This window comes from Lolium perenne, chromosome 5 (genome assembly GCF_019359855.2).
Source record: "Lolium perenne isolate Kyuss_39 chromosome 5, Kyuss_2.0, whole genome shotgun sequence".
Lineage (NCBI taxonomy): Eukaryota > Viridiplantae > Streptophyta > Magnoliopsida > Poales > Poaceae > Lolium > Lolium perenne.
The window spans coordinates 114,873,338-114,944,575 of record NC_067248.2 but is presented as its reverse complement, the minus strand read 5'-3'; the positions used below and the strand labels follow the sequence as shown (position 1 = coordinate 114,944,575).

General features: G+C 43.8%; 5 protein-coding genes across 5 annotated transcripts; all 5 read left to right on the top strand.

The window, feature by feature from the left end:
* The first annotated feature begins 29,076 nt into the window (after window positions 1-29,076).
* On the top strand, window positions 29,077-32,715 carry LOC127299687 (2-alkenal reductase (NADP(+)-dependent)). The gene is made up of 5 exons (XM_051329700.2): window positions 29,077-29,363; window positions 30,055-30,232; window positions 31,434-31,600; window positions 32,141-32,223; window positions 32,317-32,715. The coding sequence occupies exons 1-5, from the start codon at window positions 29,133-29,135 to the stop codon at window positions 32,693-32,695; spliced, it is 1,038 nt and encodes a 345-aa protein (XP_051185660.1). The 5' UTR covers window positions 29,077-29,132; the 3' UTR covers window positions 32,696-32,715.
* A 1,870-nt stretch (window positions 32,716-34,585) lies between these two features.
* LOC127299686 (alpha-(1,4)-fucosyltransferase) lies at window positions 34,586-38,924 on the top strand. Its single transcript, XM_051329699.2, has 4 exons — window positions 34,586-35,253; window positions 37,153-37,326; window positions 37,889-38,465; window positions 38,552-38,924. Exons 1-3 carry the CDS (start codon window positions 34,693-34,695, stop codon window positions 38,456-38,458), a joined length of 1,305 nt encoding a protein of 434 aa, XP_051185659.1. The 5' UTR covers window positions 34,586-34,692; the 3' UTR covers window positions 38,459-38,465; window positions 38,552-38,924.
* Window positions 38,925-40,484: 1,560 nt separating this feature from the next.
* Window positions 40,485-41,405, top strand: LOC127303507 (citrate-binding protein-like). Its single transcript, XM_051334233.2, has 2 exons — window positions 40,485-40,754; window positions 40,856-41,405. The coding sequence occupies exons 1-2, from the start codon at window positions 40,485-40,487 to the stop codon at window positions 41,237-41,239; spliced, it is 654 nt and encodes a 217-aa protein (XP_051190193.1). The 3' UTR covers window positions 41,240-41,405.
* Window positions 41,406-48,385: 6,980 nt separating this feature from the next.
* LOC127299685 (citrate-binding protein) lies at window positions 48,386-49,436 on the top strand. Its single transcript, XM_051329698.2, has 2 exons — window positions 48,386-48,701; window positions 48,838-49,436. The coding sequence occupies exons 1-2, from the start codon at window positions 48,432-48,434 to the stop codon at window positions 49,219-49,221; spliced, it is 654 nt and encodes a 217-aa protein (XP_051185658.1). The 5' UTR covers window positions 48,386-48,431; the 3' UTR covers window positions 49,222-49,436.
* A 3,438-nt stretch (window positions 49,437-52,874) lies between these two features.
* On the top strand, window positions 52,875-59,324 carry LOC127299684 (tRNA nucleotidyltransferase cca2). Its single transcript, XM_051329697.2, has 15 exons — window positions 52,875-53,235; window positions 54,092-54,222; window positions 54,701-54,818; window positions 55,145-55,197; window positions 55,319-55,368; window positions 55,466-55,564; window positions 55,927-56,036; window positions 56,169-56,296; window positions 56,488-56,578; window positions 57,083-57,166; window positions 57,961-58,023; window positions 58,134-58,275; window positions 58,512-58,676; window positions 58,793-58,890; window positions 58,972-59,324. The coding sequence occupies exons 1-15, from the start codon at window positions 52,909-52,911 to the stop codon at window positions 59,089-59,091; spliced, it is 1,779 nt and encodes a 592-aa protein (XP_051185657.1). The 5' UTR covers window positions 52,875-52,908; the 3' UTR covers window positions 59,092-59,324.
* Window positions 59,325-71,238: the final 11,914 nt, after the last annotated feature.

The window sequence follows — 71,238 nt, the reverse complement described above, 5'->3', positions numbered from 1 at the left end:
GCGCTCGGCCCGACCACCATTGTGTCCTGTGTGTGCATCAGGTCGGCCGCGTGCTTGTTTCCGATGTACAAGGCGCAGCTGTTGGTGATTGGTCCGCCGGCGCCGGCGACGGCTGGGACCAGTGACCTCTCGACGGACACCTTGATGGCGGTAATCGAGCCGACGAGCTCCCCGACGCCTAGCTCGATCATGTTGCAGCAGCTCATCGCTTTCTGGCGGTGCCGCCCGTTACGCGGCGTAATGGAGGGCAGCGTGTGTTGCCTATCTGCGTTTGCATCAACAAGAAGGTTATACAATAATCTTCGTTTAGTCATACTGCAATGTAGTTACTCGAAGATCGGAGGGAGTAGTTTAGTTCGAAGTAGGGTTCGTTCGGATGTATTTTGGACTTGTATAGTAGTACTACTACTCCAGAACTATTAGCTAGCTAGTTGGAGTGCTAGAATGCAGCTCGGAGTATTATAGTATTTTGGCAGTACTACTAGTTATGTATGTGACTGCAAATTCAAACTAAAATGGAGTATTTCTTGCTAATGTTGTTCTTTTGGAGTCATCATTTTTTTCTGAACGTGTTAACTATGCTATTGCCTAAGGATTCGTTTAGATTTCTTTGGTTGAATTCATATTTCGTCTCTTCCTAATTTGGCAAAACTGCACTGTCATGGGCATTCTTACAAGGTCGCTGAAGTTTCAAAGTTTCTTAATGTATATTGCGTAGGGTGTACCCCCTTAACATGGATCTGTTGCATTTTTGGGTTGTATTTTTTTTTGGCAATTTTCAGGACCATAAAATAGCACGCCTTCAGTTGAAATTTGAATTAGTGGCTGATACTAGCATGGAGTAGTGAAGTTTTTTTGTACTCCCTCGGTCCCACCAAAAGTGTCTCACCTTTGTTAAAATTTAGATGGATAGATGTATTTTTTTTTACAAAGTTGAGACAACTTTGGTGGGACGGAGCCACGGAGTCGTAGTTGATGGCGAGAAGGTTGATGCCTTGCTATGTTGGTGTACGTTGCAAAAAGAACAAGGTTGGTGTGTATTTGTTTTATTTGTTCACCATAATACTGACATGGCCATCGATTTGATTAGACAACACAAGCCTGGGTGTTTCACTTATTTATTGTAGGAAGCACGATTAATGTTCTGTAATGATGGGGCTACTCCTATAGTCCGTCTGCTCGGCTCCTACTCGGGTGTCGGGTCACAGTCACACTCTCCTCTTTTTTTGAACACATTCACACTCTCCTCTTTTTTTGAACACATTCACACTCTCCTCTTTTTTTGAACACATTCACACTCTCCTCGAAACTGCAGGAGGCAGTATATGAGCGTCTCGGTTCACCTCCGTCGTCTATCCCCACTCCGCCCATCTTCCATAGCACGCGCCTGCGTCTCCGCCATGGCGCTTTCGCATCCTATCCAGCAGTGCCCAGTTTGAGAGCCTCTGTTCTCCAACTCAAACCCCCACCTGCCGCCATTGATCGCCATCTCTCTCCAAAAGTTCGAATCAGTAGATCTCCCAAGAAAATACCAACCCCATTGTACCACCTGCCTCATTGCGATGGCGAAATCGAGCAGGGTCTGTGGATCTGGGCTGTTTCACAAGGTGTTTACGAAAGGCCCCCTTGAAGTGCTCATCAGCCAGTGCGACGCCATCACCGCCGCGTCCCTAGTCGGTTCCTCCAAAAGTATTCTTGATCAGCCAAATACGGTGCCACTCTGCTGCTTCTCAGCCGTTTGGCCTTCCGTGTGTTCTCTGTTGTGACCCGGCGGATAAACCATGGGCGGTGTTCAAGGAGGATTTGCCGGTGCAGCAAGTGCAAACTCGCCGCTGGACAGGTTCTCCTATGATGGCCTAATGCCACACGGTAAGGATGAGGAGCGGGCAGGCGCCAATGGAGATTGGATCGCCATGGTTGGCCCCGAAGGCAAGTGGAACCTCCTCAATGTCTACACTCATCGCAAGATTAAGCTTCCATCTTTGAGGAACAAGTTGGAAACCACACACAATCCACTTATATTCGAGTATCAGCGTTCTGCTATTCAACTGCAGAAGATAGCTATTTGCCAAGTTCCTACAGCTGCTAGGGGGTATCAAGATTTCTCCCTTGCCGCAATCTCCGACTTGGCAATGGCCAACCACCCTGGCGAATATCCTCGGGAAGGGATATGTCCTGAAAACCAGTTTGATGCGGCGCCATATCTTTGCGATGCAATTATACATAACGGACTTGTGTTCGCCGTTACTGAGCTTGGAAATGTTTATGCATGGGATCCTAATCAATTTGGTAACATTTCCTCCCTATCTTTTTTATATACGTAACTTATATAGTATTTCACCTCTTATTTGTTGAACTGTCTTGGCATCTTTTGGCTTAAAGGAATTCCATAGGCGCACACCATAACCCTCTTGTGGTATGGACATATATAGAATTTAACATCTATAGGAATTTTAGTATGGTCTAATGTGCATGTTGTTCCTTAGGAAAAAGGCCCCCTAGTAATTAAGTTTCTTTATTATTACTCCCTAGAAAATTTAAGGTAGAGTAGAAATAGAATCAATAAAGGTGCCATGCAATATTGATAAAGACTTTCATTTGTTTATATTCCCCCGGTTCTAGAGAATAAGGAGTACTATATTCAAACCATCTAAAATTTGGACCAATATTTTCGGGAACATGTTTTAAATCCATATGAAGTTTTACCAAGATGTTCGAAATATATTTCAAACCATCTTATGTTCGACCATGATTTTATAAAGTACTAGTATTGGCATCCCAATATCAAATCAATATCACTAGTAGATAAATCATGAAATATATTTTCATGTGACGTGTTCTTTCCTTTTTCAAGGTCCTATAGTGCTCCCTGCTCCATTCATTCCGTGGACGGCTGGATTTGATGACGATGATGATTTTGACTCTAATAGTCGTACGTGGTGGCTGGCAAGATCTCAAGATCGTTCTAGACTTCTCCTGGTCTATGCACGTGGCGTAATGGATTTTAACGCTGACGGTGCTCCAACTCATTATGATAGTACCCCTTCTGTCCATTGCGGTCGCGCTGTTCACAGCTATTCGGGGTATACCTGCATTGTATTCTCGAATGACACTAGTCGGTTACTTCCAGCCAACCCGTGGGAAAGGGTTACTAATCTTGGAGACTATTCTATGTTCCTTGGGTTGAACTATCTGATTTTCATGCCATGGGTGGTGCAACATTTCCCCAGGATATTTGACAAGAAGAAACCGCATCTACACCACGCCTCGTGCCATTGGCTCTCGGTTTGACACATCACATCAAGAAATTTTCCGCTTCGGTCTAAATGGCGAAGACCACCAAAGCATATCTTTCTCAAGCAGCGGTCCGGGGGCCAAGCGGCATACGGGGTTTTGGTTCATCCCAAGCTACACCAACGCTACTGGACTGGAACAAAGACAATCGTAGTTAGGGATATTTATGTAATAGTAGGATCATACTACTAGCTAGCTCAGTTGGTCTTGACTCCTATTTAACTATTTATAGCTAATGTACTTAGGTGATAACTTTATGCTAGTTGCATGAACCTGTGCGCTTCTTTTAATTTGATCAAATACGGTCTATACACATGCATGGTTGTTTGGCTGTTTCGGTGTCCCTAGAGGCATACATATATCTTGTTATTTAGCAATCTTTATTACAAGACAAAGGTCTTAACCTCATGGTTCACGAAAGTATAAACGTAGATCAACCATCTAAACATAGAAGACATTCTAGTGTATGATTCTTACATATACACATCAACATCCTATCGTAAAATCTTAATGTGAATTGTACCGTCGTACAAACCCGTGCATCATTCTCTAGCCGGTTGCACCCAAAAACCAAATCGTGGTACTTCATAGTTGACTTGTATGTAGGACAACATACAGATCCAATGCGAAGCCATGGGTATCACTGCATGACAGAACCATATTTCACATGGTTGGAGGTACTCCATATGGCATTTAAAATCATTCCTTGTCCTTCATATGGCCCTAAAAATAGTACAGTTGGATTTGTGGGTTTTAATTTTTTATTAACACACTCAATTGATTGCCCAAACATTGATTAATAATATTATTAAGGGGTGTGATGTTGAAAGCCATAAGAACAATGTGCCAAACAATCTTTGCTAGCGGACGGTAAAAGTATACCCATCAGAAATAATCAGCAGACGTGCATGTTTCTTTGGTCGAATAAGCTGCTGCACCATCTTAAAAGTAAATGGCATGACCATTTATTTGATTTGATAGCGTGCAGCTAGATGGCGTACATTACTATCTCTACTTCCTTGGGTCACCCAAATCTGGAGTACTAAAAGCAAATCCTGGTGATTCATTTGACAAGACAACACAGATGCGTCCAAATTTCTCCGTCCATATTATTATAATCTGGAGTGCGTTGCCTCGTTGCCTTCCAAGAGAAGCTGCATTCCTTGCCAAAAAAGAGAGAGAGGCTGTATTTATAACTATCTCACCGGCCGCCACTAGTACAAACCATCACTCCCTCTCCACCTCCACCTCCATCTCTTCCCTAGTAGCTCCACCTCCATATCGGCGACGGACCACAATCGCGCGGCTTCGACTTCCTCTTCGACGGCGGCGGCGACAGAGGCGTGAGGCACCTTCTCCGCGGCGCATCACTCATCCTCGTCCCGCGGCAACAATGGCTGTATGTGAAATCACCATACCCTTTTGTATGGTAGAGATGATGATGTGCGGATAAAATTTTATTGGCGGTTGCTCATCCTTGTTTGAATATTTGGTGTAGATTCACATCTAGGGCAGGGTGTCAAGCGGGGTGGGTAGCGGGCTAGCTAGTTTCGGTGCGAGTGCTTTAAATCTGCTCTAATCTCAACCACTATTTGCTCTAATTTTCTGCTTTGCGGGACGATTCGCGGACGCCGCTTGCAACCCTAATCTAGGGTATTGATCCTAGTTTAGTAGACTACTAGGATTTACATGCCAATTTGTTTTTAGACTAGATCCGGATATTTGTCAATACTACTACGTACTTCTTCCGTTTGTATTTAATTGACTCTAGTTGAAAGCATCGACAGTTCATTTTCTTCTCTCCCTCGCGTCGACTAATTAAAACCGAACAGAGGGAGTATTAGGAATTGATGTCTACGGGTGCTTCTATTCTGGTAGACAGTGTTGGGCCTCCAAGAGCAGAGGTTTGTAGAACAGTAGCAAGTTTCCCTTAAGTGGATTACCCAAGGTTTATCGAACTCAGGGAGGAAGAGGTCAAAGATATCCCTCTCAAGCAACCCTGCAATAACAAAGCAAGAAGTCTCTTGTGTCCCCAACTCACCAAATACACTTGTCAGGTGTATAGGTGTACTAGTTCGGCAAAGAGATAATGAAATATAAGTAATATGGATGTATATAAGTGGCAATAGCAATCTGAGTAAAATATGGCAACGAGTAAACATGCAACAAAACAGTAAACAAACGGAGATTCGATGCTTGGAAGCAAGGCCTAGGGATCCTGCTTTCACTAGTGGACACTCTCAACAATGATCACATAATAGGACTACTCTACACTCTTTTGTTGGATGATGAACGCATTGCGTAGGATTACACGAACCCTCAATGCCGGAGTTAACAAGCTCCACAATGCAATGTTCATATTTAAATAACCTTAGAGTGCAAGATAGATCAACATAATTACACCAAGAACTAACATAGCATGCACACTATCACCATCATGCATATGTAGGAGGAATAATACACATCAATACCATCATAGCAATAGTTAACTTCGCAATCTACAAGAGATCATGATCATAGCCTATGCCAAGTACTCACACGGTGCACACACTATCACCATTACACACGTGGAGGAGGAATAGAGTACTTTAATAACATCACTAGAGTAGCACATAGACGATATTCAACTAGATCACATAAAGAGAGAGATGAACCACATAGCTACAGCGGAGCCCTCAGCCCCGGGGGTGAATTACTCCCTCCTCATCATGGAGGCAGCGATGGCGGTGAAGATGGCGGTGGAGACGGCTGCGGAGACGACTCCGGGGGCAATTCCCCGTCCGGCAGGGTGCCGGAACAGAGACTTCTGTCCCCCGAATCTTGATTTCGCGATGGCAGCGGCTCTGGAAGGTTTTCTCCGTATCGTGGTTCTCTGTCGGTGTTTTTAGGTCAGAGAGGCTTAAATAGGCGAAGAGAGGGAGTCGGAGGGGCCACGGGCTGCCCACACCCTAGGGGGGCGCGCCCCCCCCCTGGCCCGCGCCGGGGTGTGGTGTGGGGCCCCCCTGGCTCCCCTCTCATCCTCCTCCGGTGCTCTGGAAGCTTCCGGAAAAAATAGGAACCTGGGCGGTGATTTCGTCCGATTCCGAGAATATTTCGTTACTAGGATTTCTGAAACCAAAAACAGCAGAAAACAGCAACTGGCCTTTCGGCATCTCGTCAATAGGTTAGTTCCGGAAAACGCACGAATATGACATATAATGTGTATAAAACATGTAGATATCATCAATAAAGTGGCATGGAACATAAGAAATTATCGATACGACGGAGACGTATCAGCATCCCCAAGCTTAGTTCTGCTCGTCCCGAGCAGGTAAAACGATAACAAAGATAATTTCTGAAGTGACATGCCTTCATAATCTTGATCATACTATTTGTAAAGCACATGAGATAAATGCAGAGATTCGAAGCAATGATGAAGATAATGAGTAAACAAATGAATCATATAACAAAGACTTTTCATGAATAATACTTTCAAGACAAGCATCAATGAGTCTTGCATAAGAGTTAACTCATAAGCAATAAATTCTTAGTAGAAAGCTTTGAAACAACACAAAGGAAGATATAAGTTTCAGCGGTTGCTTTCAACTTTAACATGTATATCTCGTGGATAATTGTCAACACAAAGTAATATAACAAGTGCAATAGGTAAACATGTAAGAATCAATGCACACAGTTCACACAAGTGTTTGCTTCTAAGATAGAAAGAATAGGTAAACTGACTCAACAATAAAGTAAAAGAATGGTCCTTCAAAGAGGAAAGCATCGATTGCTATATTTGTGCTAGAGCTTTGATTTTGAAAACATATAGAGAGCATAAAAGTAAAGTTTTGAGGAGTGTTTGTTGTTGTCAACGAATGGTAGCGGGTACTCTAACCCCCTTGCCAAACAAACCTTCAAAGAGCGGCTCCCATTTTATTTTATTTTTGGGTGGCACTCCTTCCAACCTTTCTTTCACAAACCATGGCTAACCGAATCATCGGGTGCCTGCCAACAATCTCATACCACGAAGGAGTGCCTTTTTATTTTAGTTTTATTATGATGACACTCCTCCCCACCTTTGCTTTCTCAAGCCATGGCTAACCGAATCCTTCGGGTGCCGTCCAACAATCACATACCATGGAGGAGTGTCTATTTTTGTTAATTAATTTAGGACTGGGAATCCCATTGCCAGCTCTTTTTGCAAAATTATTGGATAAGCGGATGAAGCCACTAGTCCATTGGTGAAAGTTGCCCAACAAGATTGAAAGATAAACACCACATACTTCTTCATGAGCTATAAAACATTGACACAAATAAGAGGTAATAACTTTTGAATTGTTTAAAGGTAGCACTCAAGCAATTTACTTTGGAATGGCGGAGAAATACCATGTAGTAGGTAGGTATGGTGGACACAAATGGCATGAATATTGGCTCAAGTATTTGGATGCATGAGAAGTATTCCCTCTCTATACAAGGTTTAGGCTAGCAAGGTTATTTGAAGCAAACTCAAGTATAAAATGGTGCAGCAAGACTCACATATAAACATATTGTAAGCATTATAAGACTTTACATCGTCTCCTTGTTGTTCAAACACCTCAACCAGAAAATATCTAGACTTAGAGAGACCAATCATGCAAACCAAATTTTAACAAGCTCTATGTAATTATTCATTAATGGGTACAAGGTACATGATGCAAGAGCTTAAACAAGATCTATATGAGCACAACAATTGCCAAGTATCACATTATTCAAGATATTACACCAATTACTACATGTAGCATTTCCCGTTTCCAACCATATAACAATTAACGAAGCAGTTTCAACCTTCGCCATGAAAATTAAAAGCTAAGAACACATGTGTTCATACGAACCAGCGGAGCGTGTCTCTCTCCCAAACAATCATTTATTCAAACAAAAACAAAAACAAAAACATACAGACGCTCCAAGTAAAGAACACAAGATGTGACCGAATAAAAATATAGTTTCACTAGAAGAAACCTGATAAGTTGTCGATGAAGAAGGGGATGCCTTGGGCATCCCCAAGCTTAGATGCTTGAGTCTTCTTAAAATATGCAGGGATGAACCACCGGGGCATCCCCAAGCTTAGACCTTTCACTCTTCTCGATCTCATTATATCACCCTCTTCTATTGACCCTTGAAAACTTCCTTCACACCAAACTTCAAGCAAACTCATTAGAGGGTTAGTGCACAATCAAAATTCACATGTTCAGAGGTGACACAATCATTCTCAACACTTCTGGACATTGCATAAAGCTACTGGACATTAATGGATCAAAGAAATGAATCCAACATAGCAAAAGAGGCAATGCGAAATAAAAGGCAGAATCTGTCAAAAACAGAACAGTCCGTAAAGACGAATTTAAAGCTGGCACAAGACTTGCTCAAATGAAAAAACTCAAAACTAATGAAAGTTGCGTACATATCTGAGGATCACGCTCGTAAATTGGCAGATTTTTTATAATTTTCTACAGAGGCCTGTGCCCAGATTCGTGACAGACAGCAATGCTGTTTCTGCGCAGCGGTCCCAAATATAACATCAACTTTAGCATAGAAACTTTACTTGGCACAAAAACATGATAAGGAGAGGTTGCTACAGTAGTAAACAACTTCCAAGACACAAATATAAAACAAAGTACTGTAGCAAAATAACACATGGGTTATCTCCCAAGAAGTTCTTTCTTTATAGCCATTAAGATGGGCTCAGCAATTTTGGTGATGCACCCGCAAGAAATAGTATTTGAAGCAAAAGAGAGCTTCAAGAGGCAATTCAAAACACATTTAAGCCTAACATGCTTCCTATGCAGAAAAATCTTATTCACAAATGAATTCATGAAGAGCAAAGTGACAAGCATAAGAGGATAAAACACGAGTAACTTAAAAATTCTCAACATAAAGAGGGGAAACTTAATATTATTAAGATGCATATAACCATATTTCCCTCTCTCATAATAACTTTCAGTAGCATCATTGATGAAATCCACAATATACCCGTCACTTAAAACATTCTTATCATGGTTCATATGCATAGAAGTATCATTAATTTTGGCATAAGAAGAGTTATTCTCATTAATAGTAATTGGAGCAAGATTATTATCAAGAATTTGAACATGGTAAACAAGTTGCATACTAAGGGAATGGTTTTTGGCAAGCCCATCATAATTATGACAAGTTTCATAAGGATAATTGTAACATGTGTCATATACATCTCTATAGCAATTATCTAAACCAGAATATGTAATATCATCATTTTCAGTAGAAGTCTCAAATATAGGATCTTCAAGCACAACATCCCCAAGCTTAGGGTTTTCAATATCATCGTTTAAGGGGACATGAATAATGCTATCATCATTACTTTCATAATCAGTACCAAAGAGATTTCCAATATCAAAGGTAGTGTGCTCATTCAAATCATGATCGCTAATATATGTAAAGGGCATAGGAAGATCATCGTATTCAGATTCATTATCACAATAATCATTAGGAGCAACATACTTACGGTTACCTAGCGTTATCTCGTTCACGCGGGGATACGCCGTTACCTCTTTCTTTTTATTCTCCTTCTTCTTCTTTTTCTTCTTCTTCTTCGTTCCCTTCTTCTTCTTCTTCTCTTCTTCCCTCTCCTCGCTTCCTTCTTTAGGAGGAAGAGGCTTGAAGGGTGGCTTGTCCGCATAACCTGATTTTCTTTTAGAAACAATAGAAGAAACTTGGGAGGATCCCTCCTTTTCATTAATTAGTTGAAAACACACAGCGGTCCTATCATATTTTGGCAAGGTGTCATCTTCTAAAATATTATGTATGTAAGTATTTGTATGGCAATTATTAATGCAGTAAGAAAGACAACCATGCAGGACATCATCAATATCAAGATCGTTAATATTTAACAAAGAAATTTTTCTTGATAACTCTTCACACTTCAAAAATAAGGTAAGTTCATCATGTTGATTAGGAATAATTTCATCATCACAATACAAATTTGCAGCACTCATGGGGTTTGAATTATCATTGGAGGAACATTGAAAATTAAAATGACCAACTCTATGGCAAAGTTCACAAATAAAAGGATAGAGGGCACACACTTTTTCTCCAAGATCATCTAGAGCTCTAGACCACTTTCTAGTTTTTTCATTTCTGTGATGGATACAATATTCATCTTCTATTTGATTAATTCCACACGGTCTATGTATTCCACAAAAATTAACATGCTTATAGGAAATAGCATTCTTAGGAGTTTGAGCATGCTTATTGCAATCATTAACAACAATGTCATTCTTCATGCAAGCCTCTTTAAAAGGTTCATGATACTTATCAAAATTCTTTTTAGGCAATTCTAAATGAGAAGCAAAGGCTTTATAAAGATTTGCAGCAACTTGAGAGTCAAGACCATAAGTAGCACTCATACTTCGAAATTTATCAGTATTCATAAAAGTTTCAATGCATTCATAATCATAGTTTATACCTGACTCTTTACCTTTTTCGTTCTCCCAATCTTCGGCGTTCTCCTTAATCCGATCAAGAAGGTCCCTTTTAAACTCTTCTTTATTGCTCGTGAATGATCCAGAACAAGTAGTATCCAGCAAGGTCTTATCTTGAAAAGAAAGTCTTGCATAGAAATTATCAATGATGATATTACCTGGAAGCTCATGATTGGGGCATTTGAGCATTAAAGTCTTCAATCTCTCCCATGCTTGGGCAATACTCTCTCCATCATGAGGCCAAAAATTATATATATGGTTTCGATCTTTGTGAATTTCACTTGGAGGATAGAACTTGGAATAAAATAGAGGCACAATATCCTTCCAATCAAGAGAGCGCCCGTCCTTCAATAGTTTATACCAATGCGCCGCTTCACCAGATAGCGACATTACAAATAATTTCTTTCTAACTTCATCCATTGAAATACCTGCACACTTGAATAACCCGCATAATTCATGCAAAAACAGTAAATGATTCCTAGGATTGACAGTTCCATCCCCTTCATAGCGGTTATCCATAACACGTTCAATAAGTTTCATAGGTATTTTATACGGAATACTTTCAGCAGGTGGATTTAAAATATCAGAAGCATCATTAAAGTTATCGCATATGGGGGATAAAGCATTATCAGAACAAAATATTTCTTCCAAAGCGGAGGAGCTAAAAAGATTATTTTTATGTAAACCAGCTTCCCCAAGCTTAGACTTCTTCATAGCATTAGCAGTAATTGCATTCATACTAATAACATTGCTACTATCATGTAAATAAGGTTCCATAGGTTTTTTAATTTTCGCATCAAACCATCCATGTCTTAAATCAGGAAATAGAATAAGAAGCTCTTTGTTGTCCATTATGCCTAACTAGTGTAAACAAGAAACAAAAAGATGTAGTTGCAGAGTCTAAAGGAAATAGCTTCGAGTACACACACAATGGCGCCAGAAAAGTACTGTTACCTGGAACCGGAGTGTGAGTACCTTTTACCTTTCCTCCCCGGCAACGGCGCCAGAAAAGTGCTTGATGTCTACGGGTGCTTCTATTCTGGTAGACAGTGTTGGGCCTCCAAGAGCAGAGGTTTGTAGAACAGTAGCAAGTTTCCCTTAAGTGGATTACCCAAGGTTTATCGAACTCAGGGAGAAAGAGGTCAAAGATATCCCTCTCAAGCAACCCTGCAATAACAAAGCAAGAAGTCTCTTGTGTCCCCAACTCACCAAATACACTTGTCAGGTGTATAGGTGTACTAGTTCGGCAAAGAGATAATGAAATATAAGTAATATGGATGTATATGAGTGGCAATAGCAATCTGAGTAAAATATGGCAGCGAGTAAACATGCAACAAAACAGTAAACAAACGGAGATTCGATGCTTGGAAGCAAGGCCTAGGGATCCTGCTTTCACTAGTGGACACTCTCAACAATGATCACATAATAGGACTACTCTACACTCTTTTGTTGGATGATGAACGCATTGCGTAGGATTACACGAACCCTCAATGCCGGAGTTAACAAGCTCCACAATGCAATGTTCATATTTAAATAACCTTAGAGTGCAAGATAGATCAACATAATTACACCAAGAACTAACATAGCATGCACACTATCACCATCATGCATATGTAGGAGGAATAATACACATCAATACCATCATAGCAATAGTTAACTTCGCAATCTACAAGAGATCATGATCATAGCCTATGCCAAGTACTCACACGGTGCACACACTATCACCATTACACACGTGGAGGAGGAATAGAGTACTTTAATAACATCACTAGAGTAGCACATAGACGATATTCAACTAGATCACATAAAGAGAGAGATGAACCACATAGCTACAGCGGAGCCCTCAGCCCCGGGGGTGAATTACTCCCTCCTCATCATGGAGGCAGCGATGGCGGTGAAGATGGCGGTGGAGACGGCTGCGGAGACGACTCCGGGGGCAATTCCCCGTCCGGCAGGGTGCCGGAACAGAGACTTCTGTCCCCCGAATCTTGATTTCGCGATGGCGGTGGCTCTGGAAGGTTTTCTCCGTATCGTGGTTCTCTGTCGGTGTTTTTAGGTCAGAGAGGCTTAAATAGGCGAAGAGAGGGAGTCGGAGGGGCCACGGGCTGCCCACACCCTAGGGGGGCGCGCCCCCCCCCTGGCCCGCGCCGGGGTGTGGTGTGGGGCCCCCCTGGCTCCCCTCTCATCCTCCTCCGGTGCTCTGGAAGCTTCCGGGAAAAATAGGAACCTGGGCGGTGATTTCGTCCGATTCCGAGAATATTTCGTTACTAGGATTTCTGAAACCAAAAACAGCGAGAACAAAGAATCGGCCTTTCGGCATCTCGTCAATAGGTTAGTTCCGGAAAACGCACGAATATGACATATAATGTGTATAAAACATGTAGATATCATCAATAAAGTGGCATGGAACATAAGAAATTATCGATACGACGGAGACGTATCAGGAATCCATGTGCATCCGTACTACCAGTAAGGTATTGCGTTGTTGCAGAGGCTCAGTGTAATCAATATCTTTCGATATTAATATACTCACTTTATCAGAAAATAAATTAGTAATCCATGTTCAAACTTGCTAGTTTGATCGACGTTTGATGATGATTTGTGAGGCCATGTATGGGCCTAGTTTGTTTTGCCTGGTGGTCAGTAGGCTGATGATTTTTTTTTGCTTGGTCGATCTGTGGTCGTTCCATGGCCACTGCTGATTAATCATTACTAGAATCAACAATTTTTTGCTTGTCTGGTGATTGGAATTGTATGCGCTCTTCTGAAGAGCACCATCGCACGATGATTAGTCTTAATGGAGATGCAGATGTCGATCAAGAGGGAGAAACATATCTTGATCATGCATTTCTCACGAGATTACTTGGTGATTGGAAGTAGAATCCACAATTTGTTGTGCAAACTTCTCAACATATGCATATATTCGTTGAATTGGCTTTATGTGATCAATATTACTTCTTATTGCAGATGGATGGAGGGGAAAGAGCGAAAAAACCGATACTTAGTGAAATGACTTCTCATTCTGTGACTTCTGATATCCTAGATGACAAGGTAAATATATAGAACGATGATTCGTAGGTGATGAAAGCAGAATCCACAATTTGCCGTGCAAACTTCTCAACATATGCATATATTTGATTAATTAGTTTTATGTGATCAATAGTATTACTTATTCCAGATGGACGTAGGGGAAGGAACGAAAAAGCGGATGCTATGTGAAATGACTTCTAAATCTGTGTGTTCTGATATCCCAGATGACAAGGTAAACATATGGACCGACGCTTGTTTTGCTGCCCCCGTTAGATGGCTAGATGCTCTGGTCTAATTTACGTTCATGTGCTTATTATTGCAGAAACATAGAGTTGAAGAAAACTCTATATTGTCCGATGACAAAGGTGAAATGGCATGCCGATCTTTTAAACCTCCGACGCCACCTTGTTTACCGTCTATGGAGACCGATGCAGTGGACCTCGGTGCGATGAGCCTATACGTGGCATCATCGTGCCACATGAAGAAGGTTGTGGATTGGGTTTACCCCTGCTGAAGAAACTGGTGGTGCAGCTGGAGCTGCTAGTGTAGAGCCTCTAGTGAACGGTGTCGTGCCACGGGAATTCTCTGAACTAGAGCAAGACGGTTTACCTATTGTCAAGACCGATGTAATCGGTGCCGATGCTGGAGTTGCTACCGATGCTCCCGCACCCGAAGTTGCCACGCCACCCGAAGGAGGTTTTGTATTGGTAGAACCCGTCATGACTATGCCCATGATCGACCGGTGGTGGACCCGGAGCTGGTAGGGTAGAGCCTCTAGCGAAAGGTGTCGTGCCACGAGAATCCTCGAAGTGGATATTGGTGGTTTACCCTCTGTAGATACCGGTGGTCTACCCGGAGCTGGTATTGTAGAGATTTCAGCAAACAAGGTCTGTCCCACCCAACTCCTATGAACTGGAGCATGTACCCGATGTGCCTTCGTAGAACCCGATGCACTGTAAGTAGTGGTGATGATTCCGCTGAATCTGATCAAGAAGGATCTCGCATCTCGAGGACAAGATGTCACTGTCATTCACTCGAACCCGAGCTGAAGTCAGCAACGGTAGCTTATATGGCACGGACTGTCCTTCAAGCTCTAAAGATCCAGTTGGGTGGTTCACAGGACCAGCTACTCCAAGCCATTGTCACTACAAAAGACCAGCCAGCATGCTTCGTTATCTCCTGCATACTGTTTGACAAGTCAAGCACCGCAATCGCGCATTGTTCAATCCCATCAGCATGGAGAGAGGAGCTATGTTTATGTCAAGATGATTCATGCTGATTTGGTAAGGTTCCATGATAAGATGTATGGGTGGGGTGAGGCAAGAGCCACATTTTGCAGCATTCACACAGTCTTCGCTCTTGAGCCAGACCCCATGGATGCTTACCCAGTGGTGCAGCTGTCCTAACTTGATATATGTTTTATGATCAGTATGTCATTGCCGTGGAACTGTGATGTGGAGCTACCTTTCTTATGGTTTCTAGGCTTTTGGTTTCAACATGTATTATGGAGCTTACCTTAGGACTTTCGCATGCGTTTGGCTGTTGACCTGTAATGTTTGTGGTTGGTTGTCTAATCTACTTGGCACAATCACATTGCAAAGGCAAATGTTCCTTTTCTCTTTAATTGTTATTATGACTTATGTGTTATAACCAGGCAAGAATATGCAATCTTGGTTCTCTGACCGATATATATGTACATACAACTTTTGTTCACATAATAACACTTACACGGGAAAAGAGTAGCTTTCTATGTTGGACAAACACCAAACCACAAAAGGGTAACAACACAATATCCAAACTAGGTACGGCACCTGTTGAGCAGGGGATCAAAAGAAAAAGAAAGTAGCCAGAAATTAGGGGGTAAACAAACTCCAAAAAAAGAAAGTTGATTGTACATAGAGGATGACATGCGGGTCCCATGAGTCAGCAGCTTACTCAACGTTTCCAAGGCGGCAGGGGATCAAAAGAAAAAGGAAATAGCCAAAAATCAGAGGTGAAAAAAAAACCAAGAAAAGAAATTTTATAGTACATAGAGGATGACATGCGGGTCCCATGAGCCAGCAGGTTCCTCAACGTTTTCAAAGGCCGGTGGGGATCAAAAGAAAAAGGCAAATAGCCAGAAATTAGGGGTAAACAATAAATCCAACAAAGGAAAGGTTTATTGTTCATAGATGCTGACATGTGGGACCCATGAGCCAGCAGCGTCAAGGCAAGTGACCAAAAATCAGGGGTAAAAAAAATCCAAGAACAGAAACTTTATTGTACATAGAGGATGACATGTGGGTCCCATGAGCCAGCACCTTACTCAACGTTTCAGAGGCGGCTTGAGATCGAAAGAAAAAGGAAAGTGACCGAATATCAGGAGCTAAAAATAATCCAAGAAAGGAAACGTTTATTGTACATAGAGGTTGACATATGGGTCCCACTAATACAAGCTCTTTCGCTCGAAGATCTTGCAAGTTGATTGTACATAGAGGATGACATGCGGGCCCCATGTGTCAGCAGCTTACTCAATGTTTCCAAGGCGGCAGTGGATCAAAAGAAAAAGGAAATAACCAAAATCAGAGGGTGAAGAATAAATCCAACAAAGGAGAGGTTTATTGTCCATGGAGGCTGACATCTGGGACCCACGAGCCGCCAGGCGTCCTCTACGTTTAGAAGGCGGCGGGGATCGAAAGAAAAAAGGCAAATAGCCGTAATTAGGGGTACAAAATAACTCCAAGAAAGGAAGTGTTTATTGTTCATAGAGGTCGACATGTGGGACCCATGAGCCGACAAAGTCTTCAACGTTTCAAAGGCGGCAGTGGGATCAAAAGAAAAAGGAAGTAGCCAGAAATTAGGGGTAAAAAATAACTCCAAGAAAGGAAACTTTTATTGTTCATAGAGGATGACATGCGGGACCCATGCTCCAGCAGCTTCCTCAACGTTTCAAAGGCGGCATGAGATCGAAAGAAAAAGGCAAGTGACCAAATATCAGGACCCGAAAATAATCGAAGAAAGAAATTTTATTGTACATAGAGGATGACATGCGGGACCCATTTAGCAGCAGCGGTCTCAAGTTTCCAAGGCGGCACGGGATCAAAAGAAAAAGGAAGTAGCCAGAAATTAGGGTTCAAAAATAACTCCAAGAAAGGAAACTTTTATTGTTCGTAGAGGATGACATGCGGGACCCATGAGCCAGCAGCTTACTCAACGTTTCAAAGGCGGCATGAGATCGAAAGAAAAAGGCAAGTGACAAAATATCAGGAGACAAAGATAATCCAAGAAAAGAAAACTTTATTGTACATAGAGGATGACATGCGGGTCCCAATTAGCAGCAGCGGTCTCAACGTTTCAAATGCGGCTTGAGATCAAAAGAAAAAGAAAGTAGCCAGAAATCAGGGGGTAAAAAAACTCCAATAAAGGAAAGTTTTATCGATGAGCCAGCAGAGTCCTCAACGTTTCAAAGGCGGCAGGGGATCAAAAGAAAAAGGAAATAGCCGAAAATCAGAGGGTGAAAAAAAACCAAGAAAATGAACTTTTATAGTACATAGAGGATGACATGCGGGTCCCATGAGCCAGCAGGTTTTTCAACGTTTCAAACGTGGCATGAGATCGAAAGAAAAAGGCAAGTGACCAAATATCAGGAGCCAAAAATAATTCAAGAAAAGAAACTTGATTGTACATAGAGGATGGCATGCGGGTCCCATTTAGCGGCGGTATCACCGTTTGAGAGGCTGCACGGGATCGAAAGAAAAAGGCAAGTGACCAAATATCAGAGCCAAAAATAATCTAAGAAAAGAAATTTTACCGTACATAGAGGATGACATGCGGGTCCCATTTTGCGGCAGCGGTCTCAACGTTTCCAAGGCGGCACGGGACCAAAAGAAAAATGAAGTAGCCGTAAATCGGGGGTGAAAAAAATCCCAAAAAAGAACGATTTCAATTGGGCTGCATGTGGACATCTGGGCATTCGAACTGTCCTGCTGGGCCTTTTGACTCGTACAATTTCAGCCCACTCCAAAGCAGGATAGTTCGGATTTTGCTAAAAAAAACAGGAAAGTCCTATGCTTCGCAAAAACAAAAAACAAGGAGATTCAGCATATAAATTTGTTTATGTAAAAATAAAGATTTAATTTATCCGTTGAAATAGCTCAGAGCGCAATACACTGTTTATTGTCTGCAAAATAATCAAGATATCACATGTTTCTTGTACGGGAGGCCGACATCGGGGACCCATGAGCCAGCAGCGTCGTTTTAAAGGCGGCAGGGGATGGAAAGAAAAAATAAACCAAAAATCTGTTGGTAAAAAATCCAAGAAAAGAAACATTTTCGTTCTGAGAGGATGACATGCGGGACCCATGAGGCAGCAGCGTCCTCAGCGTTTATTGTTCATAGAGGCTGACATGTGGGACCCGTGAGCCAGCAGCGTCCTCAACGTTTTAAAGGCGGCAGGATATCGAAAGAAAAAATAAGCCAAAAATCATTTGGTAAACAATATCCAAGAAAAGAAACATTTACCGTTCTGAGAGGATGACATGCGGGACCCATGAGCCAGCAGCATCCTCAACGATTCAAAGGGGGCAGGGGATCAATGTAAAAAAAAAAGGAAATATCCGTAAATTAATTAGGGGTTCAAAAAAATCCATCAAAGGAAACTTTTATTGTTCATAGAGGATGACTTGTGGGACCGACCGCCAACAGCGTCCTCATCGTTTCAAAGGGGTAGGAGATCCAAAGAAAAAGGCAAATAGCCGTAAATTAGGGGTCAAAAATAACTCCAAGAAAGGAAACTTTTATTGTTCTTAGAGGATGACATGCGGGACCCATGAGCCAGCAGCTTACTCAACGTTTCAAAGGCGGCATGAGATCGAAAGAAAAAGGCAAGTGACAAAATATCAGGAGCAAAAGATAATCCAAGAAAAGAAACTTTATTGTACATAGAGGATGACATGTGGGTCCCATTTTGCAGCAGCGGTCTCAATGTTTGTAATGCGGCTTGAGATCAAAAGAAAAAGAAAGTAGCTAGTAATTAGGGGGTGAAAAAAAATCCAAGAAAAGAAAGTTGATGGACATAGAGGATGACATGCGGGTCCCTTGAGCCAACAGCTTACTCAACGTTTCAAAGGGGGCAGGGGATCAAAAGAAAAAGGCAAGCCAAAAATCAGAGGGTGAAAAAAATCCAACAAAGGAAACTTTTATAGCACATAGAGGATGACATGCGGGTCCCATGATCCACAGAGGTTCCTCAACGTTTCAAACGTGGCACGAGATCGAAAGAAAAAGGCAAGTGCCCAAATATGAGGTGCCAAAAAAAAATCCAAGAAAAGAAAGTTGATTGCTCATAGAGGATGACATGCGGGTCCCATGAGCCAGCAGGTTCCTCAACGTTTCAAACGTGGCATGAGATCGAAAGAAAAAGGCAAGTACCCAAATATGAGGTGCCAAAAAAAACTCCAAGAAAAGAAAGTTGATTGCTCATAGAGGATGACATGCGGGTCCCATGAGCCAGCAGGTTCCTCAACGTTTCAAACGTGGCATGAGATCGAAAAAAAAGGCAAGTGACCAAATATGAGGAGCCAAAAATAATTCAAGAAAAGAAAGTTTTATAGTACATAGAGGATGACATGCGGGTCCCATTTAGCAAGAGCGGTATCACCGTTTGAGAGGCGGCAGGGATCAAAAGAAAAAAGAAATTGCCAAAAATCAGAGGGTGAAAAAAACCAAGAAAATGAACTTTTATAGTACATAGAGGATGACATGCGGGTCCCATGAGCCAACAGGTTCCTCAACGTTTCAAACGTGGCATGAGATCGAAAGAAAAAGGCAAGTGACCAAATATGAGGAGCCAAAAATAATTCAAGAAAAGAAAGTTTTATAGTACATAGAGGATGACATGCGGGTCCCATTTAGCGACAGCGGTATCACCGTTTGAGAGGCGGCGGGGATCGAAAGAAAAAGGCAAGTGAAAAAATATGAGGAGCCAAAAATAATTCAAGAAAAGAAAGTTTTATAGTACATAGAGGATGACATGCGGGTCCCATTTAGCAAAGCGGTATCAACATTTGAGAGGCAGCAGGGATCGAAAGAAAAAGTCAAGTTACCAAATATGAGGTGCCAAAAAAATGCAAGTAAAGGAAGTTTTATAGTACATTGTGGATGACATGCGGGTCCCATTTAGCGAAGCGGTATCAACATTTGAGAGGCAGCAGGTGATCGAAAGAAAAAGTCAAGTGACCAAATATGAGGTGCCAAAAAAATCCAAGAAAAGAAAGTTTTATAGTACATAGAGGATGACATGCGGGTCCCATTTAGCAAGCGGTATCACTGTTTGAGAGGCAGCAGGTGATCGAAAGAAAAAGTCAAGTGACCAAATATGAGGTGCCAAAAAAAATCCAAGAAAAGAAAGTTTTATAGTACATAGAGGATGACATGCGGGTCCCATTTAGCAGCAGCGGTATCACCGTTTGAGAGGCGGCAGGGGATCGAAAGAAAAAGGTAAGTGACCAAATATGAGGTGCCAAAAATAATTCAAGAAAAGAAAGTTTTATAGTACATAGAGGATGACATGCGGGTCCCAGTTAGCAGCAGCGGTATCACCGTTTGAGAGGCGGCAGGGGATCGAAAGAAAAAGGCAAGTGACCAAATTTGAGGTGCCAAAAAAAACTCCAAGAAAAGAAAGTTGATTGCACATAGAGGATGACATGCGGGTCCCATTTAGCAGCAGCGGTCTCAACGTTTCCAAGGCGGCAAGGGATCAAAAGAAAAAGGAAGTAGCCAGAAATCAGGGGGTCAAAAAAAATCCAAGAATAGAAAGAATTTTGGTTCATAGAGGATGACATGCGGGACCCATGATCCTGCATCGTAAACGGCTCGATCGGAGAACGTTGAACGAGATGGCGCGATCTAGAAAAAAACAATGCCAGAGAGGCTGCCATCTGGGCCCTACATCCCTCGGCGGTGCGGATTTGCGTTGACTCGGCCGGCGAACCCGAGATTTCGAGATGCACCACGTCCCGGGCCACCATACGCCACGTTTTGGCCGCTTTCGTCGGGCTAGGTGGCCTCAAAAACGAGAAAAAAAAAGTTTTGACATGCACCACGGAGGGACCAAAATCGTCGGCCATGGTACACCAGCAACCACGGCGCGACTTCAACTTCGTCGGCCATGGCAACTTTTCTTGTAGTGTTTGTTGTAATTTGAGAGAGAAGGACTTGAGCATCTTTGTGGTGTTCTTGCCATTGCATTTGGTGCATCGGTTTGAGGTCTCCACGGTGATTCGTGGAGGTGAAAGCAAGAAAGTTGTTACTCTTGGGTTCTTGGAACCCTAGACGGATTCTAGACCTTTGTGGTGATTTGTTGGGAGCCTCCAATTAAGTTGTGGATGTGTGCCCCAACCTTTGTGTAAGGCCCGGTTTCCGCCTCGAAGGAAATCCCTTAGTGGAACCGTGACCTAGGCCTTTGTGGCGAGGGTCACCGGAGATTTAGGTGAGGCGCCTTCGTGGCGCTCGGTGTGTGGTGTGAGTACCGCATCTTGGGGTGAGGCCTTTGTGGCGTTGGTGTGCATCGAGCAACCACACCTCAAGGTGAGCCTCTTGTGGCGTTCGGGAGCACTAAGCCACCGCACCTCTCCACCGGAGATTAGCACTCGCAAGAGTGTGAACTTCGGGATAAATCATCGTCTCCCGCGCGCCTCGGTTATCTCTATACCCGAGCTCTTTACTTATGCACTTTACCTTGTGATAGCCATCGTGCTTGAAGTTATATATCTTGCTATCACATAGTTGCTTGTATTGCTTAGCATAAGTTGTTGGTGCACATAGGTGAACCATAGTATATAGGCTTTGGGCTTGACAAAGTAAACGCTAGTTTTATTCCGCATTTGTTAAGCCCATCTCGTAAAAGTTTTAAACCGCCTATTCACCCCCCTCTAGGCGACATCCGTGTCCTTTCAATTGTATCGTCGGCATACTGAAGAATTGATAAGCCCCCATCAACTAAATGGGGGACCACACCTTCAATCTGGCCATCGAACTTAGCGCGTTCAATTATAATTGCAAGCATATCCGCCACAATGTTAAAGAGCATCGGGGACAAAGGATCACCTTTCCTGAGTCCTTTTTTTTGTCTGGAAGTAATTACCAATGTCATCATTGACCTTTATGGCAACACTTTCACCAAAAATGGCATTATTAATTAGAGCGCGCCACTCATCAGAAAATCCTTTCATCCGAAGTGTTTGTTGAAAAAAGGACCATTTAACTTTATCATAGGCTTTTTCAAAGTCGATTTTGAGTATGACCCCATTCAACTTTTTGCTGTGCATCTCATGAACTGTTTCATGCAAAGTGACAACTCCATCTAGGATGTATCTGCCTTGCATGAAAGTTGTCTGAGAAGGACGCACTACATGATCTGCCACGGAATTCAGTCGAATAGATTCGGATACACCACAGGATAGCCACGGTAAGACCATCTCCTTCATCTTCGGTTCATCTAGGTAATTTCTTCTACAATTAAACATGTCACTATCTTATTTCCATAAAATAATTGTACCTTTTTCTAGAATTATTATATATATCACATTATCACCACGGGGAGGGATGAAGTCATAGGTTGCCATACTGTAATATCACATAGCCTCAGACAATTTGAGAAGTATGTCACAGTCTAACTTTCAGATGCCATTTTTCCACCGGAAAGAGAATCCCATCTCAATCCCTGATTGATTTTCTTCATTTGGCACCTGTGTTGCAGCATGTTTGTTTTACCATCGCCGCTCGACAAGAGTTTATAGTCTGTCAGGGTTGCTTCACACAACGTTGTTTGCTTGCAACTTTGCCTTTCTATATTCCTTGCTCATGATGGATTAGTCATCTGCACACTTATGGGTGTTTGTTTACTTGTTTAAAATAGATTCTTTACTTATTTTGTCTGGATTAACAATTTTTTTATGTTTACTACTCCCTTTGATTCACGATAGGTGTTGGGCGTCTAGTTCAAATTTGGTAGTACTTTACTCCATTTCTGGATCAAATTGCTGGGCCGCGAGGGGAAAAACAAAATTTTAACCGTACGTGGAAATTTCCAAGATCTAGCTGAGGTAGAAGGCCGCGATGATTACCACTAGGCGCGCAGGTGAGAAAACTCGATGAAGCGCGTCGGGGCAGTGTATATGATCCGATCGTCCAACGATCCGATCCGATCCAATCCCGCGATCGTCGCGCTGAACGTACAACGCCTCTGCCGGTATCCGCAAGTACGAGGAGGAACACCGGCGGTGGACTGCTAGGTCCAGTATGGCGGCTGGACTGAATGGGGGATAGGCTTCTCCACTTATATAGAGGGTGATAGTGGGCTCTCGCTCCACAACACTTGTGGAGTGACAGTGGGCTCAACGATTTTGGCCCATCCACTAATTTTGCTCCACTTGTTCTTGGTGGATCTTGAACCGCTGCAGTGGGTCGTGGACTATTTTGCCTAGGATTTCCTTCGGGAGGCGTGGCTGCGAACGCTGTTCCCATAACTCCTACTCCAGCCATTGCCATATTGAACAATGTTTCTCTCGGGTCCCCAGGAGGTGGTCTGGACGCGAGGATGTAAGCTTGCGTTGCCATGTATCCTGCTTCTGGCGTTTTCGGGATGATATTTCCCCTTGTATCAATCGTCATGAAGGACATGTCGAGATTTTGAATTATGTTTCCTCTCTCTTCTTCAAGTATATTTTGCAGCCGAGATCTCGCTCTCCTTCGAGCGTCTCTATGGCTATCTGCCGAAGTTTCTGATTGTCGACTGAGCTCTGCTCGACGCCTGCTGGACGCGGAGGCTGCCTCTTTTCTTCTATTCAAGGATGCTGTCTGTTTTTCCAGCTCTCTACTTACCCGAGCAAGTCTATATTGATATGCTTGGAGTTCTTGTACGGTAGCAGTGGTGGTCATTGGTTCTGAACCATCCATGGCTTTTGCGGCCCTGTCCCATGCTTCCTACGGGAGTTGAACTCTCACACGAGATGAAGACCCAGCATATTTAGTGCCTAAGCCTCTTCTAAGATCAGCGGGATCGACGTATGGATTTCCCAAATCGTCGAAAGCCTCTGATGTCTCTGGTTCTGTTCGGCCTGCCTCTTCAATTGTACAGATTTGATGGTATTTTGCGTATTGATTTTTGTCAGGATTGGTGACACCATCATATAGATTGGTGAAGACCTTTCCGATGGCAGCAGATTTGTCGATGAATTGAAGCTGTCGACACTGTCGAAATCGCTGTTTATAAAGGAGTCCGCAGACGACTCGAAAGATGTGTTGCTGAAGATCTTGGCGAGCTTTCCGCTTGCCGTGGTGTCGACGAAGCGTGGCGACGAAAACTCCTCGTCACTCGACGAAAAGTTAGAATCGACTGCTGAAAATTCCGACGAGATCGGAACTTCGAGACGGTAGGATCCTTCCTTGTTGACGCCAAATCGGAATTCTCCGAACGTCACGACGATGGGCTCCTCCAGATAGGCACATGCATCCACACGGGAGGGCGGGTGAGGAATAAAATCGACTAGATCAGTTTTTTCCCGTTTACCTCGATCCATCGCATTGCTGGCTACCGACGAAGTCGACGATTCTGGACGTGCCATCGAGATCAGCTCCTTGCAACCTCTGATTCCCACAAACGGCGCCAATTGACAAAGGATTAATTTGTCAATGCCTACAGATTGTAGACTAGAGTTTTGCTAGAAGTAGAGGGCAAGTAGATCTCGAAGGTTTCAGCCGAAAAGTACTCGCCGATTATGAAAACTAAGGTTCTGTTAACAGTAGATTCGATCCTTTCTTCGTCCCTCGACTCCCCCTTATATAGAGGGTGGAGCCGAGGGTTTCGTAATACACAAGTTACAGAGTTCGGGAGGGTTTCGTACTCAACCCGTAAGATTACAAATCTCTATCTTTCCTAATACAATCTATCTTTCCTTAACACTAAATGGGCTTCCGAGTCTTCTTATTCTTCGAGTCCTGGGCCTTCAATAAACCCCGGGTACCATCTTCGGCAGGCCCATTGGGGATGCCTATGTCACTTACACCAATCACCGTGAGTCCAACTCACTGATTCAGTCCATATGTTCGATTCGGGTCCAACCCAAACCACTTGCTCCTGGTCTTAAGTGTGTGACCCCGTAGGCCCATGGCGACTTGGACACGATTGGAGTCTCACTCTCAATCGATCAGTCGGTAGCGGCTCCTAGCAGAACGTGCCGACTCCCAAGTCCCATAGTGCCATGACGATATGTCTTTCCAATGCAACTTACATCTGAGTCCCTTTGCCTCATGATATACTTTGTCGAGCTATAGGTGAATTATCGCCATCCCTTTAATATCTCAACTCTCTTCTCGATCTGTGATATGTGAATCACTCGACTCACACTTAGTCGATCGCATCGGTTAACACTTAACCGAGTCGTGCATGGACATGCTTTCCAAATCATATCACTCTAGAGGGCGCAGAGAATATCTCTCCACTTGGAGGGGCAAAATCTTATCTTAGTTATCCATGTCACGCAGCTTGCTTCTTAGTCGGCCCGAACCCTGCCTTTATAATTGTTTTGTTACAAAACAACGTTTGATAGAACCTAAGATGGCTCATCCACAACTTGGATCATGCGACAAACTCGGGTCTAAGGATTACATTGATTGAGACATATAAATGACGATTTGTTCGTCGTATCTTAATATGGGTATGTACGACTCATGCTAAACTCTTTAGCCAAATCCGTGTAAGTCGAAATAGCATCACCATGCCCATGATAAGTGGAACCGAGTCATCAGCCGACATACACATTGGTCTAAGTTGTGTGTCCAGCACAACTTCGATGACTAAGGACAATCTAGTATGAACAATATGAATACATAGTTCCACAATCGAATCACATATTTAATGATGCGTATCAGATGTTCATACAAGGACAACTTAATAACTTTATGAATACATTAGGAATTACATCATACATGATTGCCTCTAGTGCATATCTATACTCCTATATAGTGTGGCAGTTTTGAATGTTTGAATCCAGGCACAGAAATGCAATTTCTGCCGTTGATTGTACATCATCTGTCGGCTTAGCACACTTGGATTCGCAGCTACAGTAACACACACTTCCTCTACACTATTCCAGAGACATCCATGAATTTTCAAACAGAGCCACTCGCTCCAGTGACAAACTCACGGCTCCTGTGCCGCCGCTGGTTGGAGTCTGATGGAGTGGTGGCCTAAAACAGATGAGGCTGGGGACCCCAACGAGGAGTTGCCGTGCATACCAGCGTGCGGCCACAGGATCCAGCACGTGTGAGAGCGCCTATTCAACCCCCGGGAGGGGCATCAGCGAGGCATTGGGGGCTTCAGGCTGGGCGCAGGTGTCCGCGTTGAACACAGAGAAACCGAGCATGGTCGGGAAGGCAAGCCTCGACACCTGAGCCGGCCTCCTCGCAGCGCGCAGCCGCGACCCGACGCGGTGGATCAAGCAGGAGGCGTGTGGATTCTCTTCGCCTTCGCCCCAACTCTTGACGCGTGTGTGAGCAACTGCAGCCACGTGCTCCCGCGGCAACTGCCCATGCAGAGCCGTCTCGCGTGCTTCCCGATGGCCACAGATTGGGTGGGACGTAATAGAGATTGGGGAAGAAGATGAAAATGACAAGTGGGCCCATGTTGTAAGTGAGAGTACCAAGTTTTCTAGGCTCGAATCGTTTTTCCCGGTATGGTATTACAAACAGGCTTTTCTGGATTGATACGTATGGGGTGCCAAATTATCTAGCATCTACAAATTCAATGTTTGATCTGGGCATTGTCCATTAATAGAAGACGTATGGGTGGCATTGCGGCATCATTGGGCAGAGGCAAACGAGTCGTTTGTTCTATGCATGCATGCAATTTGTTAGCGTGCACTAGGGGCCGTACATACAGTGCCATGCCCATTAGTAGCATGTATGGAGGAGAAATCTAAGGAGAATCGGAGCTTTCGCAGATAGCTAGAAAGCGTAAAAAAAAAGTTATGCAAAGTTCAACATGTATATCCAAGTGCACATACATGGCATCAATTTATACTTCTGCATCCCCGCAAATTTTTTTTACACTTCTCCATTATAAAAACTAGTCAAATGTTTCATTAAGACATAATCATCTCAAATTTGATTCTCCGTAATGTTATTTTGAGTAGAAATTGATGGACTACGTGAAGTAATGACTTACTTTTAACGTGCAAAGCACGTGCAGCTAACTAGTTCTCAACAGTCTCTCACTTACACTAGAGTCAATCATCGTGACATCATATTTCTATGCGCCCATGGCTCTCGTGTGCGCCTCATGCTTAGCCTGTGGTAGCGGTTTTGTCAACGGATCCACAATGTTTGCATCTGTGTATACCTTGCATAACTTGATATCACGTGTTCGACAAACTGGCAAACTGGCGAATGAGGTGTTAATGTATGAGTATATGTTTGTTCTTCTGGTGTTGCATGAGTATATGTTTGTTCTTTTGGTGCTGTCTAGGTTCCTTGGCTTGTGCAATAGCACCATTGTTGTCACAATATACATCCAACGGATTGTACGAGCCCTGGACCACACAAATTTCAATCACGAAGTTCCTGATCCAAACAGCTTCCTTTGCTGCCTCCGAGTCGGCAATATACTCAGCCTCTATTGTAGATGCAAACACATTATCTTGCTTGGAACTCTTCCAGCTCACTGCTCCTCCGTTAATGACGAACACGTATCCAGATTGCGAACGAGAATCATCAGAGTCTCTAAGAGAACTCGCATCCGTGTAACCCTTTACACCGAGTTCATTCTCACCACCATAAACTAGGAACATATCCTTGATCCTTCTCAGGTATTTCAGGATGGTTTTCACTGCTGCCCAGTGGCTCTCGCCATGGTCGGCCTGGTATCTTCTCTCAACACTCAGAGCATAGGAAACATCTGGCCTAGTACAAATCGTGGCATACATGATGGATCCGAATGTCGAAGCATACGGGATCGCACTCATCCGACTTCGCTCATCAGTAGTCAAAGGACACCGGGTCTTGCTAAGCTTAATACCATGGGACATCGGTAAGAACCCCTTCTTAGACGATTCCTTGTTGAATTTATTCAACACTTTGTCCAAATGTGTACTCTGACTCAATCCAATGAGCCGCATTGATCTATCTCTATAGATCCTGATTCTCAGTATGTAAGTCGCCTCATCCAAGTCTTTCATTGAAAAACTCCTTTCCAATGATTTATTGGTTTCTTGCAACATCTCGACATCCTTTTCAATCAGTAATATATTATCCACATATTACATCAGAAAATTTACTTCGCTTCCACTAAACTTCTTGTATAAACAAGAATCATGAGCGCTCTTGATGAAGCCAAACGATTTGACTACCTCAACAAAGCGAATGTTCCAACTCCGAGATGCTTGCTTCAACCCATAGATGGATTTCTAAAGTTACCTTGGTTAGCGTTAGCCGGATCGACAAAACCCCCGGCCTGTATCATATACACGTTCTTGGTTAAATTTCCATTAAGAAAAGCCGTATTGACATCTATCTGCCATATCTCATAGTCGAAATAGGCTGCTAAAGCTAACATGATCCGAACCAACTTAAGCATTGCTACAGGCGAGAAAATCTCCTTGTAGTCAACTCCTTGAACTTGTCGGAACCCCTTTGCGACAAGCTGTTTTGTAGACAGAATTATTTCCATCCATGTCAATTTTTTAATCATTTAATTAAGTAGAAGTTTTACAAGCATTTAAAGAAGTTATTATGGGATCACTCTCCCAATATCATTTCGCCCAAATGCTTTGCACCCGCGAACACCCACAACCTTCGTTCTTAACTTTATCTAAAATGATTCGCAAAGGCTCGTGCTTGTTGCGAAAGATCCTCGCATTGCGCTCGTTACAAATCTCCCAAGATTAGCAAGGTTAGCTGAGAAATCCCTTTCCTATGAGATTGCAATCTCATCCCGTGAGATTGCAAGTTTTCGCTGCTGCAGTGATCCTATCATATTGAATTGTAGGATAAAGAGTCTCTGATCGGCGCCAGTCACCGTCACCAACTGTAGGCGCCTCGATCGACTTTGAGGCGTAGAATCGCGAGCATTCCCCACCTGGCCAGCCTCGCAGGACACGAGACTGCGGCCACCGTCCCATGCACAGCTCAGCTGTGAACTGGCTTCCGGATCAATCTAAACCTACCATATCTGCGAAAAAGTATTTTTTTTTAAAGTAAACGCATGTGCGCACGCGCGACGTGTACAAATGCCACAGTCACCACCCAGTTCACCACTGCCACATACGTAGGTCGCTGAAGCAAGGAGGAGCTAAGCTAGCAATGGCGGACGCAGAGGTGAGCAACAAGAGGGTGATCCTGAAGCAGTTCGTGACGGGGTTCCCCACCGAGGACGACATGGAGCTCGTCACGGCGACGGTGCGCCTGGCCGTGCCGGCCGGGTCGGCGTCCGTGATGGTCAAGAACCTCTACGTCGCCTGCGACCCCTACATGCGCAACCGGATGAGCGAGCACAACGACGCAGCATACATCGAGCAGTTCGTGCCAGGGGAGGTATTGCGATCTACTCACACCAGCCATTTAAAGCTCACACAAAAAATTATGGTGTCAAATCTCTCTCCAACCTGATTTTCATTCTTGGATCAATCATAAAAAACACGTCACTAGCTAGTACTAGATGTATTCTCTTCTTCTCAATCAATAAGCTAGCATGGTTTAAATGATATGGTTCAATCATTTGTCTACCAGTTTTGTCTACTTAGACTTGCAACTTTTTTTTTAAAAAAAAAACAGAGACTTGCGTCACAATCAAATAATTAAGAAGAAGATAGTTCCACGGTTAATTGGGGAAAAGCGGGGGTGTCCACCATCTTTCTTTCGCCAATATAGTTCACGCATTTCGACTAATAATAGCAATAAATAAAACTTAATTGTTCCTCTAAATTACATTTTACTAATAACAACATTGAAAAAAACTTAATTGTTCATCAATATATATCTTGGAAATTGTTAAAGAAAACTACCGGCAGAGATGCTCCTTGATCTTACGCATATGCCATCTGTTGTCAACAGCCTGTTGTTCAGAGTACCTGTAATTTACTCTATTGTTGTACTCCGTATCAACTATGAACTGCCTTTTCCATTTGTTGAAGGACAAAGCGGCGAAGACTAATGTATTCATTTCAGCGCTACAATTTAATTCTCTGAATTGTCACTGCCTCGCTGAGTTTAATTATATTACCAGGTTTTGGGTATTTTTGGAGTAAGCAAGGTGGTAGCCTCCGGGCACCCAGATTTCAAGGCAGGCGATCTTGTTTGGGGCATGACTGGATGTGAAGAATACAGTGTGATCACTCATCCAGAATCTCTTTTCAAGATCAACCATCCTGAACTGCCTCTGTCCTACTACACAGGTGTTCTTGGTGAGTACTTTCACAACCAAAGTGACATACTTAATGCCTTAGAAACAACAATGTGATAATCTTTCGTTCTTCTTATCCACTGTCATATTTAAGTCATTAGGTTTATTTTGTCAAAAACGATATATCGCTACGACACAACCAAGTAATAAAACACTACAGCTCTTAGATAATTATTAAACTAGCGTAGTGTCTTGTCAACGCTCGTAGGTCGTAGCAAGTGTTACATGTACAACGCGCCAAGCAGCTCGTGTCATTGCACAATCAAAAGATTATCTCATGGTCAGCACAAATGTTGCATTGGTATCCCTGCCAATTTTGTTTATTAAATTATCTGTACCAATGATAAACGCTCGACATCAAACAAGTTACTTGCAATTTTCTTTGTTCACTATATATTTATCTGGTTCAGAAACTCGAATATCAAATTTTCAATTCATTTCTCATTAGGCATGTGTATTAGGCAGTTTTTTTACCGTTTCTTTGTTCACTTTATCTTGGATGGCGATCTTAATCACTGGACTTGTTTTACATTAAAAAAAATCACCGAAAATGAAAGTATGAATCAATTTTCCTCAAGTTTTTTAACTACACAGAATGTAAATCTACTCATTTAATTAAGGCAAAAAAGGAAACGACAATGCTTACAGTAGTTAAGAAATCCAAAGTGGTGTTCCAATACTCATATATACCACTTGGAAAAGGTAATCATATTGCAGAATTTTCACAAGAAAGATTTACGCCTCGTTGTCAAAGGATTTGCATAAGAATTTTGGAGGATTTAAATTCTTAGAAATTTTTATTACGGTGATTGTTTGATTTGTAGGAGAATTTTTTCCAAGTAATCCTTTGCAGTAAATATCATCAGAAATCTAACATCCAATTAAATATATTTTTAGAATCTTTTATTTCTCCTGTGATAGAATCATATATATTTTGGTGCAGATGAAATCATGTAAAATTACATGACATCACAATTCTGCATTTTTTCTATCCATATATTTTTCTATCCTACAAATCAAAGATACCTAAAATGTATGGGCAAATCAGTGAATCACTGTAGTAAATGAACAAGATAAAGCTGATCATTATATGGTAAGGCATAAGCTTAGTGTCATCAATCGTACTCTAGCCTCTAGCCATGTTTTAACAACTGATATAGTAGTTTTTCTTACCTAACTGTGTAAGAACCATGGAAATGCAGGCATGCCTGGAGTTACTGCATATGCTGGATTTTTTGACGTCTCAAAGCCAAAGAAAGGCGACTATGTTTTCGTGTCAGCGGCGTCAGGCGCCGTTGGGCAGCTTGTTGGACAGCTTGCCAAGATTGCGGGCTGTTATGTGGTTGGCAGTGCTGGTTCGGACGAGAAGGTTTGTTCGCGTACTCATTTTTTCTCCTGTTCTCTGGTTCTAATTTGTCAGATGAATGATGAGTTGGTTGGCGATCTTCAGCATTTTTATAACATCATCTCAAAATATACTCTCGAACAGATTAAAATTAATGTAACTTCTTCTATAAGGGTTTCGGCTGTGTAGCATGAACATTTAGTGTGCCCACAAAGGTAACTATGCTCTCGAGATTTTCACTGAAAACAAAATCAACATCTGCTCCCAATTTCAATAATGGTCTCATGTTAAGGTAACCTCACGACAATTGTCTAGGTGGTAAGCGTCTCTAAAGTAGACTTCAAAAAAACAGAACATGTAACCATTAATCATACAATTACCATGTACACTCAACCTACCTCAAAAAATCAGAAATCCTGCCCTGCCAGCAACCAAGTTTTGTCTCAACTTTCTCTCACTGACACTGCTTCTAAGCTTAACATTATGCAAATGAACGCCTTAGTGTAAGGGATTAGTCTTGGTGAAAATATGAGCAAATTTCTCTTATTTTTACTGTAACCTCAGGTCAGCCTCCTGAAAACCAAGTTTGGTTTTGATGACGCTTTCAACTACAAGAAGGAACAGGACCTCAACGCCACACTAAAGAGGTTTGTGAGAGATTTTTTGCTATAAAATTCTTAAGGTCCAAATATTAAAAGACAGGTAACCTATAGTTCCCTCTTTTGTTGTTCGTAACTCAGGTGCTTTCCCTTGGGCATCGACATTTATTTCGAGAACGTGGGTGGCGCAATGCTAGACGCGGTGCTGCTTAACATGCGGATGCATGGCCGGATCGCTGTGTGTGGGATGATCTCGCAGTACAACCTAGAGAAGCCGGACGGGGCGCCCAACCTCTTCTGCCTTGTCGCCAAGCGCATCCGTATGGAGGGATTTATGGTCCTCGACTACTTCAACACCTATACCAAGTTTGAGAAGGAGATGGCGGGCTACCTCAAAGAAGGGAAGATTATCTTTGTTGAGGATGTTGTTGAGGGGATCGAGAAGGTACCGGCGGCGCTCATCGGGCTCTTCTCTGGGCGCAATGTTGGCAAGCAGCTTGTGATCATCGCACGGGAGTGACATTTTTTTCGATAAAAGGAATATATTAATATCAAAAGATACCAATTACGCATAGCCTCTGCAACAACGCCCCACCCTAGTGGCAGTACGGATGCACACAACCAAAAAAGAGTAAATAAAACTAAGAAATAAAAGTCCCGCTATAACATTTCAGACCTAGCAACAACAATACAACCATCACCGTGACAACACCTGAAATACAGACTCTCCAAAAGCGACGTCTCCAAGAAGGGAACAGTGCACGGGAGTGACATGACATGATATGAAAATGTATTGAACGACTGTGTATTATTTTAAGATGGATCTTGTCAGGCTTATAGATGCACCCGTCACGATTGGATATAGCGTTTAAGCCAAATGCGAGTAAGGAAGTTAGAGCTCTGACTTTGGCATGAATGCTGCCTTCAGAGAGCTTGACAGCGGCGACATGGTCTTAGATATTTATAGGCATCACTGGTAGGAGTCTCCATAGCTTACATTAAGTATTGGCATGCATTGCACGCTAAATCGATCTTGGAACATTCACTCAATAGTTTTCTCCTTGAAAGAATCGTGGTAGAAGTCACCATGTAGCACAACAGGTTATCTTTTTCGGGTCGAAGGGCTCAATTCCCCTTTTCGGAAAAAAAAGACAAGCAAGTCAGCGTGACAAAGACAAGAAAGCAAAGGGCAAAAAATGCTAATGACGTATAGTGATGTCACTCTGGATAATTGAAGAGACGTTGACTTCTAGACAGAACCGGAAACTTCTCCAAAGCAGTAATTCTGCACCGATAAAGCGAAACTTTCAAATGGGTAAGAGCCAACACGACGAAAGTCAAATAAGATCACGCGTGAGCTATGTTAGATCACCTGTTTGTTGATTGTTTTTAGAAGCTCGAGGGCTAATAATGACGAGGAGATACCCAACTAGGTAGTCCCATAAGGTGGAGACGAAACACAGATCTTGTGAGGTCTATGGCCGTCTAAAGATCATGCTCTTTGGATGGGCTTACACATAGGAAGGCTGGGCTGACTCGCTTATGCTTGGTCCAGTGTGAGTCTATGATCAAGAAGGGGTACGAAGACTTGATGTACAAGAAAATAAGCGTAGTCGACTCCTGGTAGGATTGTCTCCGCGAACAGACTCGGGATAGATTTGTAACCCTAAATCGGTGATGTATATAAGACCGATAGAGATAACACATCGTACGCTAACAGCCTATGAGCACCCTCGTAATGGATCCTCGCAATATCAATAACAATCTATGACAAGTTGGTCTATAGCTCCATAGCGAGGGACCGAACCTGGGAGATCGTGTTGTGTCAATCTTGTTCATGAGATTTCCTAGTCACAACCAATGGGAACTCAATGATCGACATGAAATCTTGACCCATATTGGCCAATTTGATGAAATATATCTTTCTCAAGAAAAAAAGGAACTTTTGCAATAAGAATTTTGAATTGTAAAATTGATCGAATGTGATTAATTTACGATCTTAAGAAGTACTACAGATGTACCTTGATATGTTTTAGTTATATATATCCATATTTAGATAAACTGGCTACACTTTTAGAACGGATGGAGTACTACGAAAATGGCAGCTCACACAGACATAAGAGAAATCGAGGAAGGACAAATGTGGCACACAATGTATGTGTCTCGTTTTCTTGTCTGAAAGCCAAAGTCAAAACAACCATCCATTCGAAAAAAAAAAGGATACATGCAAAGTCTGCCGGGAATGGTAAACAGCCGCCGTCGACCGCCACCCACGAGACGACTAGACCCAGCCAGTCTAACCACCGCGCCTCATATCGTAAAAAAGTCTATTGACAAGGGCCTAATTGCAAAGCTAGCGCTACTACAGAAAACCAATGACACTGAGTCACTGACCGAGAGAGCCTGGAGAACTCCACGTCAGATTTCCAAAAAGGCCCCTCCTCCTCTTCGTTCTTTCCGCCTCGCCTCCGAGATCTCCGGCTCCGGCGAGCGGAGGAGCTTCCCGCAGCTCCCAGGATGCCCGCCGCCTCGATGCTCGTGCCGAAGCGCGCCAACTACGTGGCCCCGATGCTCGCCTCCGCCGCCATCCTGCTCATCCTCCTCTCCGGCTACTTCGAGCTGCCCTCCATAACCTCCTCCTTCTCCGCCCCGTTGACCCCCATCGTCTCTGCCGCCGCCGCCGCCGCCGCCGCCGCGGAGCGCCGCCGCTTCGATACGGCGCTCGACTCCGTCGGCTCCCGCAAGCGGCACGCCTTCACCTCCGTCCTCGAAGCCTTCGGCGCCTGGGACGCCGCCGTCGGGTGCCCCCGCGTCCGCGCCAAGATCGGCGCCGCCAACGCCACCACGGCCTCCGCCATGGCCGCCATCACCGGCGGAGCGGGCTGGGCAGGCGCGACGTGCGAGGAGATGAAGACGCGGCACGTCGGGGTGTTCGTCAAGGGGTGGACATGGATCCCCGACGCGCTCGACGGGGTGTACACGTGCCGCTGCGGCGTCAGCTGCGTGTGGAGCAAGGCCGCCGCCGTCGTCGACCGACCCGACGCGATGCTCTACGAGGGCGCCACGCCGCCGCTGGAGGTACTGCACTTCCTCCCCTCTGCTGTCATAAGGATGCAAACTGACATTCAATGTTCCAAGAGTTCGGAACTGGACGTCATGGACTGCTGGCCGTATAGTATAGGGTGAACTGATTTGGTGTATATATGGGTAGTTAAACAACTAGGGCCTTCAAATTGGCAAGAGATATTGAGCCTTGTGCCAATGTTGGATTCCTTGTGGAGATGAGATCATCAGACTTGTATTAATTACTAGTAGTATCTCAGCTCTTCTAACAGACAATCATTAATTTTTTACTTGTGGAGCAAATTAGCAAGATGGCTCTTAGTGAGTTCTGTAGAGGTTTGTATTGGTCGATTCCGAGGAAAATCATAAATTATGTGGTTGTTCAGAAGCAGAATAATGGTTTAAGGTCTTCTTGACTACAGCACCATATCACCATAGATAATCTATAAAGATTTTTAATGAATAAGTAAACTCAACCATGGAAAAGTGAATCTAGAAGTCTCCTAAAAGCTAAAGGTAAATCCTCGAGATTAATGAGCAATACAGTTAGCTCTGAGAACTAGTACAGTTTTATTCAGACAATTGTTTTCAGCATTAGTTGGGAGTTGTATGAAATCAAAGAAAGAAATAGGAATCCTATGAGTTTTTGGATAGGTGTGATCCCTTTTGTTTATGGATCAGGGAATCGACATTTCTGTGTTTGGCTAGTCTTTGTGTTCTCAATTAATTCAGATTGCTTGCCAATTTCCCCTCGCATCACATTTTAATTACCAATGTGCCTTGTTAGTTTTATTTGGGTCAAAGTGGCATGAGTCAATTTTGCAACAACCTCTATGGAAATCAAACACCATTGTCTTTTTGACTAACCAATATGTGTTATTTTTTTTCTTAAGGTAAGTTCATAATTTTCGGTGTATCAACCGGAAATACACTTTTGATCTTGGGTGCATATGCTCCTGCCGCTTGCAAAAAACATTTTAATATATCAAAAAGATTCTGAACAAAAATCTTTAGCAGAACTGTGTAAAAGAGTAAATTCCATTTTTTACCCCCTAGTTTTTCATTTGTGACACTAATTACCCCATTTAACAAAAAAATCTTCTACTTACCCCATTTAGTGCAACTTATGCCAGATTTTACCCCATTAAAGATTTGGAAGCGTTGTAAGGCGAGACTCAGTCATCGCGTCTATGTGCCGCCCTACAACGGGAGGTTATTATTTTGTCAGGAGGAGTAAAATCATATAAGGCGCTTCAGTCAATCATCTATGCTTATGAGGAATGAGTCATTATCCATGCAGCAAACAAGCAAATGTGATAATCTATCACAACACAACCAATAAATGCGTGTGTTGATCTCATAGCAACTACAAATCGCCTCCTAGTCTTATTTTTTAATTTGTTCGTGTGATAAGCTGCATGAAGAAATGTTGAGGCTGTAGTTGGCCTACAAGCTCTCATCGCTACAAGGGATGCTGCAAGCATAAGCCCAGCGCAATCTCCCGTCCACCAGTACACTTTCAGATCTTATGAAGGGTAAAATGCGGCATAAGTTTTACTAAATGGGGCTAACGGGTGGAATTTTCATTAAATAGGGTAATTGTTGTCACAAATGGTAAACTAGGGGGTATAAAATGGAATTCACTCTGTAATAAGACAAGGAAATGTTGTTTGGAGAGCCTATTTTTAGCACCAAATTTTGTCTTCTTTACACATGACACAAAAAATATCGGTTTTTCTTGAAATGACTTTGCGAACACATAGAAAATCAAGATGTATGTGCGACATTTTTATCGAATTTTTTTGACATTTTATAATACGTTTAAAGTTCATTTAAAAAACCAGGAGCATACGCTCCGGGGTGCAGAAATGCCATGTCCTGTATCAACTTCAAAGTATTTTTTATATTTTGCAGAGAATGAAAGGTCTACCACTTCGCGTTTATCTGGATCTGGAGGCTGTTAGGAAGCCAACTGGTTTTGAAGATATTTTTATAGGTTACCATGCTAATGATGATGTGCAAGTAACATATGCTGGAAAATCTTTCCACAGTAGCCGGAGTTACCATGTATCAACAGAAAAGACAAATGTAAGTCCAAGTCCTGCATAGTGTAGATTCCACAATATAGCAACGTCATGGTATAAGACACTTTTATTATACGTATCACATATGTGGTGACTTTTCACTTTCCATGCATTATATACCTCCAACTATGCTTAGTTGACATTAATATCTTCAACTATGTAGTGCTTGACATTATGTTTCCCTGTGGCCAATCACTGTTCATCAACTGGAACAGTACATATGGTGATATGGACTACAGAAGATTGGCATGATTAAGTATTGCTAGTTGTTTTTCGAACATTTAACACTCTAGCAGCCATCTACGGTTTTACTGGCTCACACCTTAGCTGCAAGTGTTTCTATCATTTTGAGGGTCTCTTTGTTTTTTTTAATATTTTTAATGGTAAGCCTGTAGAGTAGTATAAGGATGATACGAAGAATAGTCATGACTCATAATATCAGAATGAGTGGACTGCTGCAGCTCATTGGTGTTGCAGTAAAGATAGAATAAATTCTGCTGCAATACAACTGTTGTTCTGATACGTTTTATAATTGTCTGAACTGCTGATTTCCTGCCTTGTATCAGGATGCACTTGTCTACTGGTCATCTTCAAGGTGTCTTCCTCACAGAGACAAGCTTGCAAAAGATTTCCTCTCATTGGTGCCACACCATTCCTTTGGAAAATGCTTAAATAATGTTGGTGGTCCTGACATGGCACTATCCATGTATCCAGTGTGCTCAAACAATGGCAATGGATCACCACACTGGTGGGATCACCTACACTGCGCAATGTCACAGTACAAGTTTGTTCTTGCAATTGAGAACACCAACACCGAAAGCTATGTGACAGAGAAGTTATTCTATGCATTGGAGGCTGGGTCAGTGCCAATATACTTCGGTGCACCCAACGTCTGGGATTTCATCCCTCCCAATTCTGTCATCGATGCCTCCAAATTCAGCTCTCTTAAAGAACTGGCATCATATGTGAAAGCGCTTGCGAATGATCCTGTAGCCTATGCGGAATACCATTCATGGAGGAGGTGTGGTATTCTGGGTAACTTTGGCAGGGCACGTGAAATGAGCCTTGACTCGCTGCCCTGCCGACTCTGCGAATTAGTTAGCAAGAGAGGTGGTAGGAGTGCAGATGCATTTTGATTAACTGGTTGGTACTCTACTTATATCTTCCTCCATTTACCTTTTATACTATTAAAACATTTTCTGAGAAAATCTTTCTTTGGTTTATACCAGGTAATCCCGTTGTGTCCTGTATACTTCAGTTCGATGGGAGCTGAATGACTTTAGCGAATGGTATGCCTTGGATGATGATGTTATTCAAATGAAGATGGTTGCTGACATTATCAGTGGCAATAGTTGATATTCTTGCAATACCACACCGGCATCCCTTTTTATATTTTATTCTTGATCCCTTTTGTTTCATACGCTGTAGTTGAGAGATGTATACAATTTTTTTTGTGTGGAGGGCTCATGATTGTAGGAAGAGAAATTTTGCAATTGCACTTTATCTTGTGAATATAAACATGTGATAGGGTCATGTGACCATCTCCTATACAGAAGTACTGTCAAACTGAACAAATTGATGCATTGCCAGACTTTTACTAGTGTATTGTGATCTCATACATTTTAGGAACATTTTACTTTTGGCAAAGAGCAAGATGTGAAATCTCCCAAATTCCAATGAACATCGAGATTGAAATGGAACTCAGCCCAAATTTTGAGTTTTTTAAGTTTATTTTGCAAGCTGGGGCTTGACGAATCCCAAATTCCCAGGATCCAGGGCCGGGCAGACAGGAGTGCAGTTGGTGCGGCGGCACGGGGCCCCAAATTTTTGGGGGCCCCAAATTTTCAATTTGGCACTTCTCAGCAGGTAGAGAATTAGAAACGAGGAGCAGCGGCCGTCGTGGTTCTACCGCGGCCGAGAATGGTACCTCGCCCTTACCTAGCCTCTAGCGGTGGCCGAGTAAGAAGAAACGCCTGAAGCTTTTTGCTCCAGGTCGAAGGGGTACGGCTGTATGGGGAGAAGAAGATGGCCTTTTGGCACTTGGGCTAGCTGCTTAAGTTAAAAAGCCCATAAATAAGGCCTGAATGGGGAATAGCCTAGGCACTGCTTCAGCTTGGCCGCTTAAAAAAAGATCCATGTACACGTTTTGCTTCTCCTAAAAAAAATCAAGTTTTGCTCAGCCGAAGTTTTTCAAGCGCTAGGGGTCCATGTTAATAAAAAAATTGTTCTTTCATCCTCTTGGCACTTGGCAGTTGTATTATTTGTATCATGAAATTAGAATATTGTGCACCATTTTAAGACTAAACTTACACTACGTATTACAAATTTATGATCTAACATTTATGTCCCACAAATCATTATTCTTGAGTCTGCCATTGGCCATCAGCGTTTTCAAAAATCAGGATATACAAATATATGCGTTTCAGAAATTTTAAGATTGACACATGAACGATCAATTACACATTGTATTGTTCGTTAGTTCGATTTTTCAGTGAAATTTGGGGCCCATTTTAAATTTCCGCACAGGGCCCCAAATTTTCCCGGCCCGGCCCTGCCAGGATCCAACCAAACTTAAAGATGCTTCCTCCTGGTACTTGTAATACAGTACCAGTTTGACATTGCATGATAGCTGGGTCGGCTCCATGATACCAGCCCGGTAACCAAGCCCTCTGTTTCAGAAGACATTGGACTGCGCGCACTCCTATAAACATGTACTAGTTTCCCCACAATTTCCCTTTGGGGATGGCTGAAAACGCACGACATATTTTCTAGCGCCGACAAAACGTACGGCATCAACCATTTAGACCTGCTGCGATTGTTAGAATCAGACCTGCTGGCTGATAGTACACGCGAGCTGAAGTGTGTATTTTAAGAACTGCACATTTTATTTTGATTTGCCAACATAATCAACCATTTAGACCTTTCGATGTCTAAGATTAACGTGGAGTAAGGACCTTTCGATTGGTAATTCCCTTTAGACCGAGGACTCAAACCAATCAATCATCTCACCGTAAGCATGTATGGCATATATTAAATTTAAGCTGCCAGTTTCTTTCGGTTTGGATATCCCAAGGTCACTATATATATATAAACCACAGAGAACCTGAATATCACCACAAAACCAACACACACATACGAGCATACGGACAATCACACTTAAACATGAAATCTCGCACTTTGTCATGGATTTCCGTGTGCCTGCTTGCTGTTCTGCTAGCGTCGCCACCGCCGGCGAGAGCTCAGGACCCGACGGCCGGGTTCACAGCGGTGAGCCTGAGCGAGAGCAACTTCATGCTGCAGAAGCCATACAACATGCCGGCGAGCTCGCGGTACAGCTTCAATGGCACCGTGCGGCAGATGTGGATAGCACCCTCCGATGACCCCTACTCGCCCCAGAGCGACACCAAGCCCAGGACGGAGATGAGGATGACCGTAAGTACCACCACCACATTTACCAATAATGCAATCGTGCGTAGAAAGTACTTGTGGTTAAGATCGAGACTGATATGTAAATACATTGGCACCAATTTCAGGGATACGACTACTCGTCCGGCGTGTGGCAATTCGAGGGCCTCGTGTACGTGCCGTCCGGCTCGTCGGGCATGTCCATCATGCAGGTGTTCGGCGGCGACGCCACGGCCACCACGCTCATGCTGCACGTCTACGGCGGCGCGCTCTGGTACTACAACCAGCAGGTCATCGAGGACGGCATCTACGACCGGTGGCTCCGGGTGAACGTGGTCCACGACGTCGGCGCCTCCAGGCTCACCGTCTTCGTCGACGGTCAGCTGAAGCTCACCTTCCCCGGCCGCGGCGGCGACACGCACTTCTTCAAGTTCGGCGTCTACATGCAGAGGGACGCCTCGGCGCGCATGGAGTCACTCTGGAGAAACATCAGGATCCTCAGGAAGAACTGACATGCCCAATCGCTCGCACGACAGGGTTCAACTATTTGTATCAGCATTGTACATGATTCCAAAAGAAAAAAAGAACCGCTCGCACGACAAAGTTCAGCAATTTGTATGATTGTGTTTGTATCACCATTGTACATGCATGCATGATTCCAAAAAACAAGTATCGGCATTGTATACTCCCATCAGTCACATCGTTCTTTTCGATTGCACAATATTCCTACTCTTGCGCTTGATTTGTATGATAGGAAAAGTAAAAGAATAGGAAAAACAAAGGATTGCTATGATGTGCCTCTTTCAATCCTATGGGAAAAATCTCTATGAAAATTGGTACAACTAATTGCTCCATGGCAGCATAGGAAAGCCATAGAAAATTTCTAGAGATTCAGTGCGTAGCATAGTTGTTATAAACACATAGGAATTTTTCCAAGAGGCCTAACTGCTTATTAGAAATCTTATTAAAAATTTAGAGGGTTTAACAATAATGTTGGGTCTACGAACGATGCTTACGGAAATTTTCCTACGGACCTCGTATGTGGCCTGCAGTTGTTTCTTTGCGCTGAATTCTCTTGGACCCACCACGATGTGTCAATCCAATTGAATGATGCCACGCATGTGTCCGCAAGTGAATTCCTTAACTTTGTTCCGTAAATGTAGCATTACTAAGGGTTTAATCCTTTGTATCAAACGGGGTCTATAGGAAAAAAATCCTATAGGTAAAAAGTCTACAAGGTTCTTTTAAAAATCCTTCAAATCAAACAGCCCTTCAACTTTACGGAAGGCTCCATCAAAATCATGTGGCTCACGTTGGGCAGAAAGAAAATTTGCAATATTTTATAAAGAAATAGGACCTGCCCCCGGTTCCATCAAATAATGAAATTTTGTAAACATGTTTGACATCTTTAGCCATGCCTTGCATGACATAAATAAAGCAAAAAAAAAAAAGGACGACAAAAGCAGCAACTTCAGGTCGCAAGGGGAAAAACTAGAATTACTAGTTTTGAGTAAAAAGATATTGGTGCATCAGACACCAGCACACGACCTATAAATTGCATACTCTAGTTTTTGATAAACTAAAGAGCGATTTGCTAGAAGAGATTATGTAATTATATTCAACATATCTTCTCACGGCTAGTCTAGTGGGATTTTGTAGACACACTGGCCTCAGACGTGGATAGCTGGAATTTTTTGGGTATTTTCTTAAAAGGCCGATAATATTTATTTTTAATATTTCTTTGGCTATGATTTGAACCCGTGACCTTGTAGCTCCGATACCACGTAAAATTACATGCTCAAACTAGTTTAACTGAAATACGATTTGTTGATCTAAGTCGGGCGACCGGTCGCGTCCTGACAATCGGTCCTCCTGCCCGCGCTAGTTTTGGCCATCCTAGCGCCGATAGCCTTTGCCGCCCTCATGACTAGCTAGCTTCCCACGCATGACAAGTTATGTAGTATGTTTGCTATTCCTATATTATGATAAAACAAAGGTAGTAGCAGATTTTCCCGCGGTAGCTTGTGCACGTTCTGTTGTTGGTTCGGTTGCTTTATGTGGGTCCCCATCATACAACTTTTTTCTACTCCTACGTTATGTATCAGTATATGGGTCCACTTTGCCCGGATCAAGTTGGATGTGAAGATATCTAGGTGTCGGGAAAATATCTAGTGATACCATCCCTTACATGATACCATGATACTATTTCACAAATTTTTGAATTCTAAGTATCAAAAAATGTTTAAAATAAATTTGTGGCGGTTGACAAGATGTGTGTTTACATTCTCTAGATTTTTCACATCCAAATTTAAAATACACCAAGAGAAACAAAAAAGACAAATGTTATGTGAATAGTGCCATTTTATGTTTTTGTCTTTATGTGACACTATTCATGCTTGATTTCTCATTTTTATTTCTCTTAAGATATTTTGAATTTGGTTATGAAAGTTGGGCACGTAGACATGCATCTTGCGAACACCTAAAATTTTGGTTCTAATTTTTTTAACATTTAAAATTTAAATTTTTGATGAGTGGTATCATGGTATCAAATAAGATGTGGTATCACTAGATATGTTCTCCTAGCTACACAATGAAACCATCACAAAGCTATTTGTTGTTAGCTTTCGTTTTCGAAGGTGTAAACGTGGGATGTTGTATATGTACACTCGATATGTTATGAACACAGACATGCGAAGACACAATATCTTGCAAAGTTTTATAACGTTTGCTATAAGGTTTGTGTTTCCTCTGGATTTTTTGATGTTGCATTCGTGGTTCCAAATTGCAACAAAGGTGTTTGCCTTTTGCTGGAAAATCACACGCCATATGTTGTAATACTTTTCGGATGTTCGCTAAAATTTTGTGTTGCCTAAAATTTCCAATGATGTTTACGTGTTTTCAATATGCTGCAAACACAAGGTTTATGTGTTGTAATCCCTAGTTGTTCTTGTTAAAATAATCTGCGACTTTTGTTGCAAATGAATCCGTGGCAAAAGAAAATTTTCTTAACCAGTTTTGTATTGTTGTAAAACACACCGTTTTTTGTACTCATTTTATTTGTGTTGACATCGTTGGTGATTTTTGTTGCAAATCAATCTGCAGCAAAAATGTTCTTTAATCACTTTTTTGTAACATTACATTTCTATAAATGTAGTGACGATTTTGTTGTAATAGTAATACTATAAAAAAATTGTATGTGGGGATGATACCTGAAGTAAATCACCACAGTGGCGTATTCGCTGTAAATATCAGGAAGGTTAAGGTATATCAATATACCCTTTATTTTTAAGTGGAGAAGCTCGGGACTGAGGGTTGATTTTTCAAAAAACCGAGGGTGGACTGCAAAAGTTCGTTTAGGCTAGTTCTAGACGTTAGATATATATCTGATGGCGTGGAGGATGACCGGCTTTGCTAACAAATCGAACGACGAATGCCTAACGCCACCCTTTGTTTGAAAGAGATTGAACTCAAGAAGCCTTGCCATATGAGCTTTATTGGGTGCTCGCAAATAAACCTTGCCAAACACCTTCACCATTGCAACGGCAAAACACTTACCACACTTGATAGCTTGGCTCTCTCCCATCGCCAAATGGTCATCAACTAGATCAGTTGGTACCCCATATGCCAACATACGCAAAGTAGCGGTGACTTTTTGCTCCGTACTATGCCTAGTTCTCTGGTGGCATTCCCCCGCTGCTCAAAGAACTTGTCGTACTTCTTGAGCTCCTCTGCAATTTTCTTGAACAATCCGAGAAAACGACGACGAAAATAACTCTCTAGAAATGTGGCATTCTCAGCAAAATAGCTATACATCAGCTTACCGTGTCCTTCTATCCTCTCCCGCCCCAATTTATGTCGACCAACAACGGAACCACTATGCTTCGGCCTCTTCCTTGCACACATAGCCCATATCATTGCCATATCTTCTTCTTAATATCCCATTCTTCATCGGATGAATCCCATCTATCCATGAAGTGCAACAAATTCAACAAACGAACTACAAAATCTAATTCAAAGAAGGTTGGCGCATACCTTCAAACACCTTGTGGGCGCTCCGGATGCAGCGAGGTCACAGCGGCGATTTGGCGACGGCGGAGCAGCGATTCAGACGCCTCGATGTGCGGCAACTAGAGGGAAGAGGCGCCTCATCGTTTTTCCGCATCAGACTCGCCTAGTAAGCGCCGCGAATCCGCTGGAGAAGGAAGGGGTGGAGGTTTCGGTGGAGCGGCACGCGGAAGTTTCAGAGCGGCAGTTGGACTTCGCGCACTCGCCTTTTCCTTTACCGCGCACGGTGCTGCGTGCGCCAAATATCCAGCGTGTTGGGCCACAATTTCGCGCGCTGGGAAAAAATTAGCGCGCCGCCTGTCTGTTGAAGCTAATTATTTCGGCGCCGGCAAGTTAAACTGGCGGATTTTACCGCGTAGACGCCTTTTCGTGCGTCTGTTTGAACAGCAATTTCCACCGTCGGTGCACCCATATATTCACTTCCAAGTGGGTTCGTGTTGACATATTTTATTCTCAACCAGAATGCGCCCCCCACTCCATGGCCGTGCCGCAAGGCTGTACCATGGTCAGAGCATCTCTACCTTAAACCCCAAACCTTAAAACCACCTATTCAGGGATTTGGGGTTTGAAAAATGAGCGTACAGGCTAGATACGCTAAGCAGAACTACATGCTTAAAAAAGATAGTTTAAAAAAAATAGCGCCATTGCATTCAACAGTTCATACATACATAAGCTAAATTTGGCTAGATCAACCAAAAGCTACTCGAATTGGGCTACTATTCGAGCTAACTCTCGCCGCCACAGCAATCTAGTGCCAAAGTTTGGCTCCGGGATGCTCAGTGGAGCCATGTGCCGTCGCGGTGGCGCGTCAGCGGCCTCCTCACTCGTGCCGAGGTCGACGAAGATCTTCCCTTGCTCCACCGCGACCAGCCGCCACTCCTCCGCCTTGTCCGCTTCGCGGCGGCTCGTCTGCGAGATGAGCCCGATGACGGTGTCGGGGTGGCGCTCGTCGACGAAGTCGCCGGGCCCTAGGCCAGCTTCCTCACCGAGTTTCGAGAGGAGCCGCTCGAGCTCCGTGTCGTTGAGGTAATCACCGGGCACGAACGCGGGCGCCGACGCGTCTTTGGGCTCCGTCTTCACCACCAATGCCGTTGACAGCGGCTGGCAGGAGCTCGAAGCGCCTTTGGAAGAGGAGGAGCCACGGCGTCGGTAAGCCGTGGACTCGCGCTTCGAGAACGCGGGCGGCGGGGCGACGCCGTCCCTGCTGAAGCGGTATGACCCCCGGATCTGCGCCGCGTCGGAGCGGACCTTCTCCGCCTCTATCTTCTCGCCAGCGCGGTCGTTGGAGCTCACGCCGAGGCTTAGGCCGCTTCCGCCGCGGCCAACCTGGCCGCCCCCGCGCCCGTTGGAGCCGCGCCCCGACACCATCGCTTGCCGGCGGGAGGAGGGGAGGCTGGATCTACGCGCGCGCATTGCCGATTGCTCGCCAGCGGGAAGCGGATTTATCGACGTACGGAGGCGGGGAGGCGGAGGAGCGGATGGGGTTTGGTCCCCATCGGCCTCTCCGACCGCCATATATACGGGTATTTCACGGGTTTGGGCTGCGGTATGGATCCATTTTCCAGGGCAGACCACTGATGATGCGGTGTCTGGTCTAGCCCAAAAATGAACCAAAAATCCCATATCATCTTAAGCTAACGTTTCTAGGCCGATATGAGGTGTGTGCTAGAGATGCTCTCAAGACCCAAACGTGTGGAAGAGATTGACGCCGTGCGCGTGGGGCTGTGTCTCCATCCGTTCGTCTCCGGCTCTCCGCAGCCCCTGCTGCGAACGATGACAATCAAGCAGAAGCACTCGCCCGTCAGGAGCTGCTGTCCTGAGGTTGAACACGGAACGACGGCTATTGCTTCGCAGTATGCACCATGCCAAACAGTGCTGTACTGTGTAGCACTAGCATTCACGGAAAAAGTCCATTTCCAATAAATGCCAACATTAATTCCTTAGCCGCCTCTATCTACAAGTCAAGTATATATCCGGAATCAGTGCATGCATGCAACTCAACGGTCAACGGTCAAAAAACTTAGAACTAAGTACAACCATGCACAAGTCAATGCGAGAACTACGATCAAAATAAAGCAACCATTTTTTTAAACCTAAAGTGAGTCTTTTTTTTTTGACAATCAATACCACATATATTCAAAGCAACAAATAGTACATGCTAGAGATACATGAACTGACTCCAACGATTACAAAATAAAGTCTAAAAGATAGTAACAAATCTTCAAGGTCTTCAATTTCTTTATTCTTTCATAGCACAATCTTATACTCTTCTGAAGGCAGCCAAAGATAGATAACGAACCATATATAGACTTGTAGATACCGACGAAAGTTCTCCCATATTTTTTGAGCCGCAATGTCAAGGCTGCGTGCACGCACACAACCATTAAAACAGTCATACAACATCGGCAAGACTACCAACACCAGTATGTCAGAGAATAATAACCGACTAGCTTTGTCGTCGTCGATGGAGAGCCGAGAGTACGAATCACCATTGTCGAGGACGTAGCAGCCGGGACAAAAACTGCGAGGATAATCCTCCTCGCGACAACAATGGCAAAAGATCCAAAATCGATCTGGCGAAGCAAGATACGAAGGCCCATACCTAACAAATTGTGATTGTTCAACACCACCATTGACGCCGGGAAGAAGATCTCGTCGCCGAACGAAAGGCCAAAGATCACTTATTGCAGACGATGCCATCTCCATTGAGGGGAAACCAACAAGAAGGCGGCTACCAAAATCCTAACATAATCTAATGAAAACAATACTTTTATTCGAAACAACACGCATAGATCGGGTTCTCCACTCCTCCCGACGCCGGCGAAGCCGACCGGAGGAGAGGGAACCAATCTATAGAGAAGGATAAACTGGAGGCGGCTAGGGTTGAGGCGGCGGCTGAGAGGAGAGACGGTTGTCCCTGGTCTTTGCTTGCTACTCCGATTCACGTTCTATTTTTAACCTAAAGTGAGTCTAGTAGAACAACATATATAAAATGTATCCAATTGTCTGGGAATGTACAAGCGGGCAAAGAGGCAAACTTAAGGTCACTCTGTGGCTGGCCGACTGGCGTGAAGAAGAATGCTTTGAGATCCGAAAATACACGTGGCACATTCCGGAGAGAGTATATCATGACGAAATGATAGACCCAGTTTCTAGAGAACTAAAAAAAATTGGAAGGGCCATAGTTACTTGCAAAGTTGCTACCATAGACGCCATATATACCTTGGGATTGTAGTTTGATACCCTAAACTCTAACCCTAAACCTAAAACATAGGTCATTTTTACAATTTTACCAGCCAAGCATTCTAAGCTTTGATCATTTATAAACAAAACTTACTTGCATGCAGAGCATGGGATTGATATTAACAGATTTATAATGAAATATATTCGTATAAATAATTGTTTTATGTGTATAATTTTTTTTGCCAAGATATATCAGCAAAGTACAATCTCGAAAATCGTGTCGGTACTGTAGAAGACCTATATTTCAATGGGATATTAAGGATAATTCTCCTGAAATCAAGTCAGACTGAGCTACGATTTGAAGTCTATATATACCACAGAGAAACCGGCTTAGTTGCACTGATCACAAAGGCAAATCAGAGGCGCAGAGCCACACACACAAGCACGGACATAGACATGGCGCCTCACAGGACTTTTTCTTGGATTGCTGCGTGCCTGCTGCTGGTTGTTCTCTTAGCGCCGCCGTCGAGGGCTCAAGGCCCGACGGCCGGGTTCACGGCGGTGAGCCTCAGCGAGGGGAACTTCCAGCTGCAGAAGCCGTACAACATGCCGAGCAGCGCCCGGTACAGCTTCGACGGCACGGTGCGGCGGATGTGGGTCTTCTCCTCCGACGAGCCCTTTAAGGCCGAGAGCGACACTAGGCCGAGAACGGAGATGAGGATGACTGTAAGTACCAGCACACGATCTGTGATTCATATAGTCGTTACCAATTTCAGTAAAATTATGCCAAACAGCTAGCATTTTTTTTGGTTCGACGATCGACTGATACTTACAGTCATCCTCGGCCTTCTCCGCAATTCAGGGATACGACTACTCCTCCGGCGTGTGGCAGTTCGAGGGCTCCGTGTTCGTGCCGTCCGGCACGACGGGAGTGTCCCTCATGCAGGTGTTTGGCGGCGGCGAGACGGCCACCACGCTCATGCTCCACGTCTACGACGGAGCGCTGCGGTACTATAACCAGAGGACTGTCGAGGACAACATCTACGACCGGTGGATCCGGGTGAACGTGGTCCACGACGTCGGCGCGTCCGCGCTCACCGTTTTCGTCAACGGCAACCTGAAGCTTACCGCCTCCGGCCGCGGCGTTGACTCGCACTACTTCAAGTTCGGCGTCTACACGCAGAGGGACTCATCCAGCCGCATGGAGTCACGCTGGAAGAACGTCAGGATCCTCAAGAAGAACTGAGATGTCGAATCGCTCTCAGCATGGCTTAAATAAAAAACACTGTTTGTTTCCCCATTGTCCCTGTATGGCTGTATCTCCATCGTATTGTCTGTTGTACCTGCACAGTGCCACGGTGTGACTCGCGTGTGCGTCAATAGATGTACTGTATTTAAAGCTGTTCTGAACTGTTGGTCAACAATGCAATACTACTCCGGGCTGATGAACTCTAGACCTCACGATGCCTCGTTGCCTCTTACTATCACAAAAGGAAACTTGTGCTCTCATCACTTCTCTAAAATCTAGGATGAAATGCGTTGCCCACTGCGTGGTTTCGAGAGAGATGTAGATTATGCTTTAATTTATCTAGTTTTTAACAGGTAAAACCATGTGCAACTTGATTTTTAGTGGAAATAAACTTGATAGCTGGACTGCTGTGGCAACACTGCCTCTCTCACAAAATGGTAGTCAATCTCTATGTGTTTTGTGCGAACATGAAAGATTTCAGACAAATACTAGGTAGCACTCAAGTTGTCACACCACATGCATGGATTCTCCTTCAATTTCACATCAAGTTCATTAAGAAGTCCTTCAATCCGCATTAATTCATCAGTAGTATTTGCTAGAGCCTTGCATTCAACCTTTGTACTAGAACCTGACACTGTGGGCACTCCATGATACTAAATTGTGACCAACAAAGATAGCAAAACCTCTTGTGAAACGTCTATCCTCAAGACATCCCGTCGAATCTGCATGTGAAAAAGAACTAAGAAGTGTAGATGTAGCGTGCTTGAAAGTTATACCAATCTTGGAAATACCAATCTTGGAAGTACCTTTGACATATCTGAGAAGTACCTTTGGTAGAAGCATGAAGATATTAATAAACCTTATTAACAAAGAATGACAAGTCTGGAAGCGTCGGAGTTGAATATTGAAGAGCCCCAATAATACTTCTGTATTGAGTACAGTCATCTAGACCAAGAGGTGTACCTTCATGAAGAGATAATGAGTTCGGAAGGAGAAAAAGGTGTGGGTGCAGATATAGCCACACATATCAACTTTGGAGAGTAAATCATTAGCATATTTTTCTTGTGTGAGAAGCACGAAGCCGAAAAAATCCTCCATTGTCATTCTTCAGCATCTATCGGTATCATTCTCTATTGCTAAGATATTTTCTCTAATTTCTTAAAAGGATTTGGAAATCTGTTGGTGTCATTTGACACCAATGGTTGTATGCTAGCTCCGCCCTGAAGTCCTCCCATGTCTTTTTACCTCAGTTCCAAGGAAGAAGTGAAGTTCTCCCAAGTCTTTGATAACAAAGTTGTAACTAAGATCTTTAAGAAAACCCGGAGACAACACGTTCTGAAGAATTGGCCACAATAATGTCATCAACATAATTGGTAACTCCTTACTGGTGATAGAGAAATAGAGATGTATCAACCTTGGATGGAAGGAAACCAAACTCATGAAGCTTTGCACTCAGACGACAATACCATGCACGGGGAGCCTATTTTAAAACAAAAGGAGCTTTATTAAGTTTGCAAATATGGCAGGAAGCATCAGGATTTTTAAAACCTGGTGGTTATTTCATATAGACCCCCTTTTCCAGAACACCATATAAAACACGTTCTTGACATCTAGCTGTCGCAAACTCCAACCACAAGAAACAAAAAACATAAAAAAACAATCATGCTAGTAGATATTTTGACAACTGAGCTGAAAGTATCTTCATATTTAATGTTATACCTTTGCTTGAAGCGTTTTGCAAATAAGCAAGCTTTATAGCGATGAATAGAACCATCATCATGTAGTTTTATGCGACTAAATGGAACCAAAATTCAAGTTTTGTTAGTCCTTAAGGCATCATATTGTTCTTGCATGAGAGCACGCTAGTTATTGTCACCCAGGGCCTCATGTAAGGTGTGTGGTTCCCTTGTAGAGAAGAACATGCCATATCTAATAGTACCATCTTTGTATATTTTGAGATTTCGGTTACCTTTGTGAATACATCTACGCAGCTCAAGTAGAGGAGAGGGTGGTGCAACATCGTGTTCATCAACATTGGCCATAAAAGATCCAGTAGGCGGGGATGGTGCATCAGCGTGTGCATCATCAGCGTCCGCGGACAATCCGTCAGATGCAGGGGAGGCCACACTAGAGCCAGGAGGAGGGGGATGTAGCTACGTTGTTGCGGTCGGTGTCAGAGGGGACATGTGACGAGGCAACATGGGATTGGAGCAAATCAGCAGCTCTAGGCGTAGGGGCACGTGAAGGCGCACAGAGGTGGACGAGTGTGTAGGCGTGGACGACACGCGAGCCAATGACAACGCGTGATAATTAGCCTTGGGGTCTAGAGCCTCGGGATCGGCGTGGTTTGAGGAATGTTAAGGTGTATCAACTTCGGGATTTGCACCAGTTCTGTCATTTTATGACCTGCTTTCAGCAAGTGATTTCGATCATTTTTAGCACCGTTTTGATTTTTGAGTGAAATGTCTTCTGCAACAGCATCTTCATGTATAGCATTAGTAACAAGCACAATAATAGACACAATAGTATACCCTAAACCCTAAACTTTCTTTGTGTGAACTCGAGTTGAGCATGAACTGAAGCACCAAATGGAAGCAGAGTCGTCCGGCGATACCTCTGGTCGTGCTCCTATACATATGGCCCTCTTCCCCTCCTGTCACCGAATCTCACTGCTCCACCGTCCACCTTTGGGACAGAGCTATCGAGCATCGAGCTGGGCAAACCGAAAAGTTGAGCCCCACACAAGGCGGCGATGGGGATTGACGGTGGGGCGTGCGTGCTGATGATGGCCACCATCCTCAGGAGTGTAAGCCCACAAGGTTCCTGGTCGATGAGAGTGAATTAGTCATGGGAATCGGAGGAGAGGGAGCAGGCGCGGGAGGTTGTGCTCGCGTGCAACACCGCCTGGGCCAGGGATGGGGAGGACCTCCACGTGCAGGAGCGCCAAGACCGGAGTTGCGACCACCTTCGCATGCACCTCCGCGTGCAGGAGCGCCGAGACCTAGGACGAGGAGGCGGGTGAGAGCGGGAGGAGGACCTACATGTGCAGCTTCGCGTCAAAGCACGTCCTCGAGGCCAACATGACGACGGGATTTAGGCGGCAAGGACAAGGACGAGCGGAGTCTAGGAGAGTCGAAATTTGGACGGCGGCAGGCAGGACGGTTTTGTGAGGAAGAGGGGAGGAAACGACAAAACGACGATTCGAGCCGCGTGTGACCCTTTTTATGCGGTACAACACCTTCCAGTTAATGAATACTTGTATCAAGTGTTGCAAATTATACATCGCGATGTAAAAATTTTGAACCATTTTTTTTTGAGATGATTGAACCATTTTTTTATTTACATATACAAAAGCTGGTATTTTGCTTTAATGTGAGTATAGGGTGTCAAGGTGGGATCCCGGTGGGATGTCATTTTGTACTATGTAGTTCAAATTTTGATGTCAAAATTTGTACTAAAAAATTCAAATTATACTATAAGTGGGACAAAAGTGGGATCCCACTTGACACCCTCAGTATCATGCTAGGTCTAATTGCCGAGGGCTTCCAATTTGCTCTTGGGGCAGGAACCGTCGATGTCTCCTATCGAACGGCGATTTCCCGTGGGTAGTACAGCCGAACGGGCGGCGCAGAACTGAAGGGCACGCAGGAATACGAAGGCCTCACCGGGAAACTGAGCCGCCGCATGTCAATTCGGCTCCTCCTCCCACCTCGCGCCAGCCTCCTCCTCCTTTCCCCTCTCCGCCGCCGCCGGACGCCGACGCCTCCGCTCTTTCGGGCCACTTCCACCGCGGTCCCACCTAGAACCAGCAGTTTCTTCGGCCTCCCCAACCGCGCCTTCACCGGCGTCTCGGCCATGGCGGCGGGGGCGCAGCAACGGGCCGTGGAGGTTAGGGAGAGCGTGGAGCTGACGGAGAAGGAGGCGAAGATCTTCGGGCGTCTGCTCGACGTCGTCCGCCACTTCAGCCTCGGCACCCAGGTCCGCGTCGCCGGGGGATGGGTCAGGGACAAGGTACGCTTAATTGGAATTGTATCTTGAGTTTAAACCGTAGGGCTTACGGCGTGGTTTCTTGCTTCGCAGAAGAAATTAGGGGGAGTTACTTCAATAGTCATGTCTTATTGTTTCCCTTCTTGTGAGAATTTGTTTGGGGGAGTTTACTGATGACGATAGTTCTAGTGTTCTTCCTGATGTTTGCGATGGGACTGTTTTAATTCGGTAAAATTCCTTAATTCTCTTCGACTGTAGGTGCTTTTATTCGTTGTTACAGGATTGTTCGATGATCATCTGGAATGGATACGTTGTCACAGATAATTTAAGGTTTTCTGTGAGGTTTTGTAGAAACTGTATAACGTTGTCATGATTCATGAACCGCATTCCTTCATTTTAGCGTGTTCTTGGGTTCTGCAGTCGTGTTGAGGATTTGGTTCTTTCTATGTTCGGGGTTCTTTGTAGGTGTAGTTGGTTGAAACCTGCAAACTTGTGAATTGCTTGGCCGATGGGGATTCCCCATTCTGCTTGGATTATGGTCTTGGATGGTTCCGGTCTATATCTGTGAGCATGTTTATGTTTTCTATATTATTTGGTCTGAGGAGTTTAGGTGGAACTATGTAGCGTCCACATGCCATAGAGAGTAGAGAAGTGACACATTTCCTCAGCGGCATGCTTGTTTTGAAGTTTATTGGAGTGTGCTATTTGTGTGCTGCATTGTCCATGGAAAATTTAGGTGGAAAAATTGCACGATGATTGCTGTATGTGCTGATTAAGTCACTGGAGATTTTGGATGTCTAGGATCATACCATGAACTTTCATCTGTTTGCAAGCAAATTTTCTTTTTTTGTCTTTTATGTTGTGGAATAATTCTTGGCAGCTATTGGGGAAAGACTCTACTGACATTGACATCGCACTTGATAATATGACGGGCCAAAATTTCTGTGAGAGAGTAAACGAGTACTCAGAGTTCTTAGGTGAAGAGCAGAAAGGAATTGGTGTTATCCAGTGGTATGCAATCTTTGCTACTCTATTCCTTACATTGCTAATACTATGTCAGCAGCTTTTTGTTTGCTGATGCCCTCGACAACCAATTTGCTGCTGTGCTGTGCTGCTGCTGAAATTTCTACCTGGAGTCCCCAGCAAAAAATTTCTGTTTCATGAATATAGGCTGGCTTTATGCCTGTCGTTTATCACTGGTTAGTCAAAGTCAACGGCAATGATCAACATTTCAGACATATGACTTATCATACATAACCTGTATGTTTTTGTGCATTGTAATTTTCTCTGAGCTGAAAACATATATGCATGGAAAGAAAAGCGTTTTTTACACATGCTTGCACATGGACAGTGGCAGGGGATGTCACAGTTTAGGGCAAGCAGAGTATGCTGTATATGTTCCTTACTGTACCATGCTTTCTATGTTGCATATGAAATCAACTGAATGCATTTTACCAGGGAGTTGTGACATCTTATACTTTTTCTGCAGCAACCCTGATCAATCCAAGCACTTGGAAACTGCAACAATGCTTATAGATGACATCTGGATTGATTTTGTAAATTTGAGGTCTGAAAAGTACGCTGAAAACAGTCGTATTCCTACTGTGGTATGCACATGCATTTAGCACTCCTTTTCAATTTTCATGCTCATTTTATTGACCTTCTGCACAAAATATACATTATCTGTTTGCATATATGGATTTTTTTGAGAGTTTACTTTGCTTGTGTATTTCAGGTGTAGCTTATGTTTTATGTCAGCATAGTACTAGAACTAGTTAAACATGTTTAGTTCAGCTGCAACTGATAACCTTTAATATTTTTGGTGGTTCAGTATTTGAATGTCTTTTTTTTTCCCTTATTCTTCTCTCCGCTTATGATAATCTGTTACAAGTTGCAACCAGTTTACAGCTGCACAATGATTTGTAATTTGCAGGAAATTGGTACAGCCAAAGAAGATGCATTCCGCAGGGACCTAACAATCAATAGGTAAAACCAGATTATTTCTTCTTCAACTTAATTTATTAATCTGTAATTTATGCTTTCATTGTGCATTGTTAATTTCAAGTTAGTGTTGTACTTCGTCTTTCTAATGTTCAAACTTTAACAGCTTATTCTATAACATCAACACTAAATCGGTGGAAGATTTAACTGAAAGAGGTGAGTTGAGTTGCTATTACAAATTTTTATACATTCATGTGACCATTTTCTAAATTCCTGTACTCAAGTAACTGTGGTGATCCCATACTGCATGAAGGTCTTGAAGATCTGAAAAAGGGCCTCATTGCTACTCCCTTACCTGCCAAATCAACTTTTCTGGATGACCCCCTCAGGGTCCTTCGCGCAATCCGGTTTGGTATATTCAAACATCCTTTGATTGATCTCAAATAATTCTTGTAAATATTTTCTAAATTTATTATAGCACTCGTACATGTACTTTAAAAATTTAGAGGTGGTCATTTTTTTTTTTAGGTAATTTAGAGGTGTTCATGATAAGCTTACTTGCCAAGTTGATAGCATCTTAACTCAAAACCTTATACAACGTTCCTCTCTTTTTAAGTTGAGATATTTACTATGTGGTCATCAGTAGTCAATTTGTGCCATATACTTGTATAAATAGCTGATCCAGAAATGGACTATGGTGTATATTCAAAGAGTGTGACAGTGACTTTGATCAATATATTTTTCCTTGAATATGCTAATATTCATATCTGACAGCCGCTAGATTCAGCTTTACATTAACTGAAGATTTGAAAGAAGCTGCTTCTGATGAAAATGTGAAGTCTGAACTTGGTAGCAAGATCAGCAGAGAACGTATTGGTCATGAGGTTTGATTTCTACACTGTAAACCGATACTTCCTTGTTTCTTACTGCTTTATCGTATAAATAACCAAACTCACCATTCTTAATATGTATTGCAAATCCCTATGTCATGATATTATAGTTTATATATTGTGCAGGTAGATCTCATGATGTCAGACAAACACCCTGTCGATGCAATGTGTTATATCCGTGATTTGGGATTATTTTATGTTGTGTTTGCTTTTCCTGAGAAACTTGACCCTCCAGTTCTTGACACACATGATTGGTATGTCTTTGTTCTGATATTCAGTTATCAATGTGTCGATTACATGAAAGTACCCAACTATTTCATCACACGGTTACACTTTCAGATTTCTGGACTTGTAGACTTTTACAAATCTGTATGCACTCATCTATTTACTTCCATTACCGCATATACTGCAGTTCAGTTTCATCTCATATTTTCTGTTAATTCAGGCTTTGTGTTTCATATATCGAAGCAGCGTGGAATCTTGCACATTCTATTGGCAGTTCTGTGTTCAGTGGTGGTTCCGATCCCAAGTCGCAGGTTTGTCGATTTTCAGCGTATATCCTGTTAAATAACACACCCCAAAATTCTTATTTGTCGCATGATATGTTGTTTTTAGCTTTCTTCTGTGCTTGGCATTGCATATGTGATATGGCTAAGAGTGAAACTTATGTTGTTATGTAACTTCTCTGGAAATAATCTAACACAAACCACGGATTCTTGGTAATCAATTGCTTGCGTATTTATAAAATGTTTTTAAACCTGATGTCCATGACGGTTTGGAGTACACAATATTGCTCTTCCATTATTCAATTATATCTCTGTATCAACTCAGTTGCAGTCTTGAGGATTTGGCACAGTATTCTATTTTATTCAGAAAATCTATGATATTAAGCTCCTCACTAGTTTCATCATATTTTATGATTCCTATGATAGGTAACTCTGCTAGGCATTGTATGTAATTGCTAGCAACAAGCACATAATTGACTTTCATTGATGTTGTTGTTGTGGTTTCCTAACATGAAGTTTTGCATTGGTGTTTAGGATGACCAGAAAAGGCTTTGCTTGTATAGTGCACTGTTTATTCCAGTCCGAAATATGGTCTACATGGACAAAAAAAAGAAGAAGGTAACATCTAATTCACGCCTCCTCCAAATTTGTTTTAATCCAAACACTTACTATTTAAGGAGGCAAATTCTGTATGTTCTTGATGTTCTTTGGTTGCTAAATCATTCACTTTCTGCAACTGTGTTACTGAAAAAATTTAAGTACTACCCCTCTGTCCCATAGTATAAAGATTTAATACAACCAAATAACCAATATAAGAACTAGTAGGTTGTAATAACATCTTATATTACGGGACGGAGGGAGTACTATTTAAGAAGTAACTAGACTGATTGAGAGGGTGGGCTTGGTTCATCATAAGCATTTTGTTTTTCCCACACTGAACATAAGATCGTCTAACTCATGTATTATCTTTTCTAATCCAAACTGTATCTACTTAAGCTGGTGAAATATTCTTTTATAATCTAGATTATGTACTCCCTCGTTCCAAAAAAAGCTCTTCAACTTTTTGAAGATACAGATGTATCTATAACTAAATCATGTCAATATACATCTGTATCTAGACAAAGTTGAGCAACTTTTTTATGGACGGAGGGAGTATATTTTTTAATGCTCTGCAAGTGTTTATGTGGGTACACTTGCTTGATACATGGGAAAAGTGATTTTAATTAGAGTAGGTATAATCTAAAGCTGAATATTAGACTTTTGTGAGGTGTAAATACTTGTATTATTTTCAAAGCAACTATTCGAGGTGTCTAAATTTATTAACAAACTAAACATATTGATAATCACCAAATCCATTTGCCATCTATTGTTTTGTGGGAAGTACTCTAACAAGCCTGTTGCATCATCTGCAGGTTCCCGCTGTTAGCTATATTATTCGGGACTCTCTAAAGCTCAAAGCTAGTGATGCTGACACGGTACACTTTCTTGAGCAGGATTCAACTCAGCAGTAATTGTTTCTGCTTGTTCACGTTTTGTGTACTTTAATCAGAAGAATAACTCCTTGTTATCTGTTTTATCTTGAAAGATCGTGAATATACATGTTGCAAGTGAAAAGTTTGCCGAATTAGTTCTTCTCGAGTCAAATGAAAATCTGGAAACTGTCAAAGAGAAGCTGGATGATGAATATCTCGAGATACCAACAGACTCAGTAAAACGTGTTTTGGCAGGTCAGTGTTGATTGTTGAATATGCTTATTCTGGAATTTGAAATGTCCTTTACATTATCATTTATTCACAACTCGACGTCTCTGATGGCCGTAGTATGGGCACTTGAGGTGCATGGTATCTTTAGATTTAATGAGTTAGGATACTTGCTTGTTATGAATCAGCTGGATGTATCATCCGTAGTATTCTTATATCGTTCTGTTTCTGGATTAGAAATTCTGACAGTTTGAGCATTTCAGGACTTATACTTCGTGAAATAAAAGGGTTTTGGCGTGTGGCACTGTTTATCTCGGCTCTCATAAATCCAGAAGTTGGCAATGCTAGTGGATCCCTCAGCAAGCAGGGTGAGCTAAATCAAAGGAAAGAGAAATACCTCAGTGTTGAGCGTTCAATAACTGACCTTGGTAAAGAACTTAGCTAATGACTGCATACCTTTTTTCAGCCTCCTATTAAATACTGTGTTAGATTCATGTGTTTGCTTAATACTCCTGATTTATACCTTTTTGTTTTACTTCACCAGATCTTGATGGTGTATGGAATTTGAAGCCGTTGCTCGATGGTAAGGCCATTATGGGTGTCTTGGAGGTCAAGTCTGGAGGTCCCTTGATTGGAAAATGGGTATATACTAGCCCTTTGTTACTGATCGTCCTATTTTTGTTCATGTGCACTCTTTAACACAAGATGTACTCTCTCCCACAGCAACAAAGACTGGTCAAGTGGCAGCTTGCGCATCCAAAAGGTACCATGGAGGAGTGCAAGGAGTGGATGAAGCAGTCACAGCAGCAGTCGAAACGCCAGAAAGTAGAATGCAGCAGCTGAGGATTATTGACATTTTGAGCTTAGGCAGTCCTCAAAATTCAGCTATAGGCCACAAAACTTCCCATGAAATCAGCCCGCATGTAGCCGTCTTTAAACTAAGAAAGTAAGAATCAAACTCCTTAGTGAAGATGGTTATACCTGACTAACCTTAGGTTTGACATGCTGTGTATCTTACCAAGGTCACATGTTAACAAAAATTCACTAGTTAAGATAATCGAAATTTTGCCTAGGTATTTCGAATGTTTGGTTGCTTGTGCTTGGTTGCTGGAACGGTGTTCAAGGGCCTCTCTGAGGCAAGGATTATCAAAATACTGGAACAGAGAAAACGTAGGATTAGAGGGACATGTCAACATTAATAATCCTATAATCTTGGAAAACTACATGAATTTTATCTGGGATGTGTTGGACGCCACAAGAAAAATTAAAGAGTTAGTATATAAAAAGCAGGGGATGGAAATATTCTCCAAAATATAGTTCAGGGCTCCTTTTGATTGGTAGTGTAGGAACAAGAAACACGTAGGATTGAGATGCCATGGCCATTTGAATTCTAAACGAGAAGCACGCCCTCCAACCACATGACCTAGCTTGTGCATGTGCGAACTGCACTATTTAGCAACCCAACTAGGAAACAACCGGAATCATATGATTTTTTTTATTGAGGTGAAAGAATTTTTCCAAGTCGCCTAACTTAATGCTATTTACAACACGAGATTCATATGGGTTTATTTCGTATGTGATAGGATCCTATAAATCAAACAGCTTTTAAAGGAAAAATTTACATACAGTTTTTAATACATACAAATCCTTTCAAAATTCTATGAATCAAAGAAGCTGTCAATGTATTTCTTAGAAAACAATCTGGTATCTAGAACTTGAAATTTCTTTGAATCAAAGGAGTACTATGTTTGGATTTTTTTTTCTTTGACGGTGAGATATGCTTCCCGTTGTTAATGGTTTATGTGTATGTGGTTTGGTTTGGTTTCCTTCCGCTGGCTTCAGAAAAATACAAAATTGTATTATGAAAGAAGAAAGAGTTTGAAGGATCAAAGATTTACTCGTTTTTTTGTAATCGTTGTAGACATCTCTCTACCATCTACCATGTACTATTTGTTTCTATAAATATGTGTAGTATTGATTGTAAAGAAAAGGAAGGGAGCCTAAATTTTTTAGGCTAGTTGCTGTTGATTGTTCTTTTCGAGATTTGAAACAAAAACACTTAAGAGAACTAACTCGTGATTGGATGGTCAAAAGGGTAGTGACAGCCTAGCTATCAGAGTTAAACCTCATGTTTGATACTTTGATTTCTTATAAAGACGAAATATTTTTTTAGTTGAAGGTGATGTTTTCGTCGATAGTGAGATGCTTATGGTAAATTGGTCAATATTAAGATTCACCGGATCAGTTTCTTTGACTCAGTCTTGCGAGGATGCTTATATAGGGTAGAATGTGCATGGGTTGAGAAGGATGAGTACATGTACGTATTTGTGAGTATAATATATACTATGTTTCGCAAAAAGAAAACACCCTTTTCTTTTCCTACCGTAGGCATAAAAAAATAATCGGCCTCGTTTGGTGGAGGTGCATCGAGGTGTTTTCCCGAGTATTATCCCGGCTTAACCTAATCAAAAACACTCTAGAAAACATATTTGATTCGTTTGGCACGCGGGTATTGAATGGGGCCAGCCCGGCAATCCAAAAAAAAAAAAAACTCGTCCGGATACGTCGGGTTGAAGTGGAATCAAAACGCCCGACATTCTGGCAATCCCCTGGCTCCCGCCTTCCACCAGGCCGTCAAGTACCGCAGCTGCATGCCGAGGATGAGCGCCTTCGTCTGCGAGGCACCAGGAAGGGGCCCCTCCGGCGGCCGCATGCTGCTCGCGCTGCGGCATAGGACCTCCCACTCCCAGTGTCACCCCAAGTTCTGGCAGAATTTCGCGTTCACGCTCTTCGAGGTGGACCTGAGCCGCCGGGAGCTGGTTCCGGTGAGATGGCTCGTCTACCAGGCTCTGTTCCTCAGCGCCGGCCGATGTCTGTCCGTGTCGGCCAAGAACCTGCCATCCATCTGCCCCAACTTGGTCTACTTCCCTCTGCCGCTCTGCCCCGCCGTCGCCGTGCTGTGCAGAACTGCAGACTAGGCCGGGGTGCGCCGGAAGAGCTGGCGGCGTCGCGCCAGATACATGACCTCCAGCAGAGGATTCGTCCCTCCGTGCGGCCCTTCACGCTTGCTGACCATCTCATCACGTACTGCCATCATAACGAGTGGGCGAGGGGACTCATGTTCCACGAGTACCATCGTGTACCCGAATCCTTCGTGGAACTGCACAAGAGAATGAAGGCGCGGGATTCTCAACCGCGGATTCCACGTACCGTTGTGAAACCCAAACTTCTGTCTTCTTCATAATTCAGTACTTATCTTAGATTATTAGAGTGTTTCTCGATGTACCTCTGTCTTAGTGTCTTTGCCGTAACAAGGATATATCTATGTTGAAGTGCTTGAATCGTAACAGATTAGGGGAACCGGAGCAACCGTTGTATTTAGGCATTGGATTTCTGAATCCAAAACTAGAGGAAAGCTGCATACAATGAATGTTACATGTAAGAGCTAAATGGCAAATGGTTTCAAATATCCCATAACACATGCCTGCAGTGACTGAAGGAGCGACCAAATTACTGCGTCTCTATGGCATTCATTGACAGGTGAAACCATTTATGGAGCAAGGTTGGAATGCTCATAGAGGATGTCAAAATGTGCCAGCTGAACATGGTGGCAGAAGCAATAGGGTATATACTTGAAGATACTACAGGAAGAAAACGGATGGCCAAAGAAGTTCAGACTTTAGAGTAGTGCCTCTGAACTTGTGGTATGCGTGTCTGTTTATCCAAGGAAATCTGCTCCGGTGATTACAGAATCGACCAGCATCGCAAAACTGCCAAGAGATAGCCAACAACTCAGAAAGTGGAAATTGATGCTGAAGCATTAGGTGGTAAATTGCGATTCCTGTACCATTGTGGCCATTTCCATGATCAATCATCAAATGCATCTGCACATAAGGTACCTGCATTAAACAGTGAATGCATGAAGATGCTATCATGGATATTCTCGGTACCAAACAACCTATCAATGTGATTAAGAGAAACGAAAAGAATAGTATAAACACTTTCAGCTAACAGACGTGAGAATGTGGTGCGACCATACCACGTGAAGGTAACGGCACCAATACAACTTCGGGAACTATGGCCTCACAGGTCACCTGAGGAGCCAGGGAGATGTTCTCGGTTCAACATAAGTGGTGAAACTGAAGACTTCGCTACCAATCTGCCATGACAGAGTGTGTGTTCGAGCCAGGACTGAAAAAAAAAAAACTTCCGGTGGTAATGACTGTTCACCTGCTGTACTTAATTCATGAAATACATCTCTTGGTCAGATCTCTCCAACGCTATCTTGCTGGATGTTTGCTTGGGTGTGCCATTGATGGCGTGCATGAGTATTTGGTATTCATTTGAAGTGTAAATTAAGCGAGAGTAAATCTGTTACTAGAAAACCAAAATAAGTGATAAAAAAGCAACTGAAAAGAAATAAGAATAGGAATTACCTGATTCTGAACTTGAACGGGTTACGAGTTGCTATCTGATAATGGCAAAAAAAAAGAACATGAATTACCTGATTCTGAACATCTGAACGGGTTAGATAATGGTGAATTCTTTAGATTTAGAGGAGGATACTTTATCCAAATTTAAGCTTGGCATCTTTTTTTCAGGAACACCAGTTACACGCTTGATTTGGAGTATAAGATGTAGATGGAAAGATGGAGGTTTTTTGAGAAAAAATAATCCTCAAAGATAAATTAGTGTTTGATGGAATTCATAGAACAAGTCCCCCTCACCTGGAAAATTTTGGTGGATGTGATGATTTTAATTGGACGTGGTCTCCTGCAATTGATATATGATGAGGGATCCTTGTAGGTGTCATTTGTGCAACCTTTTTTTTATGTTGTAGAGAACACCAGAGGCGCGTCTTCGGAGATGAGCAAGAAATCCACTTCTTCTGATTCTTTTATTTTGTTTTCGCTTCATGTTTAACAAGCAAGGCCGACACCTTGTTGGCTTGTTGCAGCTACTCATTTGATCTGTAGTGCCCGAGGGAGGCTGCAGTATTAGTTTTCTTTCCTTCAGGATCAACACTTGTTTGTGAGATAAATGTATATATTTTCTTACTGTACATTAGTTGTTCTTTTTTACATATGTTGTTGTAAAGAATCTTCACTCAGTGACAAGTAAAAGCTTTTTTCAGCAAATCCCCGCTATGAAGTTTGCTTTTGTGGCAATATGGTGGCTCAAGAATCAGATTCTTAACTTTTGAGAATCCTACCATAGCTTCTGAATGCAGCATCAAAGTAGGAAGGCCAAACTTTTACTCACAGTCGGACTTCCTTCTAGTCGCTGTGTCACTCATAACGAACTGGGATAGTTCAACTTGAAGGAAAGACTCAACCGGAAACTGGAAAGAACATGCATCACACCACCGCATACAACCTTTAGAGCATCTCCAGCCGCGTCTCCCAAAGCGTCCCCCAAACCGCGCCGGATCGAGCGTTTGGGGGACGTGTTTTGTTCGTGCCGCGTTTGGGGACGTCGCTCCCCAGCCGCGTCCCCCAAACGCCGCCCCCAAATGAATATTTGTGCACGAAAATAAAGATTTTCATTCAATTTTGATTATATATTACAAAGTTTGAATGAAAACGGCTAGATTTCATCTAAACCTAGACTACTGACCGCCCGGCGGCGCGTTCGACGGCCCCGCCCCGTCGTCGCCTCCCCTACGCCGCAGCTCCTCCTGCGCGCGCCTCCTCTCTTTGCGAGCGGCGGTGGCCAGACGGTGCCGCTCCCGCCGCGCGTCCTACGCCGTCCCCTGCTGCGCCGCCTGGAGGGAGAGCTCGATGGCGCGACGAATATGCGCCTCTTTGCGGGCACGGGCGTCGTCCTGGAGCTTCTTCTCCGACTCGAAGGACTCGACGAGGGCGCGTTGCTGATCGGCCGTCTCGTCCGGGTGCGGCCCGTCGTCGTCGGACCAGTCGAACTCGTCGTCGTCGTCGTCCTCCACCTTGGTCTCCTTCGCCTCGGCCTCCTCCTCCTCCATTGGCGCCTCCTCCTCCACATCTGTTGGCGCCTCCATCATCGCCGCCGCTAACGCGTCGGCCTCCGCCGCCAACTGCTCCGCCCGCCTCCCCCATAGCGCCGTCAGCGCCGCCTCCCGCTGCCGACGCTCCTCCGCCGTCACCTGCTGCTGGTGCTCGATCGACTCACGCCGCCGGCGCTCGATCGAGTCACGCCGTTCACGGTATAGCGCCTGCCGCTCATCGCGCTGGCGCTGGCGCTCTTCAGCCCATCGCTGCTCCATCTCCTCCCGGTACCGGCGCCGTCGCGCCTCTTGCTCCGTCGAGGCGTCGAACGCCGCAACGGTGTCGCCCTGCTGCTCCTGCCACGCTGCTGCTGCCGCGGCCTCCTCAGCTGCGGAGGCAGGGGCGGAGAACGCCGCTAGATCCGCCGCCTGCTGGCGGGCCTCCTCCTCGAGTGCCTCCTCTAGTGCCGCACGCCGCTGCCGGGCTGGAAGTGGAGGAGACGGCGGTGGAGGGAAGTGGCCATCGCCGGGGCGGTTCGCCATTGCCACTGGTGATGGAGGAGACGACTGTGGAGCGACGAGAGCTGTGTTTGTTGCCGGCGGGGTGTGGTGGCTACCGTTGATGAGCCGGGAGACCTTTTATAGACGCCGGCGTCGGGAAGAAAGCGCGGGAACAGACGAGAAGAGGCGGGAAGATCGCGCGGGAACGGACGGTGGCGTGCGAACGCCGGCGACGCGTGGAGGCTGCGCAGCACCGACGAGACGTCTCGCCTGCCCCTCCATCGCCATTAAGGCAAAGATGCCGCTGCGCGCGAATAACTTCCGTCGCGAGGTAGGCGACGGTTAGGTTAAAATTAACTGTGCCGCTGACGCCTCGGCCCCGCGCCTCCTCGCCTCTCATTTCGTTGTGTCCGGCGTGCCCGGTGCGTCCCCTGTGGGACGGGGACGGGCTCGGGGCGCCGGACACCGTATAGGGGCGCGCCGGACAAAAAAGGGCTTTGGGGGACGCGGCTGGAACGCTTTTTTTGTCCGGCGCGCCCCAAATCTCTTTGGGGGACGCTTTGAGGGACGCGGCTGGAGATGCTCTTATGACATCATCATGTGGGTTATTTCGTTGTGGTTTGTACTCTTCGATTTGCTGATTTGAGTCTACTCTAATGCAGAGGCATGCAAGAATTTGCACCTAGTATCTGGGATTCTTACTGCACTGACTATTCCCAAGCAGCGTTAAGAATTTTCAGATTATTTTTTTTGAGAAGTAGAATTTTAAATGCTATAGCAGTCAGCGAACCGGCCTCCTTCGATTCATGGAACCGAACACCACAAGCCCAACAACTTCACGAATCGAACCTCAGCGCGCTGGGCCGTGAAGCCTTCTCACCCCAACCTTGCAGCATCATTGCTTCCGAAAAGTTTTACCGTCTAAGTTGCGTTTACTATGTCTATAAAAAATGCGTTGCTCAATTTCTTATCTTGAAATAAAAGAACTGAAATCAAACTGTTTATCAGTCAAATTTACTAATAAGTACATTAGTCTAAAGTTTACAAATAAAATGTAGGTATGTTGATGTAGCCCCTCCGAAGGGTTGACACTACACCAAGACCAAGCAGCCCCAACGAGGACCGTTGATACGAGCCCGAGTAAAAACGCTACACGATAAGGTGAATTATATCCTCTCCACGCTAAACCTTGACACACCCTTGAATGGCATGCTACTTCATTCTGATACTCTTTGGGTGATCACGTACGAGCCTCGAGGAGAAGATGTAGAGGAGCGCTCAGGAATGGACCAAGAAGTGGAAGAAGAACAACGTCACCGCACCCTACTGCTCCACGATGCTCAGGACCGGCACTGCCGCCCAGATGAAATGGCACTGCCACTGCCGCCGGCCACACCGGCACTGCCGCCAGGAGGGCCGGCACTGCCGCTCGCACCACCGGCACTGCCGCCCTAGTCTTCAGTCCGTCGCCCAGGCCGGCACTACCGCCCAACCAAGTCAATTATGAATCTGGACCGTTAGTCTGCTCACGTGTGGCTTTGTTTATCCGTACCAAAGTACCAAACTACCCCTACTTCGAATCTGGACTATAAGTACTCTCCTTGAGCTTAGCTCCATAAACCTCTGGCATAATCAATCCTATGTAATCAAGGCACCTCTTGTTGAGATTTGGAGACTTGTGTGTGAGATTCTAGTGCAAACCACTCTCTCCCACATCTGTACTCAAATCCCATCACCGATCTCTCATCCGAAATTCTACCTCGCGGTTTCTTCCGGGTGATTCTATCGGCGTGGTCAATCGATCCATGGGAGTGAAATCGATATGTATCGGGTTGGGGTGTGTGTGTGTGAGTTCGTCGTATTCATCGAGTTCATCGTGTTTTCCTCTTCCCCCCCTCTTTTTTTTGGGTCAATTCGTGAGATTGGGCCAACCCTTTGTTGGAGATATGCCCAAGAGGCAATAATAAAGTGGTTATTATATATCTTTATGTTTATGATAAATGTTTGCATACCATGCTATAATTGTATTAACCGAAACATTGATACATGTGTGTTATGTAAACAACAAGGAGTCCCTAGTAAGCCTCTTGTATAACTAGCTTGTTGATTAATAGATGATCATAGTTTCATGATCATGAACATTGGATGTTATTAATAACAAGGTTATGTCATTAAATGAATGATGTAATGGACACACCCAATTAAGCGTAGCATATGATCACGTCCTTAAGTTCTATTTGCTATTAGCTTCCGATACATAGTTACCTAGTCCTTCGACCATGAGATCATGTAAATCACTTATACCGGAAGGGTACTTTGATTACATCAAACGCCACTGCGTAAATGGGTGGTTATAAAGGTTGGATTAAGTATTCAGAAAGTATGAGTTGAGGCATATGGATCAATAGTGGGATATTGTCCATCCCGATGATGGATAGATATACTCTGGGCCCTCTCGGTGGAATGTCGTCTGATTAGCTTGCAAGCATATGAATGGTTCATAAGAGATGGCATACCACGGTACGAGTAAAGAGTACTTGTTGGAGACGAGGTTGAACAAGGTATAGAGATACCGATGATCAAACATCGGACAAGTAAAATATCGCGTGACAAAGGGAATCGGTATCGTATGTAAATGGTTCATTCGATCACTAAGTCATCGTTGAATATGTGGGAGCCATTATGGATCTCCAGATCACACTATTGGTTATTGGTCGGAGAGAAGTCTCAACCATGTCTGCATAGTTCACGAACCGTAGGGTGACACACTTAAGGTTTGATGTCGTTGAAGTAGATATGGAATTCGGAATGGAGTTCGAAGTTTTGTTTGGAGTCTCGGATGGGATCCAGGACATCACGAGGAGGTCCGAAATGGTCCGGAGAATAAGATTCATATATAGAAAGTCACTTTCCAAGTTTGGAAATGATACGGTGAATTTATGGAAGGTTCTAGAAGGTTCTAGAAAAGTTCGGAAGAAATCATCATGGAAGGTGGAGTCCCGGAGGGACTCCACCTAGCTTGGCCGGCCAGCCCTAGGGAGGAGGAGTCCCAGGTGGACTCCACCATAGTGGGCCGGCCACCCCACCAAAGGGAAAGGGAGAGTCCCACCCCAAGTAGGTTTCATCTATTTGGCAGTTTTTGAATTGGGGCCTTATTCAAAGACTTGGGCAACCCTAGATGTGTTCCACCTATATAATTAGGGGCAAGGGGAGGGGGCCGGCCACATCAAAGCCACCACCTTGGCCGCACCCCTTGAGGCCGGCGCCCAAGCACCCCTCTCCCCAAACCCTACCCTCCCCTCCTCCACATACAACTCCCGCAGCGCATAGGCGAAGCCCTGCCGGAGTTCTCCATCACCACCGCCACCACGCCGTCGTGCTGCCGGGATTTCGAGGAGGATCTACTACTTCCGCTGCCCGCTGGAACGGGGAGGAGGACGTCGTTATCAACACCGAACGTGTGACCGAGTACGGAGGTGCTGCCCGATTGTGGCACCGTCAAGATCTTCTACGCGCTTTCGCAAGCGGCAAGTGATCGACTACATCAACCACGAGATCTAATCTCGTTAGGCTTTGGAAATCTTCGAGGGTTAGTCTCATGATCTTCTCGTTGCTACCGTCTTCTAGATTGCATCTTGGCTTGTTATTCGTTCTTGCGGTAGGAAATTTTTTGTTTTCTATGCTACGAATCCCATCACCCTTGACCTTAGGTCACATCATATGTTATGGTAAATTTGCAAGGGTAACATCAACCTACTAAGGGATCATTTGATTGAAAGAAATAACATATGGATTTTGTAGGATTTTATCCTTTATATTTTTATATGTGTATTGTTTGATTCATATGATTGGAATCCTTAGGAATGCATCGGATTTTTTCCTATAGGGTTGCACTGCACTATGCTTTGGAGGAAAATTACATATACTCAAACGTTATGTTGCAATTCCTTTGTTTTTTCCGTGAGTCAAATGCTATTTGAAGAAATATCATGTAGGTTTTTAATTTTGTAGGATTCAGCTAGACGGGACCTTACAATCATGCAATTTTCGTATTCTTGTGTTCTAAGAATCCCGTGAATCAAACGAGACCTGAGTGTCATGGTTTAGTTTGATTTAACTAAAAGTGAACTAAACTACGATACTTATGATGGATCGGAGGAAGTAGTTGACGGCAGACTTAATGGATATGTGGAACATAAAAGCAATTCTCGTGTTCCCTTTTTTTTTTAAAGTTCACTTGTTCTAGATGCTTAGAGTATCCCCGGCCATGACGATGCCGATGGAGAGCGGCACAGACATCACGTTGTGGTCGTTCATCGCGTTGGCTAGGGCTTGTAGCAGCCTTGGCTCCAACTCGAGGTCGCCAATGTTGTGCAGCGCCGCCACATGGCGCGCGTACTCCTCCCGCGCGTAGAACGCTTGCCGAGCCGGGTTGTGGTAGCTACCGCTGCTAGAGGGGGCGGCGACAGCTCCCGCTTCATGCGGAGGAAGTGATAAGGGGTTGCCCGATCTTCTCAGTAAGTGACGGGTGGTGATGAACACACGGTGTATGCAGCGGAGGGAATCGATGATATGAGGTAGATAACTTGTATGACGCCGACGAAGTCTCTCGATTGATTCTTGTAGCCAATGCAACAGATCTCAACCATGCAAGATATTCGCAACTCCACACACTTGCGCACGTAGCCGCCGACCACGAAGAGGTAAATTGCAATCTTCTAATCCCCAATAGAACAGCAGATCACACACAAACTTTCAATAACATAAAACTCCAGACTGAAGCGAATTGGAGAGTGGGATTCAATAGTTTTGCATAGCAAACAACTAAGAACTAGGGTTTATCTTAAACGTGGTCTAAAGCTAGTTTGGGTGCGTCCTGGGGACTTATATAGGCGTTCAGGACAACCTCAGGTCCTAAAGATACAAAAATAACTGACCCGGAATAGATCTGGTCGAGACAGACTCGGACTCGTCCGGTCTGGAATCTGGTTGACCAGGTGGTCCGGTTTGGACCGGGCCTGGGACCGGGTGGCAACCGGCTAAGCGTCCAGGCTCCATGGATGTTGGTCCGGTTGGCACAAGTGTAGGAGCCGGTTGGCGCCGGGCTGCTCCGGCCTGGAGTCCGGTTGACCGGGCCTGGAACCGGATGCGCCGGCGTGGCGTCCGGTCGGACCGGGTCTAACGCCGGCCTGGACTTGATCTTCTTCCCTCGCGCATGCCTCCCTCTCCTCCCTCGCGCTTCCATGGGATGTCTTCATGTCCAGCTTCATGGCCAGCTTGTCCAGCTTCTTGTCCAGCTGCTCCTCTCCTCCTTGTGCGATGCTTGGTTCCTCTTCATACCTGATCATACATAAGTAATACGACTTAGGCAGTATAAAGTTCTCATCGATCAAAGTATCACTTAGGAACAAGTTCACCTGTTGTTTAAGTAGCTTCGCACGAGCTCGTGTCATTGGTCCAATCCTAACTTCATTGGACTTGAGCTTCACAGCAGCTTCATCTTCATCTTGTAATAACAGAGGTAGTAGTGAGGTAGGGATGTCCTCATCAGGAAGCGCACGTGTCTGCGAGGCGGAGACGACATCCGCTGCTTCCAGATCCCAATGACGATGGCGGCTCCTAGGAGGAGATGGGTCCTCTTCTTTTGGTACGATGAAGGAGGGTGTGGGTAGCGTCAACTTGGACAAGTGTGGCGACGTGGACGGGACGCCTTAATTCGGCATGCCGGTATTTAAATCTGATCAAGCCGATGTGTTCATGGTACGGCTGGTCTAGCTATCGGTAGCCCACGTTGCTTCGGTCGCGACACTTGTTCGGCTCTCCAACCATGTGGGTCAGGGGCGACCGAGGGGCGCTGGACCGCATATTGAGCCATGTCGGGAAGAAAATCAATTTGGATCACACGAGTGGACGAGATTTTTGTTCCAGCATTATTCTAATCGTCTTTTCTAACGAAAAGTCCACCAATCTATTCATAATCTTCAATAACATCACAAGAAATCTCGAAAATAATAAAAGTTACAATCAGATACAGGATATCTAGGGACAACTACAAGCATTCAAACGAGCTTTACAATTGTTTGATTCTATGTGGCATCTTCAAGATTAAATTTGACTATACTAATACGTGTACTCAGGACTTGTTTTACAATTATCTACGAAAAAAACGAACTTTACGGCTGGCGCGTCGGCATAGGTAAAAGTGAAACCGTTTGTTTAAACGTTGGTTTCTACTTTGTGTAGTGCTCCAGCTAGCATGGATGATCATGAGGTGTGGCCCCCTTTTCCTCCTCGTGAAAGACATGGAGCGGAAAACCTGACAAAGGCGCTCTCTTTTGTCGTATGCACCCAACGCATTCACGTACACCCGTTTGATTTCCTTTCCGTCTGACTGACATTGCACACGGTAGATCACGACGATGCAATGATTTGCTCTACACAACTTTTTTGCACGTTGAGGAAATAAGAAACTTACAGAAGTACATGATGAAAAAAGATGTGTTCAATCTTTCTGGTCATTCTTTTTT

Bases quoted from the DNA above. Each gene is read 5' to 3' on its own strand.
- LOC127299687 (XM_051329700.2), top strand. From the start codon at position 29,133: ATGGCGGACGCAGAGGTGAGCAACAAGAGGGTGATCCTGAAGCAGTTC. The intron at 30,233-31,433 runs GTGAGTACTTTC...ATGGAAATGCAG, and splicing joins CTACTACACAGGTGTTCTTG to GCATGCCTGGAGTTACTGCA. The intron at 32,224-32,316 runs GTTTGTGAGAGA...TTCGTAACTCAG, and splicing joins CTCAACGCCACACTAAAGAG to GTGCTTTCCCTTGGGCATCG.
- LOC127299686 (XM_051329699.2), top strand. From the start codon at position 34,693: ATGCCCGCCGCCTCGATGCTCGTGCCGAAGCGCGCCAACTACGTGGCC. The intron at 35,254-37,152 runs GTACTGCACTTC...TATATTTTGCAG, and splicing joins GCGCCACGCCGCCGCTGGAG to AGAATGAAAGGTCTACCACT. The intron at 37,327-37,888 runs GTAAGTCCAAGT...GCCTTGTATCAG, and splicing joins TATCAACAGAAAAGACAAAT to GATGCACTTGTCTACTGGTC.
- LOC127303507 (XM_051334233.2), top strand. From the start codon at position 40,485: ATGAAATCTCGCACTTTGTCATGGATTTCCGTGTGCCTGCTTGCTGTT. The intron at 40,755-40,855 runs GTAAGTACCACC...CACCAATTTCAG, and splicing joins GGACGGAGATGAGGATGACC to GGATACGACTACTCGTCCGG.
- LOC127299685 (XM_051329698.2), top strand. From the start codon at position 48,432: ATGGCGCCTCACAGGACTTTTTCTTGGATTGCTGCGTGCCTGCTGCTG. The intron at 48,702-48,837 runs GTAAGTACCAGC...TCCGCAATTCAG, and splicing joins GAACGGAGATGAGGATGACT to GGATACGACTACTCCTCCGG.
- LOC127299684 (XM_051329697.2), top strand. From the start codon at position 52,909: ATGTCAATTCGGCTCCTCCTCCCACCTCGCGCCAGCCTCCTCCTCCTT. The intron at 53,236-54,091 runs GTACGCTTAATT...AATTCTTGGCAG, and splicing joins GGGGATGGGTCAGGGACAAG to CTATTGGGGAAAGACTCTAC. The intron at 54,223-54,700 runs GTATGCAATCTT...CTTTTTCTGCAG, and splicing joins GGAATTGGTGTTATCCAGTG to CAACCCTGATCAATCCAAGC.